Genomic DNA, 69,093 nt, shown 5'->3' with positions numbered 1-69,093 from the left:
AAGTACAAAAACAAAATTAGCTGGGCGTGGTGGCGGGTGCCTGTAGGCCCAGGTACTCAGGAAGCTGAGGCAGGAGAATGGTGTGAATGAACCGAGGAGGTGGAGCTTGCAGTGAGCCGAGATCACGCCACTGCACTCCAACCTGGGTGACAGAGCGAGACTCAAAAAAAAAAAAAAAAAAACAGAAAAAAGAACTCCTTTAAAAAGAGAGAGAGAGAAAGAAAGAAAAAGAAAAGAAGAAAAGAAAAGAAAAAGAAGAAAAGAAGAAAAGGAAAAGAAAGAAAAGAGGAAAGAAAGGAAAGAAAGATCAAAACTAATCCGATCGGTCTCAGCCAAGCTGGGTCCTGGGGCCACACGAGGATCCCTGGAGCCTGTTGTGTGAACCAATCAGCCTTCCCTGGAACACAGCCAAGCCCATTTGTTTAAATAATAATACACTAAACCAGGCAACTGAGCGGTGGGCTGGCCCCTGGGAGAAGTGACACAGCAGCTTTTATTTATTACAACACTCGTTTCCCAAACACAAACAGAAACCAAAGGGCGCGCCGCCACCGCCACCGAGGAAGGGTGGTCTCCCAGCTGGGGAGGACCTGGGATATGAGGGAAGAGGGAGGGAGGGAGCAGGGATGCATGAGCCAGGATCTGGGGCTCCTGCAGCCCTCAAGGCAGGCTGAGGCCAGCCTCGCCCCGGTTGCATCACCCAGGACGGCCTGGGGATCTCCAGGCCACTGCGGCAGCCGGGCCCCTGATGCAATCCGTGGCTGTCTTGCAGCATGACCTGCCCTGGTCAGCCTGGACTCTGCCCTGCCTGGGGGCCCAGCCCTCACCGCAGCCTCCAGTGATCCCTCCCTTCCCAGGGTCTGTTTAGAGGCACCTGGAGCATCAGGCCCTTTTCTACCATGAACTCGCAGTGTGGTGCCCAGTGGGTGTCTCTGATCTGTGAACTGGGTGTGGTGGCGTCTACCCTGTCTGTGGGGTCGCAGGAGCAAGCCACACGCATGTGGGGAGCCACGCCTGGCACACAGTGGATGCAACAGGAGAGTTTGCATGTTCTGACCGTATTTCACCATATCTCTGATGCGTATCTTCTCACATGAAATCAGGATGTGTCTTAAAATTGACAGAGAGTAGAAGTTCAGCTAGCAACATTGCCTCTCATCCCAGCACTTTGGGAGGCCAAGGCATGAGGATCACTTGAGCCCAGGAGTTCAAGACCAGCCTGGGCAACATGGTGAGACCCTGTCCCTAAAAAAATTAAATTAGCCAGGAGTGGTGGTGTGCACCTGTAGTCCCAGCTACTCAAGAGTCTGAGGCAGGAGGATCACTTGAGCATGGAGATTGAGGCTGCAGTGAGCTGTGATCCAGCCTGGACAACGGCGCAAGACCCTGCCTCTGAAAAACCAAGTTAATGGTGGGTGTGTTGTGGACGGCACCCAGGCTGGAAGGAAAGCAGAAGGATCTGCAAAGCTCAGCTGCACAGCGTTTCACAGAACTCATCCAGGCAGGGGCTGGAAAGTGCTTTGTGAACCAGAACTGGCAGTGATGCTTGGGTGGGCTGGGCCCTGCACTCCCATCTCCCACCTGTTAGGTGCCCCAGAACAGGTCTGGGGTGCACCAGGGGCTCTGTATCCCCCTCATCCAAGGCTGCCAGGGGACTGGGCTTTCCTGCCATCTCAGGGACTCTGAGGAGCCATCGGACAGTCGGAGGGAGAAGAGAGAAAGTCAGGAAGTCACCTACGGTGTGACTGACATGAGACTTAGGTAGTTGGGGTCAAGGTGGATGCAGGGGCACTTTAGACGGGCGGTCAGTGCGGGATTCCTGGAGGAGGTGGCATTTGAGCTGGGACTTGCATGATTGGGAGAGCACTTGGGCGGAGGGAACAGCCGGAGTAAGGCCTCAGACTGGGGAAACAAAAAGAGGCCAAAGTTCACGGTCCACTGCTCCGGTGGACAGAGCAGGGATTCAGACTCAGGCCACAGGTCCCCAGGGTCAGGGCACACGCCCTGCTCCTCACCAAGTTATCGACAGGAGGATGGCGGGGAGGGGAGGCCAGTGTGACGGTGGGCAGGGGCACTCTGGAGGCAGGGGCTGGGCTCGCTCTGCTGCCCAGACTGGAGTGCAATGGCAGCATCAGAGCTCACTGCAGCCTCCACCTCCTGGGCTCAAGCAATCCTCCTGCCTCGGCCTCCTGAGTAACTGAGACTATACAGGCTTGTGCCACTGCACCTGGCTAATATTTTATTTTTATTTTGGTAGAGATGGGGTCTCCCTCTGTTGCCCAGGCTGGTCTTAAACCCCTGGGCTCAAGCGTTCTTCCTGCCTCAGCCTCCCAAAGTGCTGGGATGACAGGCGTGAGCCACCACGACCAGCTAAGACTATATTTTTTAGAACAGTTTTGGTTTCACGGCAAAATTGAGCAGAAGGTAGAGGGAGTTCCGTGTGTCTCCCACACACACAGCCCCTGCCGTCAGCTGGCCACCCCAGGTAGCCCTGCTCTGACCATCATTGTCACCCGGAGTCTGCAGTTCATGCTGGGACTCACTCTTGGCGCTGTACCTGCTGTGGGTTTGGGCAAATGTACCAGGACACGGATCACCATGGTGCCATCACTTGGGGTAGTTTCACTGCCCCCGGGTCCCCCATTCACTCCCTCTGTTCACCCCCACCCGCTGGCAGCCACCACTCTCTTCCTGCCTCCAGGGTTTGGCCTTTCCCAGCTTGTCCAACATTGGAATCATCATCTGTGGCCTTCGCAGGCGGCTTCTGTCACTTAGTAACGTGTGCTGTCGTTTCCTCTGTGTCTTCGGAGCTTGGAAGCTCCTTTCTTCTTGGTGTTGAATAGCGTCCCACTGTCTGGATGCACCCCGCTGACCCACCCACTCACCAACTGCAGGGCATCCCGGTTGCTGCCAGGTTTGGGGGATGATGAATAGAGCTGCCACAAACCCAGCTGTCTTTGCTGACTCTGCAGTCATGCCTGGGGAGGGAGGAGTGAAGGGGGGAGGGAGGGGTGAAGGGGGAAGGAGGGGTGAAGGGGGAGGGAGGGGTGAAGGGGGAGGGATGGTGAAGGGGGAGGGAGGGTGAAGGGGGGAGGGAGGAGTGAAGGGGGAGGGAGTGTGAGGAGGGAGGGTGAAGGGGAGAGGGAGGGGTGAAGGGGGAGGAAGGGTGAAGGGGGAGGGAGTGTGAAGGTGGGGAGGGAGGGATGAAGGGGGAGGGAGGGTGAGGGGGGAGGGAGGGGTGAAGGGGGAGGGATGGTGAGGGGGGAGGGAGGGGTGAAGGGGGAGGGATGGTGAAGGTGGGGAGGAAGGGGCGAAGGGGGAGGGAGGGGTGAAGGGGGAGGGATGGTGAAGGTGGAGAAGGAGGGTGAAGGTGGGGAAGGAGGGTGAAGGGGGAGGGAGGGTGAAGGTGGGGAGGGAGGGTGAAGGGGAGAGGGAGGAGTGAAGCGGGGAGGGAGGGGTGAAAGGGCTGGGCCTCCCAGCTGACCCCAGATCTCTAGGATGGTGCAGGGGAGTTTTTACCCACGAGCCTGGGGGGCGGGTTTGTTGCTCAAAAGCATAAATGCACAGAACTGCCTTTGCCTGGGGCTGGAGGGATTTGGCAGGCTCTCTTCATCTCTGAAGGCACTTGGGTGTGAGACCTCCCTGGGGGCCTGGGAGGGGAAGGGGTTCCAAAGGCCCCACCCTCACCCCTGTATTCCTGTAGGTCCAGAGGTTGCCCAGCTGAGGGACTCAGGAGTGAGGTGAGTCTGGACCTGGCTCCTAGGGGTCACCAGAGTGGCTGGGGTCTGAGGAGGGGACTCATGGGCCGAGAGCACAGCGGGGAACACAGGACCATGCAGGCCCCTGCTGCCCTGTGGCCGAGTGACCCCTGCCGGGGCTGGCATCTTAGATGGGTCAATTCAGCTCCTGCACCAAAGCTTCCAACGTGTCAGCAAGATCAACACGGCCCCTCAGAGCATCCGAGATGAGTGCCTTGTGCATTTGGAAAACAGTATTTCCACAGCAGCCAGCCAGGACAGATGTCTGTTTTGTTTCACAGGGTCATAAAGATGCCACGTCCCCATCCATTGCCGCAGGTGAAATAGGGGGCAGGGGCATGTTTCCCGGCATGCACGAACCAGAAATAACACTAGCGTGTCTGAGAAGAAATGGTGAAGAAATCCAGCCCGGCTGTCGGGCAGCCCTGGCGAGGAGGCCGAGTCCCCTTACTGCTGTGAATGAGCTGTCCTCCACCCCACGATGGAGACCTCCGTGCCCAGCGCCCCGGCCTGTTAGCTGCATCCAGCCTGTTAGCTGCATGCCTTCGACAGCACCCCCTGGCATGTGCCTGGGCCTAACAGCTATTGGCGGAGTGCCTACTCTGTTCCAGGCTCAGGGCACAGTGGCAACCTTGACCCCCAGGGGTGGCTCCTCCTGCATCCCGGCTTCCTGCTGGAACATGAGCAGGTGCTTCACACAAGAAGCCTGTAATCGCCTGTAATCCCAGCACTTTGAGAGGTGGAAGCAGGAGGACGGCTTGAGTCTTGGGAGTTCAAGGCTGCAGTGAGCTGTGATCGCACCACTGCACTCCATCCTGGTTGACAGAGCGAGACCCTGTCTCAAAAAAAAAAAAAAAAAAAGAAAGAAAGAAAAAGAAAAATCCAACAAAATATGAAAATGAGTATGTAAATGAAAGAAAATCTGTTTTTTTTTCCCTAAGGGGTGGGAGGAAAGACAATGCAACCTGTGTGGTTAAGAAAGAATTTCTGTCAGTTGCCTCAGCCTACAACGTGATGTAAAACAGCTCGGAGACAATGAAAGGCTAGAATCTGACAGCCCTGGAGTACCTGCTCTGATTTAAAATGCATAGTTTTCCCTGTGAAACACAGGGTTTTTTTTCTATACTATGTTGCTTTTTTTATAAAGCTTAAAAACAAGCAGGCTGGGCGTGGTGGCTCACGCCTGTAATCCCAGCACTTTGGGAGGCTGAGGCAGGCAGATCACGAGGTCAGGAGATCGAGACCATCCTGGCTAACACCGTGAAACCCCGTATTAGCAAGGTGTGGTGGTGGGCGCCTGTAGTCCCAGCTACTCGGGAGGCTGAGGCAGGAGAATGGCATGAACCCAGGAGGCGGAGCTTGCAGTGAGCCGAGATCGCGCCACTGCACTCCAGCCTGGGCAACAGAGTGACCCCGTCTCAAAAAAACAAAACAAAACAAAACAAAACAAAAAGCAAAGCTGGCTGAAAAAGAGCTTCTAGGTATACGCATGCATATACATGCTAAGACTGTCTAGTGAAAAGCAAGGAGATGATGCAGTCTCAGCAGGGAGTCTCGCAGCCAACACACGGTGAGTCCTGTCTGACTGCATTTATGTGCAGTCCAGGGATGGGCACGCTAATGTCCAGAGGCTGAGATCAGGACAGTGACTCACTCATCAGGAACGACGGGCACCTGCCAGCTTCCTAGGGTCTGGGATGCCCTACATCTTCAGGGGCTGCGATGACAGGTGCGCATGTGAGCAAAAATGAATCAGGCCGTGCCCTTTGGATTAGTGTACTTGACTGAGAATCAGTTATTCTTCAGTAGAAAGTAACAAAAAACAAAGGAATAATAAGCACAAAACTCAGGCATGAGTAGCCTGGTCAGGGAGGTGGGGAGGTTGGGATGTAGGACCATAGATGGTAATGAAAATAACTGGGCCAGGCACGGTGGTCACTCCTGTAACCCCAGCACTTGAAGAAGCTGAGGTGGGAGGATCGCTGGAGGCAGGAGATCGAGATCAGCTTGGGCAACTTAGTGAGACGCCCCCATCTCTACAAAAAGTAAGAATAAAAATAAAATAGCCAGGAATAGTGGTGCACGACGTAGTCCCAGCTACTCAGGAAGCTGAGATGGGAGAATCGCTTCAGCCAGGGAGGTCGAAGCTGCAGTGAGCCAAGATCATGCCATTGCACTCCAGTCTGCATGACAGAGTGAGACCCTGTCTCAAAACAAACAGAAAAAATAAATTATTGGAGATGTTCTTAGTTTTGGGTGAGGTGGTGATTTACAGGGTGTTCCTTAGTTAATAATGCTGTTTATATGTGCTACGTATATTATTATGTATGTGTTACATAGCAATAAAGAAAAAGGTCTGGCTGGGTGCAGTGGCTCAAGCCTGTAATCCCAGCACTTTGGGAGGCCGAGATGGGCGGATCATGAGGTCAGGAGATCGAGACCATCCTGGCTAACACGGTGAAACCCTGTCTCTACTAAAAATACAAAAAATTAGCCGGGCGAGGTGGCGGGTGGCTGTAGTCCCAGCTACTCAGGAGGCTGAGGCAGGAGAATGGCATGAACCTGGGAGGCGGAGGTTGCAGTGAGCTAAGATCGTGCCACTGAACTCCAGCCTGGGCGACAGAGCGAGACTCCGTCTCAAAAAAAAAAAAAAAGAAAGGAAAAGGTCTGAGATTATTTAAGTAAACATACAGGAATTCCCAGTATGTTCTTTTTTCTTTTATTTCTCATATACAGTATTTCTTCTTCGTGAAAATTTTCAAGCTTAGAAAGGAGTTGACTTGGCCAGGTGCAGTATCTCACACCTATAATCCCAGCACTTTGGGAGGCCGAGGCGGGCACATCACCCGAGGTCAGGAGTTCAAGACCAGCCTGGCCAACATGGTGGAACCCTATCTCTACCGAAAAATACAAAAATTAGCCAGATGTGGTGGTGGGCGCTGTAATCCCAACTACTCGGGAGGCTGAGGTAGGAGAATCGCTTAAACCCAGGAGGTGGAGGTTGCAGTGAGCCGAGATCGTGCCATTGTACTCCAGCCTGGGTGATAGAGCAAGAGACTCTGTCTCAAAAAAGAAAGAAAAAAGAAAGTAGTTGACTGGGCCTGGTGCGGTGGTGCACATCTGTAATCTCAGCTTTTTGGGAGGTTGAGGTGGGCAGATCACTTGAGGTCAGGGGTTCAAGACCAACTTGGCCAACATGGCGAAACCCCGTATCTACCAAAATACAAAAATTAGCCAAGCAGGGTGGCAGGCACCTGTAATCTTAGCTACTCAGGAGGCTGAGGCAGAAGAATCACTTGAACCTGGGAGGTGGAGGTTGCAGTGGGCTCAGATTGCACCACTGTACTCCAGCCTGGGCAAGAGAGCAAGACTCTGTCTCAAAAAAAAAAAAAAAAAATTGGAGTGAGCTGTAATTCCAGCACGTTGGGAGGCTGAGGCAGGTGGATCACCGGACCCCTGGAGTGCAAGACCACCCTGGGCAACATGGCAAAATCCCATCTGTAAAAATAATTCAAAAATTAGCCGGGCATGGTGGTGTGCACTGGTAGTCCCAGCTACTAGGGAGGCTGAGGTAGGAGGATCACTTGAGCCTGGGAGTTGGAGGCTGCAGTGAGCTATGCTCTCTCCACTGCACTTTAGCCTGGGGCAACAGAGTGAGACCCTGTCTCAAAAGAATTTTTTTTTTAAAAGAAAGTAGTTGAATGAACAGCCTTTTATAAGCACAGCACCTAGATTCCAGCATTGTGAGGACTTTGGATGTTGCTTTATTTATTTTTGTGTTTGTTGCAGCAATTCTGAGGCAAAAATAGGCATCACGACATGTCACTGCTAAATATTTTGTTTCTCTCTCTAAGAAGGTGCACATTTCCTACATAACAACAGTATCACGATCACACTTAACAAAATTGACAATTCTGGGCCAGGCACCGTGAGTCATGCCTGGAATCCCAGCACTTTTCGAGGCTGAGACAATAAGATCACTTGAGCCTAGGAATTCAAGACCAGCCTGGGCAACGTGGTGAGACCCCTTCTCTAAAAACACCAAAAACACAATGATTTTATAATGTGTCAGACTCGTCCATACTGAAATGTGTCCCGTCCCCACAAAATGTCTTTACAATGGATTTGTTTGGACGATTCCCCCATCCATGGCCATGTGTGAGCCACTTCATCTCCAGTGGCTTCCTATGTCCCCCATGTTGTGAGTGAACCTCAGGGCCAGTTGTCCTGTGATGGAAGCTTGAAGCCACGGGGGCCGGGGAAGATGAGGAGTACGGGGGCCCGGGAGGTGAGACTTTGGTCTAGGTGATCAGGGACAGCCCCTTAGGAGGGGACATGGGGCTGAATCCTAAAGTCACAGAGCGCCAGAGCCTTGTGCAGTTCCAGCCGAGTGTGAGCCTGGCAGGGCTGAGGTGGGAGCTCACGTGATTGAGCTTGGCCCGAGGTGCGGTGAGCATGGAAGGATGGTTAGAAGTTACGTCAGGGGATGCTGAATGAGGGAATGGACACGAGCCCCCCCAGGCCTGTGACTGGCGGGGCCACAACTGAGTCACTTCCTGGCCCGGCTGCAGGCCTTGCTCTGAGCGCTTTGTGGCATCAGATCCTCCATCCTCGAGGCAGCTCGTGGGAGCTGCGGCCACTCAGCCCCATGCAGGTCTGTCCCCTGCCCCGTGGCCGTGTGCACGGACTGGGGTGCAGCTGAGAATGGTTCCCGCTCAGGTCCAGGGCCCGGGCGTCTGACCCTCAGCAGGGCCACAGAAGGGCCAAGCAGCTGCAAGCCAAGCTCAGAGCTGAGCCCGGGACACCTGCACCCTCCACGGGGCGCTGAGGCCACGCTGGCTCCTGCAGGAAGGGCGGGATTCCCACAGGCCCAGCGGCGGGAAGGCTGGTGCCACGGAACATTCCGCCAGGAGGGCTGTGGTGTGAGAAGGGCAAAGGGAAGTGGCCCAGGCCTCACGGCCCGCAGCGGGAAAGGCAGGGGGAGCCGGCCAGGATGCCCACAGGTGTGAGGAGCAGGTGCACTGGGTGTGGCCGCCCAGACACAGCCTGGCTGCTCCCGGGGCAGGAGTCCCCTCCCCACCTCAGAAGGCTGGGACCCGCCACCACACCTTTCCCCAAGGCTGGACCACATCCAAAGTCCCTGCAGGGGCGGCACAGAAGGTGGGCAAGGGCCACTGCCAGGAGCCCCAGCTCTGCCAGGCCCATGCATCAGCTCCCCCCAGCTTCCCTTTCCTGTGCACGTTCTCTGCGTCCCCCAGCAATTAGTGAGGTCTCCCATCTCAGAGCCCACAGTCAGAACCCCCCGCCCCTCCTCAAAATCCTTCTGTTTTTTTTAGGTGAGATTCACATAATATAAAATTAACCATTTTAAGCACCCAACTCAGTGGCACCGAGCGCATTCAGTGTGTTTCACGATCACCACCTCCATCTAGTTCAAAATGCGCTGGAAGAGAAGCCTGTTAGCGGTCACCCCGCAGGCCCTGGCAGCCACTTACCTTTCTGTTTCTGTGGATTTAGGTATTCTAGATATTTAACATCAACACAGCCACAGGGCGTGTGACCTGTGACCTTCCTTTTCCAAGGCTGCAGTGTATCAAAAAACAAAAATGTCTCCCTATGGTTATACAAATTGTTCCTTAGGAAAAAAAATTCAGCCAGGCACAGTGGCTCACGCCTGTAATCCCAGCACTTTGGGAGGCCGAGACAGGAGGATCACGAGGTCAGGAGATCAAGACTATCCTCCCTTTTTTTTTCCGTCTCGGAAAAAAGAAAAAAATTCACTGGAACCAAACTTCAGGTGCATCCCTCGGGTGGATGTAAATCCTGGTTCTTGGTGTGCTCTCCGCATCAGCCTGGGCTTCTTTTCCTTTTTTTTTTCTGTGTGACAGTCTCGCTGTGTCATCCAGGCTGGGGTGCAGTGGTACGATCTTGGCTCACTGCAACCTCCGCCTCCCGGGTTCAAGCGATTCTCCTGCCTCAGACTCCAGAGTAGCCGGGATTACAGGCCACCACACCTGGCTAATTTTTGTATTTTTGGTAGAGTCGGCATTTCACCATATTGACCAGGCTGTCTCAACTCCTGACCTCAGGGGATCGGCCCGCCTCAGCCTCCCAAAGTGCTGGGATTCCAGGAGCGAGCTACTGCACCCCACTGCCTGGACTTGTTTGATTTGTAGTATAATGAAAATCCGTGGGTTCAGCAGCCCACTCAATGTTAACCATGGCTGCCATCTGCCTCTGTGCCTTCCAAACCCTTGATCCCTCCCCAGGCGGCCACTGTCTTGATTTGTGCTGCCGTCCCTTGCCTTCCTGTGTTGAAGGTTTAGCCCTAGGGACATGCCACACGTATCCATCACAGGTGCATCACAGTGTCGTGTTTAGTTTTTGATTGTTTTTAACTTCGTAAAGAGGATGTCACACCCGCTGCCATCTCCTGAGTTCACTTTTTCCCACTCAGCGTGATGTCACCTCGGAAGCATCCTGTGGGTGCAGGAAGCCGCCATCCATTTATTTATTTATTTATTTACTGAGACGGAATCTCGTTCTGTCGCCAGGCTGGAGTACAGTGGCACGTTCTCAGCTCACTGCAACCTTCGCCTCCCAGGTTCAAGCAATTCTCCTGACTCAGCCTCCTGAGTACCTGGGATTACAGGCACGCACCACCATGCCCGGCTAATTTTTGTATTTTTAGTAGAGACAGGGTTTCACCATGTTGGTCAAGCTGGTCTCATACCCCTGACCTCAAATGATCCACCCTCCTCAGCCTATCAAAGTGCTGGGATTACAGGCATGAGTCACCATGCCCGGCCGTGAGCCACCCCACCTGGCCCATGCATTTTTTTACTGCTGCATAATATTCCATTGCAGAAAAATATAACTGAGGGTTTGGATCTTTCCACTTTTTTTTTTTTTTTTTTTTTTGAGACAGGGTCTCACTCTGTTGCCCAGGCTGGAGTGCAGCGGCAAGATCACAGCTCACTGCAGCCTCCACCTCCCAGACTCAAGTGATTCCCCCCATCTCAGCCTCCAGAGTAGCTGGGACTACGGACACACCCCCCGCCACTCCTGGCTGGTTCTCCCCCATCTCAGCCTCCAGAGTAGCCGGGACTACGGACACACCCCGCCACTCCTGGCTGGTTCTCCCCCATCTCAGCCTCCAGAGTAGCTGGGACTACGGACACACCCCCCGCCACTCCTGGCTGGTTCTCCCCCATCTCAGCCTCCAGAGTAGCTGGGACTACAGACACACACCCCCCCCCCGCCACTCCTGGCTGGTTCTCCCCCATCTCAGCCTCCAGAGTAGCCGGGACTACAGACACACCCCCCACCACTCCTGGCTGGTTCTCCCCCATCTCAGCCTCCAGAGTAGCCGGGACTACAGACACACCCCCCGCCACTCCTGGCTGGTTCTCCCCCATCTCAGCCTCCAGAGTAGCCGGGACTACAGACACACCCCCCGCCACTCCTGGCTGGTTCTCCCCCATCTCAGCCTCCAGAGTAGCTGGGACTACAGACACACCCCCCGCCACTCCTGGCTGGTTCTCCCCCATCTCAGCCTCCAGAGTAGCTGGGACTACAGACACACACCCCGCCACTCCTGGCTGGTTCTCCCCCATCTCAGCCTCCAGAGTAGCCGGGACTACAGACACACCCCCCGCCACTCCTGGCTGGTTCTCTGTTTTGTGCAGAGACAGGTTCTTGCCACATCGCCCAGGCTGGTCTCCAACTCCTGGGCTGAAACAATCCTCCCACCTCAGCCTCTCAAGAAGCACTGGGATTACAGGTGTCCATCACCACGCCCGCCTCTTTTCTCGTTTTTACTATTATGAATAGTACTGCTATGAACATCAAAATTGATGTTTGGTTTTTTTCTTTTTTTTAATTCTTTTTTTTGACAGGGTCTTACTCTGTCACCCAGACTGGAATGCAGTGGTGTGATCACAGCTCACTGCAGCCTCAACCTCCCAGGCTCAGGCGATCCTCCTGCCTCAGCCTCCCAAGTAGCTGGGACCACAGGGACACCACCACACTGGGCTAATTTTAAAATTATTTGTAGAGATGGGGTCTCCCTATGTTGTCCAGGATGATTTTGAACTCCTGGGCTCAGGTAATCCTGTCTTGACCTCCCAAAGTGCTGAAATTACAGATGTGAGCCACTGGGCCTGGTCATGGTTTTTAAAGCTAACAATGAGGCTGGGCGCGGTGGCTCACGCCTGTAATCCCAGCACTTTGGGAGGTCGAGGCAAGCAGATCACGAGGTCAGGAGATCGAGACCATCCTGGCTAACATGGTGAAACCTCGTCTCTACTAAAAATACAAAAAAATTAGCCGGGCACGGTGGCGGGCACCTGTAGTCCCAGCTACTCGAGAGGCTGAGACAGGAGAATGGCATTAACCCAGGAGGCAGAGCTTGCAGTGAGCGAAGATCGCACCACTGTACTCCAGCCTGGGCGACAGAGCGAGACTCCCTCTCAAAAAAAAAAAAAAAAACTTACAATGTATATTGAAGTTCTTTCCAGATCTGCATATAACAAATAAGTTATCTCCTTTTTTGTTTCTTGAGATGTAGTCTCACTCTGTCGCCCAGGCTAGAGTGCAGTGGCATGATCTCGGCTCACTGCAAGCTCCATCTCCCGGGTTCATGCCATTTTCCTGCCTCAGCCTCCCTAGTAGCTGAGACAACAGGTGCCCGCCACCACACCCAGCTAATTTTTTTTTTATTTTTAGTAGAGACAGGGTTTCACCGTGTTAACCAGGATGGTGTTAGCCAGGATGGTGTTAGCCAGGATGGTCTCGATCTCCTGACCTCGTGATCCACCTCGGCCTCCCAAAGTGTTGGAATTACAGGCATGAGCCAGTGCGTCCAGCCATTATCTCCTTTTTAACAGCTGTGTAGTACTCCATGAATGGGTACATCGTAATTTATTTAGTCAGTTTCCCCAAATGAATTTGTATTAAGCTGTTGCCGATCTTCTGTTATAACAAAAAATCCTGTATCAAAAAACTAAACAGGCCGGGTGTGGTGGCTCACGCCTGTAATCCCAGCACTTTGGGAGGCCGAGAGGGGCAGATCACGAGGTCAGGAGATCGAGACCATCTTGGCCAACATGGTGAAACCCAGTCTCTACTAAAATACAAAAAATTAGCTGGGCGTGGTTGCGGGTGCCTGTAGTCCCAGCTACTCTGGAGGCTGAGACAGGAGAATTGCTTGAACCCAGGAGGCGGAGGTTGCAGTGAGCCGAGATCGTGCCACTGCACTCCAGCCTGGTGACAGAGCTAGACTTCGTCAAAAAAAAAAAAAAATTAAACATCGCAGCACTTTGGGAAGCTAAGGTGGGAAGATTACTTGTGGCCAGGAGTTCAACAGCAGCCTGGTCAACATAGTAAGACCCCATCTCTGCAAAAAAAAAAAAAAAAAGTTTTTAATTAACCATGGTTAATATTGGCTCACATGTGTAGTCCCAGCTACTGGGAGTCTGAGGTGGCAGGATTGTTTGAGCCCAGGAGCTTGAGGCTGCAGTGAGCTGTGATCTTTGCCACTGCACTCCAGCCTGAGCGACCAAGTGAGACCCTGTGTCTAAAAATAACTGGTTAAGAGGATCGATTTTTTATTTTGTTTGTCACAATATAAAAATGCTGCAATAGACATTACTATACATATTTGATGTTGAATATGTGTGTCTATATCTGTAGGACAGGCCAGGTGCTGTGGCTCATGCCTATAATTCCAGCACTTTGAGAGGCCGAGGCAGGCAGATCACTTGAGGTCAGGAGTTTGAGACCAGCCTGGCCAACATAGTGAAACCCCGTCTCTACTAAAAATACAAAAATTAGCCGGGTGTGGTGGTGCGTTGCCTGTAATCCCAGCTACTCCAAAAGCTGAGGCAGGAGAATTGCTTGAACTCTAGAGGTGGCGGTTGCAGTGAGCCAAGATCGTGCCATTGCACTCCAGCCTGGGTGACAGAGCGAGACTTGGTCTCAAAAAAAAAAAAAAAACTAACTAACTAACTAAATAAATAAATAGGCTGGATGCGGTGGCTCATGCCTGTAATCCCAGCACTTTGGGAGGTTGAAGCAGGTGGATCACCTGAGGTCAGGATTTCAAGACCAGCCTGACTAACACAGTGAAATTCCGTCTCTATTAAAAATGCAAAAAATTAGCCAGGTGCGGTGGCGGGCGCTTGTAATCCCAGCTACTCAGGAGGCTGAGACCGGAGAATTGCTTGAACCCGGGAGGCAGAGGTTGCAGTGAGCCAAGATCGCGTCACTGTACTCCAGCCTGTGCAACAAGAGCAAAACTTTGTCTCCAAAAATAAATAAATAAATAAATAAATAAAAATATATCCACAGGACAGACCCAGGAGCCAGTGGAGGTCTGTGTGAATGGGTGTTTGGGTAGTGCCTCCAAATTGCTCTTCATAGAGGTCCTGCCAAGTTGCCATCCCACCGCACCATATTAAGAGTGGACTTGGCCAGGCACGGTGGCTCACACCTGTAATCCCAGCACTTTGGGAGGCCAATGGTGGCAGATCGCTTCACCTCAGGGGTTTGAGATCAGCCTGGGCAACATGGCAAAACCCTGTCTCTACAAAAAATTAGTCAGGCATGGTGGCACATGCTGGTAGTCTCAGCTACTTGGTGGGCTGAGGTGGGAGGATTGCTTGAGCCCAGGAGGTGGAATCTGCAGTGAGCTGTGATCACACCACTGCACTCCAGCCTGGGTGACAAAGTGAGACCCTGCCTCAAAAAAAAAAAGCAGCCTTGAGATATATTTTAGACCCTCCCAGTGGCACTCAGCGCCTTCTCCTCCTGTCAGCGATTCTGTTTCCCTGTGGGTATAACTTTATACGATGTAAATGTCAAAAGTCTAAAACTCAGACCAGCTCCTCTGGAATGTCAAATCAGGATAAATGATCCCCCAGCAGCTCCTCCCCAGGCTGCATCCCAGGGCTAGGGTCCATGTGGTCTGGGGAGCACCCAGGAGCACCCCACCTTGGCCTGACCCTCGCTGCTCACTCCCGCAGCCTGGGGAAGGAGGCGTTGTGGACTTTGCCTCTTCTACAGAGCAGGAAACGTAGGCCCAGAGACAGAAAAGCGCACCCAAGCCCCTGGGGGCTGCAGTGAGGCCTTGTCATGGGGGCCCAGCCTTCTGATTCTGGTCCAGGTGAGAAGACAACTCTATTGGCATCAGGTCCAGAACCCTGTCTGTGGGGCCGGGCCCTGAGCCAGGGGTCATTAGACCAGGAAGGGGACCTGGGGCCACAGCTCACAGGCCATGATCCCACAGCCAAGAGGGGATAGGTTTCAAGAGCTCGACGGGAGGGTGGCTGGACATGCCCCGCACAGGTACTTCATTCACTCCCGCACTGACTCCCGCATTCCACGGTAATGATGAGGTCTTCCCAGCCTTTTTTAGATGAACAGATTCAAGTTCCCTGTGTCTCAGACTTTACATTCCAGCGGAAGGAGCTGGAAAACAAGAAATAAACAAAGGAGAGACCGGGCACGGTGGCTCACGCCTGTCATCCCAGCACTTTGGGAGGCCGAGGTGAGTGGATCACCTGAGGTCAGGAGCTGGAGACCAGCCTGACCAACATGGCAAAACCCTTTCTCTACTAACAATACAAAAATGAGCCCGGCATGGTGGCGCGCACCTCTAATCCCAGCTACTCAGGGGGCTGAGGCAGGAGAATTGCTTGAACTCGGGAGGTGGAGGTGGAGGTTGTAGTGCGGCGAGATACTGCCACTGTACTCCAGCAAGACTCTGTCTCAAAAAATAAATAAATACATAAAAATAAAAAATAAATAAACAAATGAGGAGCGTTTCAATAACAATTTACGAAGAAAACCTACTGGTTGTGCTACCAAGGTGCCCTTTTTTGGATGATGCCTGGGGAGGATCAGCTAAGGAAATGCTACATTTCTGCTGGAGGATAGCAAAAAGGAAGAGGTGACTCCCCAGCCACGTTCACAGGCACCCGGTGGCCAACCCTGCAGCCAACCTTGGTCCGTGGACTCCTGGTGTCAGCACTTGACTAGGGGGCATCAGGGAGAGCCTCGAGAAAGCGTGTTCTCTAGTGGCAGAGTCTGTCAGTGCAAAGGCCCCGCGGCTGCCAGGTGCAGGGGATGAGGAGGAAAGAAGGTGCTGCCCCCGTTCGGGGTTTGGGGTTGGTGCAGGTCAGAGACGACAGGGGCTCAGACGCAGTGGTCGGGGGATGGAGATAGGAGGGCAGGACTGGGGAAGGGAGGGGAAGGAGATGGGCATTGGGGTTGGATGTAGGGGAGGAGGGAGGGCGTGAGCTCAGGAGACTCACCTGGGCGTTGGGCCTTGGGTAGAGCTGCACCATTTACAGAGATGGGTGGATTCGCGGAGGGCAGGTTTGCCCGCCTGCTTGGTGGAGCCCGGGCATTGAGGATGTTGGAGGATTCCACGTTGGAGAGCAGAGGCGTGGGGAGCGGGAGCCTGCCCGGGCCCTGACTCTGCCCTGCAGGGGTTCTCTGCCTGTGGTGGTTCTGCCTGCCTTCCAGATGTGCTGTGAGGCTGGTGACCTGTCTGTCCCATCATGGGGCCGGCTACCACTTGTGTCAGGCTGAGTCACAGGCAAGCTGCAAAGTCCTTGGGGCACTCTAAGGGCCTCTGCAGGAACCAGTCTGGCCGGCTGCAGGCTCCTGGCCAGCTCAGGCCTCATTTGGGAGCTGCTGAAGTTCAGGGGCCGGAGCTCTCTGGGCTGGGAAGATGCTGGATAAAGCTTGGGTCCCTGGCCCTAGCAGTTCCTGTCTTCCACTGTCTTCAGGCCACACTGGCCACAGCTCCCAGCCCCCTCCGTCCCACCCTCACCCGGGCCTGGTGGAGAGGCTGGTGGGACTCCCATACTACTAGGCAATGGTGCTCAGGAAAAGTTACTTTAGCAAAAGCTTCCTACGCACCGTTTGTGCTCTTGTCCTCCCCTTTCCCTTCTTCCCCCTCCTCACGTCTTTTTTTATTGAGGTGAGACTCACATGACATAAAATCAAACATCATAAAGTGCACAATTCAGTGGCAGTGCACAGTGCTGTGCAACCATCTCCTCGCGCCACTTCCGAAACGTTTCATCACCCAAAAGGAGATTGCACACCCATTCCCAGTCACTCCTTAAGCGTCGCCCCCCAGACCCTGACAACCACTTTATTTTAATTTTCATTATTACTTTTTTACACAGGGCCTCACTTTGTTTCCCAGGCTGGAGTGCAGTGGTGCTGGCATGGCTCACTACAGGCTCAAACTCCTGAGCTCAAGCAATCCTCCAGCCTCGGCCTCCCAAAGTGCAGGGATCACAGGCGTGCGCCACTGCACCTGGCCTCACTTCCTATCTCTGTGGATTTGTCTGTTCTGGGCGTCTCATGTAAGTGGTGTCATACGTCATATTGTTACCAGGGGGGTCCTTGTTCTTAGAGCTCCCAAGATGGTGGTAGGCCGTTTCCAAGATGGCGGCAAGCCTCTTGTTCTCTGACCTGGGGTTCTTGGCCTCACGGATTCCAAGGAATGGAATCTTGGGCCATGCGGTGAGTGTTATAGCTCTATTAGAAGCCGTGGGTCACAGAAGAGAACCGTGGAATCCACCAACTAGTGTTCAGCTCGATTAGGATGAACCTGGGCACTTAGCCACGCAGGAACAATGGCGAACCTCTAGCCCAATCGGGGGCAACAATGGGTGCCTCGCTGGATCAGGAGCGCAGCGGACGCCCTGTCGGATCCGGAGGGGTGGAAGTCAGTGGCAGGTCTGCGACGGTGGCATTCAGCAGTGGTGGACGGCGAGCGAAAGCTCAGCTCTGTAACAAACACGGACCAGAAGAGTGTGCAGTTGCAAGATTTAATAGAGTGAAAGCAGAGCTCCCATAAAATGGGAGGGGACCCAAAGGGGGTTGCCGTTGCCAGGTTTATATCCCGATCATTGTCCCTCCCCCTGTGCTCTCAGGTGATAGATGATTGGCTATTTCTTTACCTCCTGTTTTAGCCTAATTAGCATTTTAGTGAGCTGTGTTTACTACCTGACTAGTTGGGTGTGAGCTAAGTTGCAAGCCCCGTGTTTAAAGGTGGATGTGGTCACCTTCCCAGCTAGGCTTAGGGATTCTTAGTTGGCCCAGGAAATCCAGCTAGTCCTGTCTCTCAGTGCCCCCTCTCAACAGGAAAACCCAAGTGCTGTTGGGGAGGTTGGCCAATGATCACTCTAACTGCTTCCTGCTGAATTGGGGTATAGTAGGGGTTGTGCAGTTGAGATTTCCTCAGGAGGGGTGCCTTCAATGTCATCAACATCAGAGCATAGGCTAGCAGGCCGGTCTCTGGGTCCGTGGTAGATCTCAGTCATGGACTGCATCTGGGGCTCCATTTGAAGAACGATGTGTAGTTTTACAGCATCGATTCTGGAAGAGACAAACTTAACAAGGAGGTTATAGATACAGGGATTGAAATGTGTGGCCTGCAGTGCAGGGGATTATTTCTTTGGCATACTTCACAGGCCCTGACTATCTTTTTGATAGTTTTGAAAATGCCTGGTCCAGTAAATAATGATTTGGCCATCTGATGGGTGCTATCAATACCTAAGTGAAAGGTCTGGTGAAGGGTTTTAAGTAATTTCCATTGGTTAGCTGCAGGCAAAAGTATTTTTCCTTCTAGCCATCCTGAAGGGAGGAAACAATGTCCTCGTGAGGTTCCCCGTTCTATTTCTTCTGCTGAGTACTGGGGCTTGGTTTCCCAGAGGGGATTACCCCATACCAGGAGTCCTTCTGTAAGTATTTCTCATGGTCCTTCTATAAGCATTTCTAATGGAGGGCCCCACCTTGCAGCCCTTTTGGCTTCAATATCTGCTTGGTGGTTCCCTTCTATTTCCCTTTCCTTTCCTTTCTGATGACCTGGCAGTGTAAGACTGCCGCCTCTTTAGGGTTCTGTACAGCCAATAATAATCTCCTAGTGGCTTCCTGATGTTTGATAGGCATTCTCTGAAGTTAGGAATTCCCTTTCTCTCCATGTTGCTGCGTGGGCAGGGAGGACTAGGTAAGCATACTTAGAGTCTGCATTATATTTACCCTTTTTCCTTCTCCTAATTCTAGCACCCGAGTGAGGGCTATTAGTTCTGCCAGCTGAGTGCTAGTTCCTGGAGTGAGGGGATTACTTTCAAGTATTCCATTATCACTGACCACTGCATACCCCGTTTTTTGAAGTCCTTTTTCTACAAAGGAACTTCCATCAGTATACAAGCTGAGGCCGGGATCAGTCAAGGGAATCTCTAGAAGGTCCCCTCGAGCGGTGCAGGTTTGAGCAATTACTTGTTGACAGTTATGTTCTATTTTTTCTTCATTGTCTGGAAGAAATGTGGCTGGGTTAAGAGTTACACAAGTGCGCAGTAGCAGCACTGGCCCTTCAAGTAAAAGAGCCTGATATTTAAGCAAACGGTTGTCTGACAGCCACAAGTCTCCCTTAGCAGTGAGTATGCCATTCGCATCATGAAACATCCACACAGTAAGATCTCTTCCCTGTATCATTTTAACGGCTTCAGATACTAAGACTGCTACTGCTGCCACTACCCGTAAACAATGAGGCCAACCCTTTGCCACTACATCAATTTCCTTGCTCAGCTATGCCACTGGTTATAAGCTGGTCCCTCGGACCTGTGTAAGGACTCCTAGAGCTATTCCTGTTTTTTCTGTGACATATAAAGAAAAGTCTTGCTCCGTTGGCAAACTTAACACTGGGGCTTGGGTTAGGGCCTTCTTTAGGGCCTGGAAAGCTGCTTCTACTTCAGGTGTCCATCTTACTAAATGGGTATCGGCTTTCTGAGTTTTCTTAATTAGTGTATATAATGGTCTGGCTATTTCGCCGTACCTGGGAATCCATGTTCGGCAGAAGCCTGTTATGCCAAGGAACGCTGTTAGTTGCTTTAGTGTTTTGGGGTGAGGATAAGCCGGTATAGGCTGGATACTTTCCTCACTGAGGGCCCTGGTGCCTTTGGATAATTTTAACCCTAAGTATTTAACCTGCTGTGAGCAGAGCTGAGCCTTTGATTTGGAAACCTTATATCCACAGGTGGCAAGGAAATTTGGGGCTGGGTGCGGTGGCTCAGGCCTGTAATCCCAGCACTTTGGGAGGCCAAGGCAGGTGAATCACAAGGTCAGGAGATCAATACCATCCTGGCTAACATGGTGAAACCCCGTCTCTACTAAAAATACAAAAACTTAGCTGGGCGTGGTGGCGGGCGCCTGTAGTCCCAGCTACTTGGGAGGCTGAGGCAGAAGCATGACATGAACCCGGGAGGTGGAGCTTGCAGTGAGCTGAGATCACACCATTGTACTCCAACCTGGGAGACACAGCGAGACTCAGTCTCAAAAAAAAAATAAAAAATTGGCCTGGCACGGTGGCTCATGCCTGTAATCCCAGCACTTTGGGAGGCCGAGACGGGTGGATCACAAGGTCAGGAGATCAAGACCATCCTGGCTAACATGGTGAAACCCCGTCTCTACTAAAAAATACCAAAAACTAGCTGGGCGAGGTGGCGGGCGCCTGTAGTCCCAGCTACTCGGGAGGCTGAGGCAGGAGAATGGCGTGAACCCAGGAGGTGGAGCTTGCAGTGAGCTGAGATCCGGCCATTGCACTCCAGCCCGGGCGACAGAGCGAGACTCCGTCTCAAAAAAAATAATAAAATAAAATAAAAATAAAAAATTTTAAAAAAGAGCACTTGGGTGGCTTGATGGCACAAAGTTTTTGAACGGGTGGCTAAAAGTAAATCATCCATGTACCTAAGGACAAGGGTAGAGTTCCCCAGTCACAACTTAGTGGCTGGGAGAACTATCTAGTGACCGGCTGTCCTAGGACCCCTCAGATAGTGACAGATCTGGAGGACAGTTGTCCGGGACAGGAGAGTAAGACTGAGGAGGCTGTGCCAGTGTCCAGGAGACAGTTAACCTCCTGGCCCTCAACGGTCAAGCATACCTGGGGCTCTCTGAGGGTGAAGGCATGGGCTGGCGCTGGACCCGGGCACCCTCAGTCCTGCTGCTGGATCATCTGGTTAGTGGCTTCTGACTCAGAGGACCTTCGTCTCCTGGGGCAGTGGGGCTTCCAGTGATTCCCTTGACATAAGGGGCATGGACGAGGGGCGGCTGATTTCTATTCGGACAATCTTTTTTAAAGTGTCCCTGTAGACCGCACTGGAAGCAAGCCCTATTAGGCATTCGACTTGCCCAGCCTTTCCCGGTTCCAGAGCCTCCACAATTCACCTGCCTGAGGGCCATGACTAAAGGGGTGGCCTTTTTCTTATCTCGTTCATCCCGTTCCACCTGCTCCTCCTGATCTCTATTATAAAAAACCGAGGCGGCCGGGCGCGGTGGCTCAAGCCTGTAATCCCAGCACTTTGGGAGGCCGAGACGGGCGGATCACGAGGTCGGGAGATCGAGACCATCCTGGTTAACACGGTGAAACGCCGTCTCTACTAAAAAATACAAAAAACTAGCCGGGCGAGGTGGTGGGCGCCTGTAGTCCCAGCTACTCGGGAGGCTGAGGCAGGAGAATGGCGTGAACCCGGGAGGCGGAGCTTGCAGTGAGCTGAGATCCGGCCACTGCACTCCAGCCTGGGTGACAGCACGAGACTCCGTCTCAAAAAAAAAAAAAAAAAAAAAAAAAAAAAAAACCGAGGCTGCCAAGTTCAATAGGGTTTCTAAGTTTTGCTCCAGGCCTAAGGCGGACTTTTGAAGTTTTTTTCTAATGTCTGCAGCTGACCGAGTGATAAACTTATCCTTTCAGATTAGTTGGCTTCCATAGAGTCAGGTGACAGGGACGTGTGCTTCCTCAGTGCCTCCCTTAGTCTCTCCAGAAAGGCGGTAGGATTTTCTTCCTTTCCCTGTGTCATAGTGGACATCATTGAATAATTCATAGGCTTCTTCCTAGTTTTCCTTAGTCCTCCTAGCACGCAGGTTAGCACATGTCTGCGGCACCAATCTCCATGTTCTGACTCTCTGTCCCAGTGAGGGTCTACACTGGGAACTGCCTGCTGGCCTGTGGGGAATCGTTCTCTTTCCTCTGTTGTCATCCTTTCATTGACCGGACTGAGATACCAGAGATCACCAAACTCTCAGGCTGCAGTTACGGGGGCACTTCTCTCATTTGGGGTTAGTGTCTGATCTAGCAGTGACATTATATCTCTCCATGTCAGATCAGAGGATTGTCCTAAACCTTGTGAAACATCAATATAGCCATCAGGGTTGTCTGAGAATTTACCTAGGTCTATTTTAATTTGTTTCAAGTCTAAGAGGGAAAAAGGTACATTCACTCTGGCTGGGCCGAATTCTCCAGAATACATCTTAGGGGCATTTTTGCCTTGGGAGAATGTTTCCCATCTGGAAAAAGAACATAGGGATGCCAGCACCCCTAGTCGTTTTCCGATGAGCATGAGTCCTACAGCGTCCTCTATGGTCCTAGTGCTTATTCCTTTCCATGGTGCGTAACCACCCACAGACCTCTGCTTACTGGATTAGTTACACTCACCAAGGTAACAGGTCCTGGACCTGTTTTCCCGCCTTTCTTGACCACAAAGGTGGGTCCGGGCTGCTGGATTCTAGTGGTCCTTTACCAGCGTGCCTGACACTGCCTTTGCACTGGGGGTGAGTTCTAGAGCTGAGCTGGGTTCCTGAGTATTTCATAATAACCCAGCTGCTGCATCAAGATGCACTCCTACAAACAACAGTTCTTATGCAGATTCATTTCAGAGAGGGTGTGGGTAACCTTTTGAGTCAGGATTGAGGTAGAGTTTTTTGATTCTGTAAGTACTTTAAGGCTTGGCTGAACGCAAACAGCTCCCACATTTGAGCAGATTAATTATTAGGCAATTTTCTTAACTCTGCTTCTACAAGAGTTTCTCTCAATTATTGAACACCCATTGTGTTTTTTTCTCAATCACCTGGGAGGAACCATCTATTGTCCTGTCCTGAAGGGAGTTCCTCCTAGGTCTGGTCAGACCTTTGTAGGGTAATTAAGATTTAAATCCCCTGTTAGGAAATCTGCTGGGTTAAGGTAATTATCAGTGGTTAATGTTATATTAACTTTCTCTAACAGAATAGTCCCATACTTTAAGATTTTTGAGTTAGTAAGCTACCTTTTTGCTTTTTTGACTTAGGATAGTTCTGAACTGATGAGGTGTGCTCACAGTGAGGTTTCTTCTAAAGGCTAATTTTCTACTTTCTTTTGTTAGCAAAGCAGTTGCCACTATAGATCGAATGCATTTGGGCCACCCACGGGTTCCTGGGTTAAGGATTTTTGATCGGAAGGCTACTGGTTGTTCGGGGACCTCAGTACTTTCAGGATACACCCTTATTTACACTGACAACAAAGTAGTGTTGGAGTGTTATAGGGTCATAGAGAAAACCTTCAGTTGTCAATTATAAGTCTTAAATTTACCCTGGCTTTTAAAGAAATAAGGTACACTGTTTTTTCTTTACTACTTCTATCTTTCTCTCTTACTTTCTCCTTTCTGTCTTTGTAGATGGATTTTTGGAAACACAGTGGAAGGACGTTCTCTCGTTGCCCCCATGTGCCACTATAGGAATATGCGCCTCCCTTTTATTTACTCAATTTGCTTTCACCCTGATCTATTAAGTTGTTGTAGACCCAGTTCCAGTGGTTACAGTATTTCACCCTGATCTATTACGTTGTTGTAGACCCAGTTCCAGTGGTTACAGTATTTCACCCTGATCTATTACGTTGTTGTAGACCCAGTTCCAGTGGTTACAGTATTTCACCCTGATCTATTACGTTGTTGTAGACCCAGTTCCAGTGGTTACAGTATTTCACCCTGATCTATTACGTTGTTGTAGACCCAGTTCCAGTGGTTACAGTATTTCACCCTGATCTATTACGTTGTTGTAGACCCAGTTCCAGTGGTTACAGTATTTCACCCTGATCTATTACGTTGTTGTAGACCCAGTTCCAGTGGTTACAGTATTTCACCCTGATCTATTACGTTGTTGTAGACCCAGTTCCAGTGGTTACAGTATTTCACCCTGATCTATTACGTTGTTGTAGACCCAGTTCCAGTGGTTACAGTATTTCACCCTGATCTATTACGTTGTTGTAGACCCAGTTCCAGTGGTTACAGTATTTCACCCTGATCTATTACGTTGTTGTAGACCCAGTTCCAGTGGTTACAGTATTTCACCCTGATCTATTACGTTGTTGTAGACCCAGTTCCAGTGGTTACAGTATTTCACCCTGATCTATTACGTTGTTGTAGACACAGTTCCAGTGGTTACAGTACTGGGTTATCAGTTCTAAGGCCCTGGCAAGGGTGGTGGGGAACGGGTCCCACATAGCTACCCATGTCAAGAGCTGTATACCTAAATTGGGAGGGACACCAGGGACAAGACTCCCTGGGTTCATAGCCTAGGGGCCTAAGGACCCAGCATAGAGCTTCCTTAGATCCCTTTGGAGATACAACCTGCTCTAATACTTGGGAGAGGAAGTGAAAGTCTGAAGCATTAGCGTCCAGGAGGCAGGGATCAGAGGAAGCAGATTCAGAGGTAAGGAGAATGTCGTGGTCAGGACCCAGGAGGTATGGGTCAGAAGGAAAGGGAGGGGTGCACATATGGGCGATTATTGAGTAGAGACTTGTGGCCACACCATAATCTCAAGCGGCTAATGACAGGAGTTCGGGACGACAGTTTTCTGCCTCTAGTCGGCCCTCAGCTTCCCCAGAGAAACTGAAAGCAGAAGCTGGTTCCGGGCAGACCGCGCTCCCAACCCAGAAGGGTTGGGGGTTGTTAGAAAGCGCTTTCCCAGACAGCCTCACACCTGAGTCTTAAGTACAGTGTTTTTAATCGGCCAACAGATGCCCAGTATTTTCCTCCAATTCTAAGGAAGGATAGGACAGAATAGCAAGCAAAAGGGGTCCAATATTACTCACTGCTTTGGAGTTCCCTTCAAGATTGCCAAAATGTTATGGGGTGGGGGTCCTTGTTCTTAGACCTCCCAAGATGGTGGCAACCCTCTCAAGATGGCGGCAAGCCTCTTGTTCTCTGACCTGGGGTTCTTGGCCTCACGGATTCCAAGGAATGGAATCTTGGGCCATGTGGTGAGTGTTATAGCTCTCTTAGAAGCCGTGGGTCATGGAAGAGAACCGTGGAACCCAGCAACTAGTGTTCAGCTCGATTAGGATGAACCTGGGCACTTAGCCATGCAGGAACAATGGCGAACCTCTAGCCCAATCGGGGGCAACAATGGGTGCCTCGCTGGATCAGGAGCACAGCGGACGCCCTGTCGGATCCGGAGGGGTGGAAGTCAGTGACAGGTCTGCGACGGTGGCATTCAGCAGTGGTGGACGGCGAGCGAAAGCTCAGCTCTGTAACAAACACGGACCAGAAGAGTGTGCAGTTGCAAGATTTAATAGAGTGAAAACAGAGCTCCCATAAAATGGGAGGGGACCCAAAGGGGGTTGCCGTTGCCAGGTTTATATCCCGATCATTGTCCCTCCCCCTGTGCTCTCAGGTGATAGATGATTGGCTATTTTTTTACCTCCTGTTTTAGCCTAATTAGCATTTTAGTGAGCTGTGTTTACTCACACCTGACTGGTCGGGTGTGAGCTAAGTTGCAAGCCCCGTGTTTAAAGGTGGATGTGGTCACCTTCCCAGCTAGGCTTAGGGATTCTTAGTTGGCCCAGGAAATCCAGCTAGTTCTGTCTCTCAATGTGTCCTTTTGCATCTGTCTTCTTTCACAAGAATCACGTTTTCAAGATTCACCCACATTGTGTGTGGAAAAAAACCACAAGAAAAAACAAAAACTACTCCCCAGATGCTCGGGAAGACTGATTTGAGTGATGATAAAACACCCACACAGCTGGCTCTGCGTGAATTTCTCTTTTTCGTTGTGTTGTTGTTGTTGTTGTTGTTGTTGTTGTTGTTTTTGGAGACAGTCTCGCTCTGTTGCCCAGGTTGGAGTGCAATGGCGCGATCTCGGCTCACTGCCACCTCCGGCTCCTGGGTTTAAGTGATTCTCTTGCCCCAGCCTCCCGAGAAGCTGGGACTACAGGTGTGTGCCACCATGCCTGGCTAATTTTTGTATTTTTAGTAGAGACGGGGTTTTGCCGTGTTAGTTAAGCTGGTCTTGAACTCCTGACCTCAGGTGATCCACCCACCGTGGCCTCTCAAAGTGCTGGGATTACAGGCGTGAGCCACTGCGCCCAGCTGAATTATTCTTTCTCTATTGCAATTCCCCTGTCTTGATGAATCAGCTCTGTTGAGGCAGTGGGCAAAGTGAACCCCTTGGGCAGTTACACTACGATTGCAGAGTGTTAAGCAGTTGCAGTAGAGGCTGTGTGGCTGCAAAGCTGAAAATGTATACTACCTGTCCCTTTGCAGAAAACATTTACTGACTCTTTTTTTTTGAGATGGAGTCTCACTCTGTTGCCCAGGCTGGACTGCAATGGCGCGATCTGGGCTCACTGCAACCTCTGCCTCCCAGGTTCAAAAGATTCTCCTGTCTTGGCCTCCCAAGTAGCTGGGATTACAGGTGCCCTGCCACCACGCCCGGTTAGTTTTTGTATTTTTAGTAGAGACGGGGTTTCACCATGTTGGCCAGGCTGGTCTTGAACTCCTTACCTCAGATGATCTGCCCACCTCGGCCCCTCAAAGTGCTGGGATTACAGGTGTGAACTACTGCGTCCAGTTGTTTGCTGACTCTTGTCCTAGATTTTTTTTCTTTTTTCAGAGTGAGACAGGGTCTCACTTTGTCACGAAAGCTGGAGTGCAGTGGCACAGTCAAAGCTCACTGCAGCCTTGACCTCCTATGCTCAAGTGATCCTCCCACTCAGCCTCCTGAGTAGTTGGGACTACAGGTGTGCACCACCATGCCTGACTAATTTTTAATTTTTAGTAGAGACAGGGTCTTACTAAGGTGCCCAGGCTGGTCTCAAACTCCTGGGCTTAGGCAATCTGCCCACCTCAGCCTCCCAACATGCTGGGATTACACGGGGAAACCACCTTGCCAGCCTGCCCTGGATCATTAAGTAATCCGTGGGTGGACCTAGTAAATGAGGCTCCAGGTGACAGCCAAGTGCAAGCCGCGTCATTGTTTACATATTCCGAGCATTTTCCCAAACAGTGGTCACACACAGGAGCCGAAAGCCTGGCGTTGCCATCTGGATCCTCCCCTGCCTGGGTGGGTTGAATCCTGGGGCGGGTCAGAGAGCTAAGAGCTTGAACCTGCCCAAGTCCCCTCCAGGTGCCACAGGGAGCCTCGGCTGGATACTGTGTGCCTCTGTTATCCCACCAGGAAAATGGGAGGGACGATAAGAAGGCCCCTCAGAGGACTGGCCGGGCGCGGTGCCTCCTGTCTATAATCCCAGCACTTTGGGAGGCTGAGGCAGACGGATCATGAGGTCAGGAGATCGAGACCATCGTGGCTAACACGGTGAAACCCCGTCTCTACTAAAAATACAAAAACTTAGCCGGGCGTGGTGGCAGGTGCCTTGGTCCCAGCTACTCGAGAGGCTGAGGCCGGAGAATGGCGTGAACCCGGGAGGCGGAGCTTGCAGTGAGCCGGGATCGTGCCACCGCACTCCAGCCTGGGCGACAGAGCGAGACTCCATCTCAAAAAAAAAAAGAAGACCTCTCAGAGGATGCAGTGGCCGGTGCCTGGCGGCTCACGCCTGTAATCCCAGCACTTCAAGAGGCCGAGGTGGGAGGACTCATTGAGTTTGGGAGTTCCAGACTAGCCTGGGCAACATGGTGAAACCCCTATCTCCACCAAAAACAAACAAACAAACAAACAAACAAAAAAAAGGCTGGAGTGGCGTGCGCCTGTAGTCCCAGCTGCTCAGGAGGCTGAGGTGGGAGGTTCGCTGGAGGCTGGGAGGTCAAGGCTGCAGTGAGCGGAGATCGTGTAACTCACTCCAGACTGGTGACACAGGGAGATCCCATCAAAAACAAAACAGAACAACACGCAGCTCCTTTAGGAGGAGCCACACCCCCGTCCCGTCCGGAGCTGCTTCCCTTCCCCAGCCCCGCCCCAGAGAGCCGCAGAAGTCAGAGTTCTGATCTCTTTCTGAAAAAATCTTTGTCCTCCAGGAGGGCACGTTAGGTAGATCTCGGAGCCTCCAGGCTGGATCCTAGGGCCTTCAGTCTCTTTGTTCAAAAAAAAAAAAGGAGGGGTGGGCATGTTGGAGAAGGAAGTGGAAGAAGGGAAGCTTGACAGTCCACCCTGACTCCTGGCGGTGCCGGTGCCGGAGGGGCATGAGGGAGCCCTAGGCAGGGTGGGCCTCACGCTTGGCCCTGGAGCAGGCTCCTGGCAGTGGGAGTGGGGACAGACAGCCTGGGGCGCTCAAGGGAGGTTTTGGGCAGCTTCAGTCCTGGGGGCTCTCTGGGCCCCCACTTGCTGGGCCCCCCCCGTGTGCCCTGAGGCCCAGAAAACCTTTTGGCTGTTTTTATGGTACTACACAGACACTGACCTCAGGACTAGGAATCCTACTCCTAGGCATTTATACAAATCACATTCGGGAAATGTTCTTAGCAGCTTCACGCATAAATAGCCCAAAGCTAGAACCAGAAAAACCTGTGAAGAGGCAAATCCATTTTCCATCCTCCGAGGATGTAGGCTGCTCACTGGAGGTGCCTAAGGATGGGCCTCCACTCAGCCACGGGAGAGGATGGGCCTCCACTCAGCCACGGGAAAGGATGGGCCTCCATTCAGCCACAGAAAGGATGACCCCCCACTCAGCCACAGGAAAGGATGGATCCTGCTCAGCCATGGAAACAGCCAGAGGGATGAGTGCACACGGGCCCAAATCAAGATGCAAACGAAGAGACTGGGCTGCAGAGTCCACGTCTGTGGGATTCTAGAAAATGCAAAGTCATCGATAGTGTTGAAAACATATCACTGTCGGCCTGGGGTGGGGTTTGAATGGGAAAGGGCAGCAGATAACTTCTGGGCCATGGCAATGCTCTGTGGTGATTGGCAGTGGATAAACGGGTTTGTACATTTGTCAAAACTCACTGAACTGAACTCTTAGAATGTGAACCTGTTTTTTTTTTTGAGACCGAGTCTCACTCTGTCGCCTGGGCTGGAGTGCAGTAGGGCGATCTCAGCTCACTGCAAGCTCCGCCTCCTGGGTTCACGCCATTCTCCTGCCTCAGCCTCCTGAGTAGCTGGGACTACAGGCGCCCGCCACTGCGCCCAACCAATTTTTTGTATTTTTAGTAGAGACGGGGTTTCACCGTGGTCTCGATCTCCTGACCTCGTGATCTGCCCGCCTCGGCCTCCCAAAGTGCTGGGATTACAGGCGTGAGCCACAGCGCCCAGCCAGAATGTGAACCTTTATTTGTAATGTGGATTATACCCCTCGATAAAGTTGATTTTTTTTTTTTTTTTTTTTGAGACAGAGTCTAGCTCTGTCACCAGGCTGGAGTACAGTGGCACAATCTCGGCTCACTGCAACCTCTGCCTCCCAGGTTCAAGCGATTCTCTTTCCGCAGCCTCCCTAGTAGCTGGGATTACGGTATGTGCCACCACACCCAGCTGATTTTTTTTTGTATTTTTGGTAGAGACAGGGTTTCATCTTGTTGGCCAGGATGGTCTTGATCTCCTGATCTCATGATCCGCCCGCCTCCGCCTCCTGAAGTGCTGGGATCACAGGTGTGAGCCACTGTGCCTGGCGGTTTTTGTTGTTGTGTTTTTTTTTGAGATGAAGTCTCATTCTGTACCCCAGGCTGCAGTGCAGGGGGTCAGTCTTGGCTCACTGCCACCTCTGCCTCCTGGGTTTGATTCTTCTGCTTCAGCCTCCTGAGTAGCTGGGACTACAGGCACCTGCCACCATGCCTGGCTAATTTTTCTATTTTTAGTAGAGACGGGGTTTCACAGTATGGCCAGGCTGGTCTTGAACTCCTGACCTCGTGATCCGCCCACCTCGGCCTCCCAGAGTGCTGGGATTACAGGTGTGAGCTACTGCGCCCAGCTGGGGAGTAGAGTTTTTAAGGATAATTTGGTGGGTGGGGGAAAGCCAGTGAGCCAGGAGTGCTGATTGGTCAGGGATGAAATCACAGTGAGTCTTCTTGTTTTGAGTCAGTTCCTGGGTCGGGGCCACAAGATCAGACAAGCCAATTTATCGATCTGGGTGGGGCCAGCTGATCCATCAAGTGCAGGATCTGCAAAATATCTCAAGCACTAATCTTAGAAGCAGTGTAGGGAGGGTCAGAATCTTGTAGCCTCCAGCTGCATGACTCCTAAACCATAATTTCTAATCCCGTGGCTAATGTTAGACTAGTTCCCAGGCAAGAAGGAGGTTTGCTTTGGGAAAGGGCTGTTACTGTCTTTGTTTTAAACTATAAACAACAAGTTAAATTTTCCCAAAGTTAGTTTAGCCTATGCCCAGGAATGAACAAAGACAGCTTGGAGGTTAGAAGCAAGATGGAGTTGGTTAAGTTATATCTCTTTCACTGTCTCAGTCATAATTTTACAAAGGTGATGTCAGTAGCACTAAAAAAGGCACAGACAACCAATAAACGCAGGTCACGGCTTCAGGGAAACTTTATTTACAAAAGCAGGTTGTTAACATCCAGAATACGTAACCAGCTCCTACAACTCAGCAGAAAAAAATCAAGCCACCAGATTACAAAATGGGCAAAGCACTTGAATAGACATTTCTCCAAAGGAGAAATGGCCAGTAAGCACATACAAATGTCGACAAAAAGAGTCAAAGTCTGTAAAATATTTGAAGAGATTTATTCTGAGCCAAACACGAGTGACCCTTGCCCCTGACACAGCCTCAGGAGGTCCTGAGAACCTGTGCCCAAGGTGGTCGGGGCGCTGCTTGGTTTTATACATTTTAGGGAGGCAGGAGACATCAATCAAATACATTTAAGAAAGACATTGGTTTGGTCTGGAAGGGCGGGACAACTCAAAGGGGTGTTGGGCAGGCTTCCAGGCTATAGGTAAATTTAAACATTTTCTGGTTGACAATTGGTTAAGTTTGTCTAAAAACCTGGGATCCATAGAAAGGAAATGTTCAGGTTAAGATGAAAGATTGTGGAGGTCAAAATTCCTTTGAGGTCTTACAGTGGCTGCCCTTAGAGACAATAAGTGACAAATAATTCCTATGCTAGACTTTCAGTTAATCTCTTTAGGATTGGGAGGGCCTGGAAGAAAAAGATCTAGCTATGTTAATAGAGATTCTTTACAGACGCAAATTTTCCCCCACAAAGGAGGGCTTTGCAGAGCCTTCAAAATATGGCTAACCAGGCCAGGCACTGTGGCTCATGCCTGTAATCCTAGTACTTTGGGAGGCTGAGGCGGGTGGATCACGAGGTCAGGAGATCAAGACCATCCTGGCTAACACAGTGAAACCCTGTCTCTACTAAAAACACAAAAAATTAGCTGGGCGTGGTGGCAGGCGCCTGTAGTCCCAGCTACTCTCGGAGGCTGAGGGAGGAGAATGGTGTGAACCCGGGAGACGGAGCTTGCAGTGAGCCGAAATCACGCCACTGCACTCCAGCCTAAAAAAAAAAACCCAAACAACAACAACAACAACAACAAAAATATATATATATGGCTAACCAGCATGGTGGCTCACACCTGTAATCCCAGCACTTTGAGAGTCCAAGGTGGTGGATCACCTGAGGTCAGGAGTTCGAGATCAGCCTGGCCAACATGGAGAAACTCCCTCTCTACTATAAATACAAAAATTGGGCAGGGTGTGATGGTCCACACCTGTAACCCCAGCCCTTTGGGAGGCCGAGGCGGGTGGATCACCTGAGGTTGGGAGTTTGAGACCAGCCTGACCAACATGGAGAAACCCATCTCTACTAACAATACCAAAATTAGCTGGGCGTGGGGGCGGGTGCCTGTCATCCCAGCTACTTGGGAGGCTGAGGCAGGAGAATTGCTTGAACCCTGGAGGCAGAGGTTGCAGTGAGCCGAGATTGTGCCATTCTACTCCAGCCTGGGTGACAGAGAGAGACTCTGTCTTAAAAAAAATAAATAAAAAAAAAAAAAAAAAAAAAAAGTCAGTCACAACATATAGGATTAAATAAAACCCATCTGGTGATAATTTATGGGTAGGGCATGACTCTCCAGACTCCTTAGATAAGAATTTGGGCAAGATAAAAAATATCAGAGTTTAGTCCTTAGAGAAATGCAAATCAAAACCACAGTCAGGCCGGATGCAGTGGCTCACGCCTGGAATCCCAGCACTTTGGGAGGCTGAGGCAGGTGGATCACTTGAGGTCAGGAGGATCACTGAGACCAGCCTGGCCAACATGGTGAAACCCCATCTCTACTAAAAATAAAAAATGTAGGCTGGGCATGGTGGCTCACTCCTATAATTCCAGCATTTTGGGAGGCCAAGGTGGGCGGATTGCCTGAGCTCAGGAGTTCAACGCTAGCCTAGGCAACACAGTGAAACTCTGTCTCTACTAAAATACAAAAAAAAATTAGCCGGGTGTGGCAGCATGTGCCTGTAATCCCAGCTACTCAGGAGGCTGAGGCAGGAGAATTGCTTGAACCCGGGAGGCAGAGGTTGCAGTGAGCTGAGATTGTGCCACTGCACTCCAGCCTGGGTGGCAGAGCAAGACTCAGTCTCTAAAAAAAAGCCAAAACAAAACAAAAATTAGCTCCAGGTGTGGTGGCTCACGCCTGTAATCCCAGCACTTTGGGAGGCTGAGGCGGGCAGATTACAAGGTCAAGAGATCGAGACCATCCTGGCCAACATGGTGAAACCCTGTGTCTACTAAAAATACAAAAATTAGCTGGGCGTGGTAGTGCATGCCTATAGTACTAGCTACTCTGGAAGCTGAGGCAGGAGAATTGCTTGAACCCGGGAGGCGGAGGTTGCAGTGAGCTGAGATCACTTCATTGCACTCCAGCCTGGGCAACAAGAGCAAAGCTCTGTCTCCAAAAAAAAAAAAAAAAAAAAAAAAAATTTAGCCGGGCATGGCGTGCACCTGTAATCCCAGCTACTCAGGAGGCTGAGGCAGGAGAATCACTTGAACCTGGGAGGCAGAGGTTTCAGTGAGCTGAGATCGTGCCACTGTACTCCAGCCTGGGCAAAAAGACCAAAACTCTGTCTCAAAAAAAAAAAAAAGTACAATGAGATATTAGTTCACACCCATGGGTACTATTGAAAGGAACTAATGGAAAAAAACAAGTGTTGGCGGTGGAGAATGGGGACGCGTGGGTGCTGCTGTGGGGAAGGTAACATGGTGCGGATGTTGTAGAAAATGGCGTGGAGGTTCCTGAAGAAATTAAACAACATTCCCTACAATCCAGCAATTCCGCTCCTGGGTATATATTCCAAAGAAGTGAAGGTAGGGACCCAAACAGTTACCTGGTCTCTGAGCCCAGGCTAAGCCATCATATCCCCTGTGACCTGCACGTATACATCCAGATGGCCTGGAGCAACTGAAGATCCACAAAAGAAGTGAAAATAGTCTTAAACAGATGACATTCCACCATTGTGATTTGTTTCTGCCCCACCCTAACTGATCAATGTACTTTGTAATCTCCCCCACCCTGAAGAAGGTTCTTTGTAATTCCCCCCACCCTTGAGAATGTGCTTTATGAGATCCCCCCCCCGCCCCCAAAACATTGCTCTTAACTCCACCGCCTATCTCAAAACCTGTAAGAACTAATGATAATCCACCACCCTTTGCTGACTCTCCTTTCGGACTCAACCCACCTGCACCCAGGTGAAATAAACAGCCTTGTTGCTCACACAAAGTCTGTTTGGTGATCTCTTCACACAGACGGGTGAAACAGTACCCACATGCACAGCAGCATGATTCCTGTAGTCAAAGGTGGAAATAACCATGCGTCCATCTGTGGGTAAATGGACAAAGAAAATGTGGTCCGGCTCAAGGAGGCTCACACCTGGAATCCTAGCACTTTGGAAGGCTGAGGCATATGGATTGCTTGAACCCGGGAGTTGGAGACCAGCCTGGGCAACACATTGAGACCTGGTTTCTACAAAGCATGAAAAAATTAGCTGGCCGGGCGCGGTGGCTCAAGCCTGTAATCCCAGCACTTTGGGAGGCCGAGACGGGCGGATCACGAGGTCAGGAGATCGAGACCATCCTGGCTGACACGGTGAAACCCCGTCTCTACTAAAAATACAAAAAAACTAGCCGGGCGAGGCGGCGGTGCCTCTTGTCCCAGCTACTCGGGAGGCCGAGGCAGGAGAATGGCATAAACCCGGGAGGCGGAGCTTGCAGTGAGCTGAGATCGGGCCACTGCACTCCAGCCTAGGCTACACAGTGACATCCTGTCTCAAAAAAAAAAGGGGGAAAGAAAGAGGAGAAAGAGAATGTGGTCTGTCCACACAACGGGTATCATCCAGCCTTGAAAAGGAAGGACATTCTGACACACAGGACTGTAAGGGCCACATCTCACGGGACCGTAAGGGCCACAGCTGAGCCGCGGAAGGTCTGTGGAAAAATGAACTCACAAAAAGCGGGTGAGAAGGAGCATGCATGTTTATGGAACGAGTGCATCCAGGGAGAATCACAGAGCGACTGCCCACACCCTCAGGGAGGTCAGAAGCAAAGCAGGTTATGGGAGGCGGGGAGAAGGGCAGCTCTGTTGAGGGGATACACCGGGAGAATGAATGTGTCTGGGAAGCCACGGTAACCCCCAGATGGTTCTCTCTGAAGGGAAAGGGCTAACTCGTAGGTGGTTCTCTGATGGGAAAGGCTCTGTTCAGGTGTGGCCACATTCTTGGTCCTCCAGGGAGGGGAAGGAATAAACAATTGCTCTCCTTGGTGGGTCTGGATCTTAGGCGATAAAGCAGCTTTGACTTTGGGAGAAGCTGGGGGAGGTTGGAGAGACTGTGAGCGCTTTTCTTCAGTTCAGTGTGTCGCAGCGCCCTATTTTGGGGTATCAATTGCTGTGCCCCACACTACAACACGGATGAACCTGGAGAACATCATACTCAGTGAAAGAAGCCAGTCACAGAAGCACAAATACCGTAGGATTCTATGTATATGAGGTTTTTAGAGGAGTCGAACCACAGAGACAGAAAGCAGGAGAGTGGGCCCTCCTCCATGGCTCACGCCTGTAATCCCAGCACTTTGGGAGGCCGAAGCGGGCGGATCACCTGAGCTCAGGAGTTTGAGACCAGTCTGGCCAACATAGCGAAACCCCATCTCTACTAAAAATACAAAAATTAGCCAGGTGTGATGGCGCACACCTGTAGTTCCAGCTACTCAGGAGGTTGAGGCAGGAGAATCGCCGGAACCCGGGAGGTGGAGGTTGCAGTGAGCGGAGATCATGCCACTGTACTCCAGCCTGGGTGACAGAGCAAGACTCTGTTTCAAAAAACAGAAAGTAGAAGAGTGGGTGCCAGGGGCTGAAGGAGGGGAATGAGGAATGAGTCTTCAACAGGGACGAGTTTCAGTTTTGGAAGCGGAACGAGTTCTGGAGCTGGATGGTGGTGACAGTTATACAACAATGTTTTTATAGAGACAGGGTTTCACCATGTTGCCCAGGCTGGTCTCGAACTCCTGGGCTCAGGCAATTCTCCTGCCTCGTCCTCCCAAAGTGCTGGGATTACAGGAGTGAGCCATCACGGCCGGCCCACAACAATGAGATTGTATTTAATGTCACTGAACTGTGCACTTAAAAGTGGTTAAGATGGGCCGGGTGTGGTGGCTCACGCCTGTAGTCCCAGCACTTTGGGAGGCTGAGACGAGTGGATCATGAGGTCAGGAGTTCGAGACCAGCCTGGCCAACATGGCGAAATCCCATCTCTACTAAAAATATAAAAATTAGCCGGGTGTGGTGGCACGTGCCTGTAATCCCAGCTACTTGGGAGGGTGAGGCAGGAGAATCGCTTGAACCTGGGAGGTGGAGGTTGCGGTGAGCCGAGATCACACCATGGCATTCGAGCCTGGGTGAAAAAAGCGAAGCTCCGCCTCAAAATAACAAAACGAAAAACAAAAACAAACACATTCTGAGGCTGGGTGTGGTGGCTTATGTCTGTTGTTTAATTTTTAATTTTTAATTTTTTTTTTTGAGGTGGAGTTTTACTCTTGTCTCCCAGGCTGGAGTGCAATGGCGCGATCTCGGCTCACTGCAACCTCTGCCTCCTGGGTTCAAGCAATTCTCCTGCCTGAGCCTCCAGAGTAGCTGGGATTACAGGCATGCGCCACCACACCCGGCTAATTTTGTATTTTTAGTAGGGACGAGGTTTCTCCATGTTGGCCAGGCTGGTCTCGAACTCCTGACCTCAGGTGATCAGCCCGCTTTGGCCTCCCAAAGCGTTGGGATTAGAGACATAAGCCCTCCGCCGGGCGTAGTGGCTCACGCCTGTAATCCCAACGGTTTGGGAGGCCGAAGCAGGAGGATCACTTGGGCCCAGGAGTTTGAGACCAGCCTGGGCAGCATTGTGAGATCTCATCTCTACAAAAAATACAAAAATTAGTGGGGTGTGGTGGCATGCACCTGTAATCCCAGCTGCTCAGGAGGCTGAGGCAGGAGGATCACCTAAGCCCAGGCAGTCAAAGCTGCAGTGAGCAGAGATTAAGCCACTGCACTCCAGCCTGGGTGACAGAGTGGGACCCTGTCTCAAAAAAAAAGAAACTGGTTCATATACACCATGGAATACTACACAGCCATAAAAAAGAATGAGATCAGGTCCTCTGCAGCAACATGGATGGGGCTGGAGGCCGTTATCCCAAGCGAACTAACACAGTAACAGAAAACCAAATACTACATGTTTTCACTTATAAGTGGGAGGTAAACATTGAAAATGTACAGACACAAAGAAGAGAACAAGAGACACCAGGTCCCACTTGAGGGTGCGGGGGTGGGAGGAGGGAGAGAGGATCAAAAAATAATTTCTCCTGCCTCAACGTCCTAAAGTGCTGGGATTACAGGCGTGAGCCACCACAGCCGGCCCACAACAATGTGATTGTACTTAATGTCACTGAACTGTGCACTTAAAAATGGTTAAGATGGGTTGGGCGTGGTGGCTCACGCCTGCAGTCCCAGCACTTTGGGAGGCTGAGAGAGGATAAAAAAAAAAGCAGAGTACCTATCGGGTACTCTATCGGGCACTCTGCTTATAACCTGGGTGATGAAATAATCCGTTCATCAAACCCCGTGAACCCTAATTTACCTGTATAACAAACCTGCCCACATACCACTGAACCTAAAAGTTATAAAAAGAATAAAACATTTAATAAGACCGCACAAAACAAAAAAGAAACACGTCCTCTCTTGGTGGGCCTAGTAACGGTTTCCAAATGCAAATCCCATCTTGCCATCTCGCCCTCTCCTAAACTCTTCCTGGGTATTTCTTTGCGTTTGGGGTGAAGACCCCCTTAGCTTGACTTTCCAGGCCAGGGTGGGCTGGGCTGGGGTTCCCTGGGTCTTTCCAGGAGTACAGGCTTTGCCATCTCTAGCAATCTCGGCCCTTACGGTGTGCCCTGATCACCTCAGCACTTAGCCACCTGTTCACTCATTTTTTCTGTTGCAATTTTGCCACGGATGGTACAATTATTGCTCTTCTTGTCCCCCACCCCTAAGCGCTGGAAGCTCCTGCAGGTGGGTCTTGTTCTCACTGTGTCAACTGCAGCTCTTACCTCGCAGCGTCTGCTCTCCCGGCAGGCCGGTGTGCAGGAGACACTCGCTCGATGAACCAGGACGTGAGTGAATGCTATGGCTGACCACAGGGCACTGGGGAACCTCTTCATTTGGAAAACAGACATCGTGGGCCAGGAGACCTCTTGTGCCTTCCAGCTCGGTGGCTTCTGGCCCCCAGCCCAGGGGCAGGGTCTGTGTGTCCTGGGGCCTGGAGGATGAACTGAGTGCAGGTAAAAGGCATCCAGGACTTGCTGACCCATCCCAGGGTCGGCATCAGGCTGTCCAGCTGCTGGGCTGCTCTGGGAGGCAGCATGGAGGGTCCTGGCTGAAGTGTGTGCTTCTGGGCTGTTCCTTTGGGACTGTGCTGAAGGCTGGGGTGGTGAGCATTGTTTAGAATCATGCATTTGCAAAAGCAGCGGTTGCACGTGGTGAAAGCCATTCAAACTAGCACACAATGTGTCCGGTGAACAGCACTGAGTCTTCCCCAGTCTTCCCACCAGCGCAATCGCTGTTGACTGTGTCTTCTGTGAGTGAGCCACCGGGCTCTTTTGGCTGCGGGCAGCGTGAGTTTGGACACACTCCCTAACTTTTCTGGGCCTTGATTTTCTCATCGGTAAAATAGGGATATAATAGCAAGTGCCTCGTGGAATCACTGAATGAATGCACTAATAGCTGGAAAGAGCACTGCTTGGGCTAAGTGATGAGTTAGCGGACATTATAGTTAGGAACGATCATGTACACATCCAGGCGTTTCTCACACACACACACACACACACACACACACACACACACCCCACTCCTATGGCTTTCTTAAAACAACAGACAGGGCCGGGCGCGGTGGCTCAAGCCTGTAATCCCAGCACTTTGGGAGGCTGAGACGGGCAGATCACGAGGTCAGGAGATCGAGACCATCCTGGCTAACACGGTGAAACCCCGTCTCTACTAAAAAATACAAAAAACTAGCTGGGCAAGGTGGCGGGCGCCTGTAGTCCCAGCTACTCGGGAGGCTGAGGCAGGAGAATGGCGTGAACCCAGGAGGCGGAGCTTGCAGTGAGCTGGGATCCGGCCACTGCACTCCAGCCTGGGCGACAGAGCGAGACTCCGTCTCAAAAAACAAAACAAACAACGGACAGTACAGTGCCCTGTTCCGTATTTTGCTTTTACTTAATTACAATCTTTGAAGAACTCACCCTTGAGCACAGGTATATTTACCTCTGTGCACTGTTCCATAGGACCGATGCACAGCCCATCTAGCTAACCTTTCCTGCCCAGCCGATTTATGGGCTATGTCGTAGGTTTTGGTGACAACTTTTTGGTCTACGAATTTTTTTTTTTTTTTTTTTTTTTTTTACAATTTGGCATTATGGAACGCAACTTTAAGTACGTAACCTCTAACGCAGCCATTCTATTTCTAAGAATTAATTCTACGCAGTCCCCCGTTTTGGGTACATTTCCCACGCCTGCTCTCCATTCTCCTGTAGAACGGGAGCAGGGAGCTGGAGGGAGGGGAGCAGGGAGGGGAGACAGGAGGGAGGAGCACAGGCAGTGGGGGCGGGAGGGGAGCAGTGGTGAAGGCATGGGAGGGGGCGGAGGGTAGGGGCAGGGAGGGAGACAGGTGATGGGAGGGGGAAAAGGAGGGAGGGGGAAAAGGAGGGGGGGGGAAAAGGAGGGAGTGGAACGGAGAGAGGGGAAGGGATGGAGGGAAGCAGACAAGAAGTGGGGCGGGGAAGGGGCGTGGCAGGGAGTGGAGCAAGGAATCAACACGGATCCCCGTGGCCCGCTCCCAGGTCAGCGCTCCTCTCTGCCCTCACCCGGACGGGTCCGCTGTTGGCCCCACCCACTCCCAGCCCACCCGACCCCACGAGGGTCTGGCCCAGCCGCCCACCCGCGCGACAGGCCCCGCCCCATTCCCCGCCCCGTTCCCCGCCCCATACTCCGCCCCATTCCCCGCCCACACCCCGCCCCATTCCCCGCCCCCCGCTGGCTGGTCACGCCCGGCTCCGCCGCCCTGTCCGGCCCCGTCCCGCAGGCCCCGCCCCATCCCCGCCCCCCGGCCCGGCGCGCAGTGCGGCTGCGCGGGCGTCTCAGGCTGTGAGGCCCGGGCGCCGCGGCTCTTTTGTTTCTCCGTTGGGGCCGAGCCGGGCCCCAGTTGGAGCCAGAGTCGGAGTCGGAGTCGGATCTGGATTCGGATTAGCAGCCCGGGAAGAGTGCCGCGGCACAGGCGCCGGTGGAAGCGCGACCCTCGGACCCCGCCTGGCCCGCGGGGCTGGGACCCGGCCCCGGCCTGCCCGATGGGGCGCGCGGCCCCGGAGATGCGCCCTCGCCCGGCCCCGCGCCCCCGGCCCCGCGCCCCCGGCCCGCCGGTCCCGGCCCGCGCCTCCGCCTGAGTCCCCCGCGCCTCGGCCCGCCACCCCCGGCCCCGCGCCCCCGGCCCGCCCGCGCCATGGAGCCCGGCCGCGGCGGCACAGAGACCGTGGGCAAGTTCGAGTTCTCCCGCAAGGATCTGATCGGCCACGGCGCCTTCGCGGTGGTCTTCAAGGGCCGCCACCGCGAGGTGAGGCCCCCGTCCGGCCCGGGATCCCCTGCCCCGGCATCCCCGCCCCGAGATTCCCTCCTATCCCGGGACGCCCCCACCCCACGCCGCCCGAGAGTCCCGCCCGACTTTCCATGCCGACCCCCACCCCAGGATCCCTACCCCGCGACCCCCAGCCCGACTTATCCAGTACAGACTCCCGCCCCGAGATCCCCTGCCGGGCTTTCCAGGCCGACTCCCACCTCAGGATCCACTGCCTGGCTTGCCAGCCCAGATCCCCACTCCGAGACCCCCAGCGCGACTTTCCTGTCCAAACCCTTACCCCGGGACACCCCGCGCCCTGTCCCACAGCCTGGCTTTCCAGGCTGGATCCCTACCCCAGGACCCCCAGCCCGATCCTCAACCTGGCTCCCCACTCGGCCTTCCAGTCCCGGGATACCCAACCGGGATCATCTCAGGGTCCCACCTGTGCGGTGTGGGGTCTGGGGGAGGCCTGCGAGGGGCAGCCCTGGCCCTGAAGTTGCACGTTTGGCTTTCAGAAGCACGATTTGGAGGTCGCCGTCAAGTGCATTAACAAGAAGAACCTCGCCAAATCTCAGACCCTGCTGGGGAAGGAAATCAAAATCCTGAAGGTGAGCTAGTGCTTGGGGAGGGTGTGTGGGCGAGGGCGAGCGCCCCTCCCCACACTGATAAGAAACTTGGGTTTCTGTCCTAGGAACTGAAACATGAAAACATCGTGGCCCTGTACGACTTCCAGGTAAGGCCTCCGGGCTGCTGTCTGCCGGGGACGGGGATGGGGGACTGTGGCCCCAGGTGCTGGATCCCCTGGTGAGCACTGGTGTTGAGCCTGTCCAGGCTGGGGTCTACTGGGCCCCTGGAGACTCCACCCTGGGTCCAGGCTTGGCCTGGGGCTGGCTCTTGCTGTGACTTCCCCAGCTGTGAGACCGGGGAGGGGGTGTCTGGGCCGCAGGGCGCCCCGAGGGCAGGGCTGAGTTCTCCTGACCAGGCATCCCTTCCCCGCCGGGTGTCAGTCCTAGGGGCTCTGCCTGAGTCCGGCGTCCCAGGCAGGTCCTGGCAGCACTGCCGGCCTGGCCCACCTGTCTAGGCCGTGTGTTTGTTGACATTGCTCCTGCGGCCGGCATTGGCCGGCCTTGCTCTGCGTCAGACAGGGCGGGGGAGGGGCCGCCGGAGACTCCTGCTCCCTGGCAGTCAGGGCCGAGCCCGGGCACAGGCGGCTGCCGCTGGCTGGCCAAGGAGATGACCTCAGGCCCGGCTGGCCCCAGGATGCAGGCGGTGGGACCAGCTGGCTTTCATGCTGCCCCCATGTCCCGGGGCTCAGGGCAGGCCAGGCTGGGGCTGTGGGAGCCAGGGTGCCCTCCTAGGGACCAAGAACCTGAGGCGGGAGATCCGCCCGACCAAAGTGCTGACTAATGGCTCTGCGACCTGTTTACTGAGCCCAGGGCCCAGCCCCTGGCTGAGGGAAGGGCTGGCGGGCTGTGTTTTGGTAGCCTCCTCCCTCTGCCTGTCAGAGCTTTGCTGTGGCCTTGGGGACCGAAGCTTGTCACAAGGTGTCGGGTGAGGAGGGCCCAGGTCCAACAAGTACCTGGAAACCCAGGCACACTGTGTCCTGGAACCGGGCCACCCCTCCCGCTGCTTTTCCCGCCCTCTTCCCACCCCTTTTCTCCCTGCTTTCCTCCCTCCCTTCCTCTTCTTTCCTCATCCTCCCCATGTTTGGAAGCCTCCTGCCTGGGCCACAGCCTGGACATGCGTCATGGCGCTGGGAGCCAGCAAGGAGTGGGCAGCTGTCCCTGGCCAGGCAGTGACTCCGAGGAGTCCCCCTCCACCCTGGGCTATGCTGCCTCCTGCTCCCCTCCAGGGCTCCCCAGGTCCAGTCCTGGGCATCTCCAGGCCAGGCCCTGTGACTGTCTGCATGACCCCCACAGACCCAGGGCCAGTATCCCCAGCCCCCGCTCCATCCCAGTCGGCCACACACACCTGGTTGTGGGCATCTGCCACTTCCTCCAGTGTTGGCAACACTGTGGCTTCCTCTACTCAGGAAGCACTTAGAGCGGCCTGCTGCAGGCGCTCCTGTCTCCAGGCACCAGGCTCTGCTGGAGCTGCAGCTCAGCCTGCCCTCGCCCCACAGGTGCGGGGATTGTTGCCCTGTGTCGGTAAGGCAATGTTTGAGGCAGGCACCCAAACCCAGGAAAAAATAATTGGCTTTTAAAAATGGGTAATGAACAATTTGAGTGATAAAAGAAAATCCGCAAACATTACAGGAGGGAGTGTGGTAAAGGTAAGAGTCCAGCCCCCTGGATGGAGTCCTGCTGTCCTCCGCTCTCAGGCACCTGCCTTAGTTGTTTCTGTGCCACTGGGGACAGCTGTCCTTACAAGATGATGTGTTCATGTGTGTCCTTCCAACCACACCCACCTCTCTGCACCGTGAATTTTGTCACTTAAGAGTATAGTCTGCACTCCATCCAGCCTGGGCGACTGAGCGAGACCCTGTCTCTGAAAGAGTACAGCCTGGGGAAGGTTCTGTGCTGGCTCAATCCATATCAGAAAGTTTACCCCTCGGCCGGGCACAGTGGATCACACCTGTGACCCTAGCACTGTGGGAGGCCAGGACAGACCAGCCTGGGCAACATAGCAAGACTTGCTCTTTTAAAAAAAAAAAAGAAAGAAAATTAGCCAGGCATAGTGGCATGTCTCAGCTACTCTGAAGGTTGTGGGGGGATTGATCAAGCCCAGGAGTTTGAGGCTGCAGTGAGCCGTGATCTTGCCACTGCATTCCAGCCTGGGCAGCAGAGTGTGACCCTGTCTCAAAAAAACAAAACAAAACAAAAAAATCCCTCGAAAAGTTTACCCCTCTCTGTTAGAGGTCACCATCTGTAAGCGCAGTGGTCGAGAGCCCGGCTGACGCTGATGAGGGGCCCAGTCCTGGCTGCCACGTGCACACACAGCTTCTTCAGTTTGTGGCCCTGTTTCTTCCTCTGTGAAGCAGAAAGCACGGGCTGTGAGGGCTGTGAGAGGGAGTGCTCTTGGGCTGGGGGAGCCATTCTGGGGGTGCTCGCCGCTGTCCTGATTGGGGCCGCCGTGGTGATTTTCAGCCATGGGGTGCCCGTTGCCCGAGATTCCATAACTGATTTCACCGAGGCCCTGTAGGTGGGACATGGGGTTATTTTGGGATGCTGGTACATCAGGGTGGTTGTGACTGGATCCCTAGAAGTAGAATCCTTGGGTGGGAGGGATGCTGGTTTTTAATTTGGGTAGTTATTGCCAAATTGACCTCCAGAGAGGCAATGCCAGTGGTCTCTCAGCCTGACTCCAAGCACATGTCTCCCTAGCTCCTTGCCAGGAGGGCGGCTCTCAGAGGTTTCCATCGTGGCTCATGTGAGAAGTGGAAAATGATGTCTCTTATGGTTTTGCTATTTTTTTTTTTTTTTTTTTTTTGAGATGGAGTTTTCTTCTTTTCACCCAGAATGGAGTGCAGTGGCGCGATCTCGCCTCACTGCAACCTCCGCCTCCCGGGTCCAAGCGATTCCCCTGCCTCAGCCTCCCAAGTACAGGCGTGTGCCACCACACCCAGCTGATTTTTGTATTTTTAGTAGAGACAGGGTTTCACCATGTTGGCCAGCCTGGTCTCGAACTTCTGACCTCATGATCCACCAGCCTCGGCCTCCCAAAGTGCTGGGATTGCAGGAGTGAACCACCCCGCCTGGTCGGTTTTCTTTTTCATTGGTGATGAATGAGCTTCACTATCTGAGCATGGGAATGTTAGAAATACCACTTGTCCTTTGTACAATGTATTTTTTTTTTTTTTTGAGATGGAGCTTCAATCTGTCACCCAGGCTGGAGTGCAATAGCGCGATCTTGACTTATTGGAACCTCTGCCTCCTGGGTTCAAGCGATTCTCCCGCCTCGGCCTCCCGAAGTGCTGGGATTACAGGCATGAACCACCGTGCCCAGCCTTCACAATATATTTCTGTATTTTATATATATGTCTTTTTGAGATGGAGTTTTGCTCTTGTTGCCCAGGCTGGAGTGCAATGGCACTATCTCGGCTCACCACAACCTCCACCTCCCTGGTTCAAGCAATTCTCCTGCCTCAGCCTCCCGAGTAGCTGGGATTACAGGCATGTGCCACCACGCCCGGCTAATTTTGTACTTTTAGTAGAGACAGGGTTTCTCTGTGTTGGTCAGGCTGGTCTAGAACTCCTGACCTCAGCTGATCCGCCCGCCTCAGCCTCCCAAAGTGCTGGGATTATAGGCAGGAGCCACCGCTTCGGGCCTATTTTAATATATTTTTTAAAAGAGACTGGGTCTCACTCCCTTGCCCAGGCTGGAGTGCAGTGGCATAATCATGGCTCACTGCAGCCTTGAACACCTGAACTCAAGAGATCCTCCCACTTCAGCCTCCAGAGTAGCTGGGACTACAGGTATGCACCACCATACCTGGTTAGGCACATATTTCTGGCAAGTTCTTGATCCCTTTTTTGCCAAGGTTGAAGGGTACCATGCTTAACACCATGGCCCCTGAGCCATTCTGCCGTTCGCTGGGCCTTAGCTCTAATATTTACCTGTGTGACCTTGGGCAGGCAGCCTCCTGGCACCTCAGTTTTCTTACCTTTTAAAAACTGTTGACTGGGTGCAGTGGCTCAGGCCTGTAATCCCAGCACTTTGGGAGGCTGAGGCGTGTGGATCACGAGGTCAGGAGATCGAGACTATCCTGGCCAACATGGTGAAACCCCGCCTCTGTTAAAATACAAAAATTAGCCGGGCGTGGTGGCTCATGCCTATAGTCCCAGCTACTCATGAGGCTGAGGCAGTAGAATCGCTTGAACCCAGGAGGCGGAGGCGGCAGTGAGCCGAGATTGCGCCGCTGCACTCCAGCCTGGGAGACAGCGAATCTATCAAAAAAAAAAAACAAGGCTGGGCGCGGTGGCTCACGCCTGTAATCCCAGCACTTTGGGAGGCCGAGACGGGCAGATCACGAGGTCAGGAGATCGAGACCATCCTGGCTAACACGGTGAAACCCCGTCTCTACTAAAAAATACAAAAAACTAGCCAGGCGAGGTGGCGGGCGCCTATAGTCCCAGCTACTCGGGAGGCTGAGGCAGGAGAATGGCGTGAACCCGGGAGGCGGAGCTTGCAGTGAGCTGAGATCCGGCCACTGCACTCCAGCCTGGGCGACAGAGCAAGGCTCCATCTCAAAAAACAAAACAAAACAAAAAACAAAACAAAACAAAACAAAAAACGAAAACCGTTGTGGTTGTGATGGCAACTTCAGTGTGTTAAGTCCTTAGAACTATGCCTGCCACGTTGTAAGTGCTCTGTAAATATTATTGATTGGTAGGCGTCCTTTATATATGAAGGAAAGTAGCTTCTTTGTGATAGGTTGCAGGTATTCCCCTCCATGTTGTTTGTTGACAGTTGAGGTTATTTTTGTTTTATCGTGTTGGGTTTTGTGTATTGGGTTTCTTTTTTATCCATAAACATTGTGAAAGTGTGAGTGCCTGGGAAGTGTGTACCTTGGGTTATGCTCTTTGAGTCCACCACAGCTGTTGGGAGCAGCTGCAGCACCTGGCCTCCTTATTGAGGGTGTGGTGGCAGCGTCTGCACTTGCCTGGCCCCAGGAGTGCGCCACCACAGGAATCAGGGTGTGGGGCTGTGGAGCCAGGCTGGGATCCTGCCCCGCGTGCCCTGGGAGGCGGGCTGATGGCTACAGGCCTTGCTAACGGTGGCCCCCGTGGCCAGCACGCCAACTGACAGGTTCCTTGCAGCTGAAGGCCTTGCTGGGCCACTCAGGTGTGACTCACTCAGGCCCTGCAGACAGAGCCGCTGCCCGTGAGTTACCTGTGGTGGAGACCTGAGTCAAGAGGTGTGCTGCCCCGTGGAGACCCGAGTCAAGAGGTGTCCAGGCCTGCTTAGGGGCCTGGGAGACCGTGGGTCCAGGCAGTCCAGCCCGGCATGAGACTGTGACACCCCATCCCAGAGTGAGGAGGGGACTGCCAGGCCTGGGCTGGTCTGGCGGGGGGGCTGTCTGCAGCGGGAGTTGGGGCAGGATGCAGGCCAAGTAGAAACCCATGGGGTGGGTACCCAGCTCCTGGGCAGGGGCCTGTGAAGGGGCCCCCAGGGCCCAGGCAGTTCTGGAATTACCTCCAAAGTGGTGTGTATCTTTTTTTTAACTTTTAAAATCATGGGATAAGACCGGGCGTGGTGACTCACGCCTGTATTCCCAGTACTTCTGGTGACCAAGGTGGGCAGATCACCTGAGGTCAGGAGTTCGAGACCAGCCTGGCCAACATGGCAAAACCCCTTCTCTACTAAAAGTACAAAAATTAGCCGGGCATGGTGGTGGGCACCTGTAGTCCCAGCTACTTGGAAGGCTGAGGCAGGAGAATCGCTTGAACCTGGGAGGTAGAGGTTGCAGTGAGCCGAGATCGCGCCACTACACTCCAGCCTGGGTGACAGAACGAGACTCCGTCTCAAAAGAAAAAAAAAGAAAAAGAAAAAAATCATGGGATAAAAATACTGGAAGGTGCAAAACAGATGAGAAGGTGCACCACAACAGGCCCTGTGTGGTGTAGCAAGCGCCAGCCCAAAGCCATGCCCATATCCTGGGCTGCTCCCTTTGCCACATGCTGACTTTAAGCCTGGAGGTGGGGCGTCAGCCGTAGGTTTGAGGGGTGCTGTGTCTCCGTGGGTGACAGGAGTTGGTTTTTATTTCTGCGCATTACCCCGTTGTGGGACTGTCACCTGGTATCAGTATCTGTCCGCAACGGCTGGGGGACGGGTCTCAGCCGCCTGAAGGACAGAGCTGCTGGGACCAGGTTTCATTGGGGTGTGCGCCAACTAGGATGGCCGGGTCTCGGGAGGAATGTGTGGAGTTGGCATCTTCCCGAGGGTCTCTGCAGCTTACACTGCCCCCCAGCCCCCCACCCCTGCTTGCACTGGGATTGTTCCCTGCTTTTTCCAAGCAAGGTTGTGCCCTCAGAAGGGTCAGGCCACCCACCCCTGCCTCACTGCATCTAGGGACGTGCCTCAACCCGCTGCGGCTGACTCCTGGATTGTCCAGACCCCCAGACCCAGCAGGCGGGAGGCTGCAGAGGTCAGCCTGGGCTGTAGCCCCAGGAGGCCCACACACAATGGGCGGCTGCAAGTGGTTCCCCAGGGCCAGAGGGCGGCCCTTCCTTCTTAGGGTGGAGCCGGCATCCCTTCCCTTTTGGGAGCTGTCCAGGAACCCCACCTGGGGGTACAGAGCGGTTCTGTCCAGCCCCAGCTGTGGATTTTGCCACTTTTTGGAGCCAAGAAGGCCAGCTCTGGAGGCGTGAACTAGGTCAGTGCCTGCTCACCAGGCCCAGCCCAGGATCACCAGACAGGAGTAGGACTGGCAGAGGGTGGGAGCCTGGATCCTATTAAGTAAAGCACCTTAGCACCCCAGGGGTGGGGCAGCCTCCTACGTGCCCAGACACCCGTGCCAGGCTGCCTGGGACACCTGGCGGGCTGTGCGTGCGTGCGTGCATGTGTGCGGGGTGTGGGGGCCGGCCGGCCTGCCTGGGGGGTGCTGTCCCGGGTCCCTCAGGCACGCTGCCTGGAGACAGTGGGGTGTTGATTTTGCTGCCTTTTTGAAGTGTTCTGAACCTCGGATGCATGTGTTGGGATTTTTCAGGGACAGCCCTGTGGAATGGTCAGCAGCCATTCCGTTTCTCCCTTAAAATAGGCGACAAGGTGGGACCCACCTCCTGGGGTGTGGATGATAGTGCAGGGAGCCTGCCGTGTTTGATTAGGGCGTGGGACCTGTGGCCACTGCTGTGTGTGTCACCACGGGATGGACCCCCAGGCCCTGCCGTGGGAGGTGAGCTGCTCGGCCTGGGGTGGCCGTTTCCTGCCCCAGAGCCCAGGGAGGCAGTCATGGCCCTTTCTGGTGTCTTTAACTGGGTGGCTTGATGCTGGGAGCATGCCTGGTCCCCGCTCCCCAGGGTAGCTTGTGAAAACCAAATTTAGCTGCAAGGCAGAAGTGGAACCCGATGCCCTGTGTGGGTTCTGGGTGGGCCCAGGGCTGGGCAGGGGAGGTCAGCTGTGGCTGGCAAGGCTGTGCTCTCACCTGACCCCCGTCAAGAGCCCCAGAGAGAGTCGCTGCCTGTGGGAAGGGTGGGCAGGCCCAGCTGGGGGACCTGTCGGGGAGGTGTTGTGGCGCAGGACCTGGGCCTGCAGCTGCCCTGGAGGAGCTCCCCTAAGCCCTGGCAGGGGGTGGGCCTGGGCTTGTTTGTCCTCACTCTTCATCCCTGACCCTGCCAGGGTTGGAGGCAGCAAAGCTAGGCCCTTCCGGGGACACAGAGGGTTATTGGCTTGGCACTGGCACTGGCACTGGCAGAGAGTGAGGACGGGACTCCAGCCCACCTGCTTAGGCTGTCTTGCCACTTCCCAGCCTGGGCGCGCCTCCCAACCTCTGGGGCCTCAGTGTGCTCGTATGGGAAGTGGGCTGGTTATGGCCTGCTACCTGGGCTCCTGCAGGGCTGGTGCACTTGGACTTCACAGGAGGCTCTCGGAGGTGTGGGAGAGGCCCTGGTGTGCCCCTGACGCCCAGCTCAGGGAGTTGGATGCCCACAGACCTGAGGGCCTGTCTGAAGCTGTCATCTGTCCCAGGGGAGTTGGGAAGACCCAAATGCCTGTGGTAAGGTGGGTGCCCCCACCCTACCCTGCAGCCCCACACTACCCTGCAGCCCCACCCCCACTGGCCCTGAGTCCCCTGCTGGGGAGGACCTTTTAGGAGACAGGCTGAGCCTGGGCCAGGCCTTGGCTTCTGCAAGGGACCATCTGAAGTGCAGGGCCCTGCCCACTCCCTCCTGGGAGTTGGTGGTGCCCCCTGAAGTTTTGGGGATGGAAGAGGGTGGCCAGCACAGTGGGGAGGGCAGAGGGGTCTCTAGGAAGGCAACCTAGGAGTGACATCTGTGACTCTGGGGCAAGGCCAGGGGTCTAGACGTGTCAGTAGCGAGGTGGGTTCCAGCACTTATGAGGCCAATGTGGCCGGAGGGATGGCAGGGCCAGGTGCCCTGGATAGGGGTGTTGGGGACCCTGGCTGGAGTGTGGGCAGCAGATGGGGTGGGGGAAGAGCCTCCTTGCCAGGGTCTTGTGGGCCCAGGGCCAGTCACTGGTGCCACAGGGGTCTCCCTGGTGGGCCTCTGCCTTTCTTCTTTTTGAGACAAGTCTCGTTCCGTCACCCATCCTGGAGTGCAGTGACACGAACTCCCGGCTCACTGTAGCTGTGGCCTCCTAGGCCTAAGCCATCCTCTCACCTCAGCCCCGAGTAGCTGGGACTACAGGCGTGCACTGTCATGCCTAGATTATTTTTGTAGTTTTTTGTAGAGATGGGGTTTTGCTATGTTGCCCAGGCTGGTCCCAAACTGCTGGTCTCAGGCGATCCTCTGGCCTTGGCCTCCCAACGTGCTGGGATAAGCCTGAGCCACCATACCCGGCCAGGCCTTTGCCTTTCTAGGGGTGAGAGGTGGCTGCCTTAGTGTTTGGGGGTGGGAGGAAGCCACAGGGCTTCAGTTAGCACCCCCTGCCCAGAGGGAGCTCCTGTCCCACACAGGCCGGTCCTGGGTCGGTGGCTGGGGGATGGGGTGCTGGGCTCCCGCTGTGCACACATGGGCGTTCCCCCAGGGTGCCTCTGTCTTTACACATTCCTGGTTGTGCTGGCTTTGCTGGTGGGTTTGGAGCTCTGGTGAGCAGGTCAGGTCTTGGGGAGCCCCTGGCTCTGTGATCCAGGGCAGGTGGCCCCCAGAGAAGAGAGGAGAAATGTGGGCACCTATGGGCACTCACTGGAGGGGCTGTGGGGAGGGTAATGGCGGGCCCAGGTCACGGAGTGGACATTGCCGTCCTGAAGTTATTTCTCGTTCTAGCTTTGTCTCCCCCTCCTTCCTGGGTTCTGCCCAGAGCTGTCCCTGCAGTTCCCTTTGCCCCATCCTGTACCCCGTGTGGATTGTTCTCCCCACGGCTGCTGGGAGCCCTGGGCTTGGGGTGCGTGGGCGTGGGTGGGGTGGGCTGAGGCCTGCCTGGTGGACAGGTCCCACCTTCTCTAGCCTGTGCCTGGGTTTCTGGGTCTCCCTCTGGGCCAGCCATGCGGTGTCTGTGGATCCTGGGGTTGCTGCCTGAGCAGCATCGGCCTTAGCCGCCCTAAGAGCACCCTTTCCTGAGCCTGTCCCCACTCAGCATCCTTGTCCAGCCCACAGCTCCTCTGTGGGGGCAGCTCTGGGGGCACGGGCTTCTCACGTTATGAAGCAGATATACCCAGTGGCTTTGTGGTTGTCCCCCCACCAGGGATGCCTTCTGATTGGTCGGGGCCTCCTGGGACTGGGGGCTGAGCAGGAGTCCTGTGTGGGATCCTGTGTGGATGTGTACAGGGCAGAGGGAGGCCTAGAGCGTGTGGATGTGTACAGGGCAGAGGGAGGGCCTAGAGCACGTGAATGTGTACAGGGCAGGGGGAGGGGCTAGAGCATGTGGATGTGTACAGGGCAGAGGGAGGGGCTAGAGCGTGTGGATATGTACAGGGCAGAGGGAGGCCTAGAACGTGTGGATGTGTACAGGGCAGAGGGAGGGGCTTTGTGTGGATGTGTACAGGACAGACGGAGGGCCTAGAGCGTGTGGATGTGTACAGGGCAGAGGGAGGGGCTTTGTGTGGATGTGTACAGGACAGACGGAGGGCCTAGAGCGTGTGGATGTGTACAGGGCAGAGGGAGGGGCTTTGTGTGGATGTGTACAGGACAGAGGGAGGGCCTAGAGCGTGTGGATGTGTACAGGGCAGAGGGAGGGGCTTTGTGTGGATGTGTACAGGACAGACGGAGGGCCTAGAGCGTGTGGATGTGTACAGGGCAGAGGGAGGGGCTTTGAGGGCTTCCTCCTGTTCAGAGGCCCCGAATTGGGTATGTGGGGCCCTCGCTCCTCCAGCCCAGTCTGCCTGGTTTGATGTGGCTTCCTGGGCCTCACTCTCCTGGTCTGTGAAACGGGAGTGATGAGGGCTTGTTCCTGTGGCTGCGGGGAGTGAGTGGTGGGCTACAGGGAGGCTCCCAGTCCCAGGTGAGGGGGTACGCACGCTGGCCGTTGGGGTGTGTGCTGTGTCTGTGCCTGTGGCTCACTGAGTTTCATGGAGCAGGCAAGGGCAGGTGCAGGTGGCACCCCTGGTGAGGTCTGTGTCTGAGCTGAGGGCTGAGCAGCTGCTGGCCAGGCCTTGTTGGCCCAGCAGTGGAGGAGGTGGCTGGGATGCCTCTGACCGAAGGCATTGGGTCGAGGGGTGGCAGCCTAAGCTGCAGCCAGATTGGGGTAGGGCAGCTGGAGGCCTCCAGGCCTCTGGGTCAGCCTGGCAGTGCCAATCTGCAATCTGTTGGCGTCTCTTTTTTTTTTTTTTTTGAGATGGAGTCTCACTCTGTTGCCCAGGCTGGAGTGCAGTGGCACGGTCTTAGCTCACTGCAACCTTCTCCTCCTGGGTTCAAGTGATTTTCCTGCCTTAGCCTCCTGGGTAGCTGGGATTACAGGCGCGCGCCACCACGCCTGGCTAATTTTAGTATTTTAATAGAGACGGAGTTTCACCATGTTGGTCAGGCTGGTGTCGAACTGCTGAACTCGTGATCCACCTGCCTCGGCCTCCCAAAGTGTTGTGATTACAGGGGTGAACGACCACGTCTGTTTAAGTTTTGTATTTTCAGTAGAGACGGGGTTTCACCATGTTGGCCAGGCTGGTTTCAAACACTGACCTTGTGATCCACCCACCTTGGCCTCCCATGGTGCTGGGATTACAGGCGTGAGCCACTGCGACCAGCCCTGTTGGGGCGTCTTTGATCCTGGGCTCAGGAGCTGAGAAGTGTCTGTGGCCTGAGGGCCAAGGCCTGCCCACACACCTGGCCTTCACCCTTCCTGCTAGAGGGTATGTCCTCTGCCAGGAGTTGTCGCTTATATGGGGGGACCAGGGGCCTTTACCTTGATCATGATGGAGACCTGGATGGCCACAAAACACAGAACACACCCACCTACAAAGCACGTGGCCCACAGATGTCCTCGTCTCCTGGCTGCCGGATGACCAGCTAAGTCCTGGCACTGCAGGGCCTGCCCAGGCTGAATTGGGGCTGAGCCAGACTCCCTGCAGTAGGGCCCAGGGGCACTGGGACCTCTCACAGCCTCTTTTCTGTCTTGCAGGAAATGGCTAATTCTGTCTACCTGGTCATGGAGGTGAGTGCCTTGTGGTGTGAGGACAAGTGCAGGCTGATGGCCATGGCCCTGGGAGCCCCAGAGGGAGGGATGTGGCCGGGGGGAGGGTGACGAGCACCTTTTCTTTTTTTGAGATGGAGTCTCACTGTCGCCCAGGCTGGAGTGCAGTGGTGCGATCTCAGCTCACTGCAACCTCCACCTCCGGGTTCAAGCAATCTTCCTGCCTCAGCCTCCTGAGTAGCTGGGATTACAGGTGTGTGCCACCAAGCCCGGCTAATTTTTGTAGTTTTAGTAGAGATGGGGTTTCGCCACGTTGGCCAGGCTGGTCTTGAACTCCTGACTTCGAGCGATCTCCCCACCTCGGCCTCCCAAAGTGCTGGGATTACAGGTGTGAGCTGCCATGACTGCTGAGCATCACTCCTGATGTCTTCCAGCAGGGACTGTGGGGACACCTGCCCTGGGGTGGGCAGGCGCCGGAGGGCCCAGGGAGTAGTGTCCAAGTGTGAGGGACACTGGGAGGCTGGGCAGGGCTGGGAGGTGGGCCCTGGTCCCTGCTGCAGCCTGATGCGTGTCTGGTCTTTTGCAGTACTGCAACGGTGGGGACCTGGCCGACTACCTGCACAGTGAGTGCACAGCTGTGCCAGTTGGGCTGCCAGCCGGCCCCCCAGGGCCCCGCACCCAGGGCCACCCTGGCCCAGCCTGGGAGGCAGCCTGGCTCGAGTGGGTCCCTGGCTGATTGTGAGATTGGCTCTTTCTCGTCCCCTTGGGACTCCTGAGGGGATGCAGGGGGCTGAGCTGCTCCCAGTTGTTAGCATTCGGTCCATCCGCCCGCCTCCCCCTTGCTTGAGGAAACAGCTGTGACCAAAGTAGCCCGAGGCCTCTGGTCGAATGAGGCCACGGGAGCCGCACAAACAAGGGGCGCGGGGCTGTTGTCTTCATAGTGTGGGTGGAAGGTGGCTCTTGGCCCACCCAAAGTTGAGCCGCGTGGCGGATGGGAGGAGGATGTGCTGCACAGGGCCGGGCAGGGCAGAGGGAAGGACAGCAGGTGGGCGCCCGTCTGTTCCCAGGCTCCCTGGGTGGGGGTCCGGGCCACGGCGCCAGCGGCCTCTCGGGTGTGTCCGGAGGGTCTGGAGGTGGCGCTGGGACGGTTCCGGGGACTTGCGCCTGAGCACCCTGGAGCCGGCAGGGCTGCTCGAACGCCGGCTCAGCCTCGCGTGGCCCTCACGGCGCTGGGGCGGGAGTGCCAGGCTGGTAGATGGGCAGGACCTGCTGCCCCCTCGCCTCGTCCCCCGCGGGGAGGACCCCACCGGCCAGCCTGGGAGACAGACGCTGAGGCCGGGCGGAGTGGAGACTGTGGCTGCGGTCCGGCTGCGCGCGGCTGGCTGCTGTCTGGATGCCGGGAAGAGGGGCGGGAGCGGGACCCGGGCGGAACCGCGGCACCGAGGCTGGGCGGCGGCCTCCCGTCTCGGGAGCAGCTGCAGCCCCGGGCTGGGTGGTGGGGCCGGCGCGCCGGGCTCTGCGCGGGAGCTTCAGGTGCGCCCTGGTCTCGGCGGGCCGCGGTGGCTCGTGCTCCTGAGCCGGCGTTTCCTCCCGGCCCGCGGCCATGCCTGGCTCTCTCCGGCGTGTGGTGGGACCGGCCTGGCCGCGCGGGGCTCACCCCTGGGGGAGCAGACACGGCCCCCGGCCTGAGCCGCCTCTCCCCGCAGCCATGCGCACGCTGAGCGAGGACACCATCAGGCTCTTCCTGCAGCAGATCGCGGGCGCCATGCGGCTTCTGCACAGCAAGGGCATCATCCACCGCGACCTGAAGCCGCAGAACATCCTGCTGTCCAACCCCGCGGGCCGCCGCGCCAACCCCAACAGCATCCGAGTCAAGATCGGTCAGGCGCGGGCGGGCAGGCCCGGCGGGGAGGGGTCCCAGGGCGGGCGCCCGTCCTGACGCGTCTCTCCCGCAGCTGACTTCGGCTTCGCGCGGTACCTCCAGAGCAACATGATGGCGGCCACACTGTGCGGCTCCCCCATGTACATGGTGTGTCTGCCTTGAACGGGCTGTGCCGGGTGGGCGCCTTGCTGGGCTTGCTGTTTGGCTGCGGTGTGGCGGGCTCTGCTCCGGTTGGCTGTGGCCCGGCGGGCTCTGCTCTGATTGGCTGGGGTGTGGCGGGCTTTGCTCTGATTGGCTGTGGCCTGGCAGGCTCTGCTCTGATTGGCTGGGGTGTGGCGGGCTCTGCTCTGGTTGGCTGTGGCCCGGCGGGCTCTGCTCTGATTGGCTGTGGCCCGGCAGGCTCTGCTCTGATTGGCTGGGGTGTGGTGTGCTCTGCTCTGGTTGGCTGTGGCCCAGTGGGCTCTTCTCTGATTGGCTGTGGCCCAGTGGGCTCTTCTCTGATTGGCTGTGGCCCGGCAGGCTCTGCTCTGATTGGCTGGGTTGTGGTGGGCTCTGCTCCGGTTGGCTGTGGCCTGGTGGGCTCCTTCTTAGGTCGGCGTTTGGGGGCCTCACACCGACCCCGCTTCTGGTCCTGCAGGCCCCCGAGGTCATCATGTCCCAGCACTACGACGGGAAGGCGGACCTGTGGAGCATCGGCACCATCGTCTACCAGTGCCTGACGGGGAAGGCGCCCTTCCAGGTAACGCGGCTGGGCCCTGGTCCCCCCGTCGCACCTTCCGCGCAAGTGTCCGCCGGCTGCGGTCAGACGCCCCCTGCGAGCCCTGCCCGCGCCCCACGGGCTCCCCTCAGGTCCTGACGGGGCGGGGCGGGCGTCCAGGGGTCCAGTGGGGACAGGGCCTCGGCCTCCCCCGGGGGGCGGCGCCGCCGGCGGTGACTGGGAGCTGCCCCCGCGCGGCCTCCCTCGCCTGCCTGGTCACCTGCCTGGTCACCTGCCTGGTCAGAGGTGAGGGCAGCGCCGGGGCCGCCTGGGTGGGGGCGCGGAGGCCGCGTTCTGGGGGGTGGACACCCCGAGAGACCGTGGGCGGCCCCTCCCCGCCCCCGTGCTCGCACCTCCAGCAGCAAACAGCGGCGCCAGCGCCCGGTGTCCCCCGGGCTTCGCAGCGTCTGGGGCAGGGACCGACTGGGGACAACGCGCCAAGACCCCATGGGCTGGTCCCGCTCGGCCGCAGCCCTGGCAGTCAGGCTGTCCCCGTCCCCGCAGGCCAGCAGCCCCCAGGACCTGCGCCTGTTCTACGAGAAGAACAAGACGTTGGTCCCCATGTAAGCGCCCTCCTGCCTTCCCTTCCCCCGCGGGCTCCGGCCCCGCAGGCCCCGCTCACAGCAGCCTCTTCTCACCCCAGCATCCCCCGGGAGACCTCGGCCCCGCTGCGGCAGCTGCTCCTGGCTCTGCTCCAGCGCAACCACAAGGACCGCATGGACTTCGGTGAGCACCCACCGGGGGTGCAGCCGGAGCCCCCCACCCTCCCTCCTTGCATTTGCTGATGTGAGCAGAGCCCACCCGCTTCGCACCCAGCCCCACGTGCACACTGCCCTTCCCACAAGCCAAGCGCAGGCAGGGGCTCCACCTCTGCCCAGGCAGGTCCCCACCTTGCCACGGGAGCTCAGGCCCTGGGGAGGTGGGGGCCTCCTGAGGCCTCACTCCTCCTTCCTCCTGCAGATGAGTTTTTCCATCACCCTTTCCTCGAAGCCAGCCCCTCCGTCAGGAAGTGTGAGTTTCTGTGGGTCCTGAGGCTCCGGATGGGCCCTACACCCCATCCTCCTGGGGTCTGGTTAGGCACTGAGTGTGGGGTAGAGGGAGCAGGTCTTGAGCTGCGGCAGCTCCCAGGGAGGGTAGAACACCCGGCCCCTCACTCTGCTGCAGCGGGGACCCCAAGGCCAGGGTGCGCGTGATGATGCAGCAGGCTTGGGATGGGGATGGGGTGTTGGAGGGGCTGGTGCTGCCCTGTGACTGTCATGGGGTGGTCCAGGAGGGAGCTTCCCTCCCTGCTGGTCAGGTTGTAGCGGGAAGTGGAGGGGATATGGTTGAGCTTGTCCAGTCCGTGGGTTGGCTCTAGGGTGAGGAGACAGGAGGATGGTCCAGACTGACCTATGCCTGTTTCCCTCAGCCCCACCGGTGCCTGTGCCCTCGTACCCAAGTTCGGGGTCCGGCAGCAGCTCCAGCAGCAGCTCCACCTCCCACCTGGCCTCCCCGCCGGTGAGTTGCTGCCCCAGGGGCCTGACAGCTTCTCCCCCCACTCAGCAGTCAGGGGCTCCAGCCCTGGGCCCCCGCGGGGACGTGCTGTGAATTCTGTTGTCTGTGTGAGTCACGAAAGACATGGATGAGTTCGTCCTGTAGATGGTGAAGCCCCACAAACAGGCGACGGCCCCTGCCAGCACCCACAGCCCTCAGGTCCCAGAGGCCAACAGGGCGGCTGTTTGGTCTGGTCCTGTCTTTGGTTTTGTGCTGACGCAGACAGAAGTAGCGTGTGGCCTTGGCCCACTGGCACCTGCACCCCTGGCCTCCTTTGTGGTGTCTTCCACTGGACTCAGCATGGGTAGGGTTGCAGGGTGATGGCTCCACATGATGGTGGCACTCCTTGTGTGACATGGAAGGGGTCTGCAGAGCACCTGAGTCGGCCATGAACCCCCATGCCTCTGTCCATCTGACCTGGAACCTGGCTCTTGGGCATGGTGTGGTGGCTGGTGGTAGAGTTTTGTGTGTGGGCTCTCCTGGCCTGGCTCCCTGCTCTGTGACCAGGGACCGGTCCTCTGACCTTGGTTGTCTGCCTGTATCATGGCCAGAAGCTCAGATGTGGTGAGGGGAGCGTGGCAGCACCGCGCTGTAGGGAGGTGTGGCCCTCTGCACAGCTGCCCTGGGCCACTCGGGGCTTTAGCCACCACCGCATGGATGGTGTGCGCTGGGCCTTAGCATGGTACTGGCCTCAGAGCAGGGTCCACCGGGGGTGGCAGCCTCTTCACTGGACACGACCCCCATGGCACCTCGCTCTCTTGGCTCTGCAAACGGAAAAGTGAGGTGCAGAGGGCAGGTGGTGAACAACTCCCCAAAACAGGGCCTCCCAGAGCTTCTGGGAACTGAGGGCTTCAACCCACCCAGGCTGCATGGTGGGAGTGGCTCATCGGGGGGCCTGTCCCTGCGAGGTCAAGGCCGGCCTTTGAGTGGAGTCCTCTGGAAGTACAGAGGAGAGCCGAGCACGGGAAGAAACATGCCCCCAGCCCTTCTCAGCCCCAGCGCCCCTGATCTTTACTGGGGCTCTGGGCCGTCCCAGAGGAGGGGGGATTTGCTCTCCTGAGTGTCTGTGTCCCTGAGACCTGCTCACCAGCCCCTCCATTGACTCTCAGTCCCTGGGCGAGATGCAGCAGCTACAGAAGACCCTGACCTCGCCGGCTGACGCCGCTGGCTTCCTGCACAGCTCCCGGGACTCTGGCGGCAGCAAGGACTCCTGTGACACAGACGACTTTGTCATGGTCCCCGCGCAGTTTCCAGGTCAGGGAGAACGCGGGGCTCGGAGGTGACGCCTCGGGTGCAGCAGGGACAGTGTACTGCACGTACTGGATGCACTGGGTGTGGCCCATCCCCACTTACGGGCAGTCAGGGTAGGCCCCTGGGAGCCACCAGCATCAGCTCCGCTTGGCTGGGGAGGCCGCGTCTCTTAAAACCACTCTGGGGGCCAGGCGCGGTGGCTCAAGCCTGTAATCCCAGCACTTTGGGAGGCCGAGGCGGGTGGATCACGAGGTCAGCAGATCGAGACCATCCTGGCTAACACGGTGAAACCCCGTCTCTACTAAAAAATACAAAAAACTAGCCGGGCGAGGTGGCGGGCGCCTGTAGTCCCAGCTACTCGGAGGCTGAGGCAGGAGAATGGCGGGAACCCGGGAGGCGGAGCTTGCAGTGAGCTGAGATTTGGCCACTGCACTCCAGCCTGGGCGGCAGAGCCAGGCTCCGTCTCAAAAAAAAAAAAAAAAACAAAAAACAACAAAACACTCTGGGAATCAGAGCCGGGTCCTCCTAGTAGTCAGTAGGAGGTTGGAGGCTGTAGGCCTGGTCCCCCCAGACAGTGCTGCTCTTCCAGATGGGTGGGGGACGCTCACCTCCTGCTCCTCCCACACTGCCGCCGTGTACCCTTACCTTGTTTCTCAGCAGCTCTTATTGCCCCCCACACCCTGCAGGTGGGTTTATTCCTTGGCTTTTGGGGGACCCCTGCTCCATAGTGACCAGGGGCTGCCCACGTGTTTGTTGAAAGAAAGTGCCTAAACTTTTGGAGCAGGCCTGGGGTCTGTGGCTCCTCTGAAGGCCCTGCACTCTGTCCCTGGCTGTCCCAAAGCTCCTGGAGGTCTGGGTTGGCACTGGTCCCTGTGTCTGCCAGGGACACGATGACTCATGCAGAGCCCTCCGCATCTCCCGTCAGCATGGCTCCTGCGGGGGTGGGGAGGCCTGAGCCAAGCCCCAGACAGACCCAGGGAGGGCCTTGGTCCTTTGCCAGCTGTCAGGGCAACAGGAAGACAGACACCAGGGGCCGGGCAGAGCCTCCTTGGGGGCGGGAACCTGGGTATTCCTGGACGGGGTTGGGCCCAGACTTAGGGCTGTGGATGCCTGACCTCCCCCGCCCATCCTGGAGTTGGCTGAAGGCTGTGGGGCAGGGCCCCAGGGGGTCTCTGGGGCTGAGGACACTGGAGATAGGAAGCACACAATCCAAGTGGGGATAAGGGGGGCAGGCAGTGCTCTGGTCTCCCGGAACTGGCCTGGGGCTGGCAGGGAGGAGGCAGTCTGGACCGTACCGCCCGGGCTCTGCACCCTGCAAGGCCGCTGTACAAGCTGAGGCCCCTGCAAGGTGGAGTGTGTGTGGGGATCCAGCAGAGAGCCTCAGTGGGGTGGGGTGGCCCTGGGCAGGCAGCAAGGACTCCAGGCCCAGCTTTGTCTCCCCCTGCAGGTGACCTGGTGGCTGAGGCGCCCAGTGCCAAACCCCCGCCAGACAGCCTGATGTGCAGTGGGTGAGCCCCCATCCCTTACCTCTGTAATTTAGGGGAGAGGAACTGTGGCCTTGGAAGTGGCCCGTGTTATCCCTGCCTGGAGTCATCAGCCCATTAGGGAGGGCTGAGACTGCCACGTCCACTGCAGAGAGGGGCTGGTGGGGCACAGGGCTGGCTGAGCTCTGTGCCGCGTGTGACTTGAAAATGCCCTTGACCGCCGGGCGCAGTGGCTCGTGCCTGTCACCCCAGCACTTTGGGAGGCTGAGGCAGGCAGATCACAAGGTCAGGAGGTCGAGACCACCCTGGCTAACAGTGAAACCCCGTGTCTACCAAAAATACAAAAAAACTTAGCCGGGCGTGGTGGTGGGTGCCTATAGTCCCAACTACTCAGGAGGCTGAGGCAGGAGAATGGTGTGAACCCGGGAGGCAGAGCTTGCAGTGAGCCGATATGGTGCCACTGCACTCCAGCCTGGGCAACAAAGCGAGACTCCATCTCAAAAAAAAAAAAAAAAGAAAATGTTGTTGGCCTGTGGCGGCTCACACCTGTAATCCCAGCACTTTGGGAGGCCGAGGCGGGTGGATCATGAGGTCAGGAGATCGAGACCATCCTGGCCAACGTGGTAAAACCCAGTCTCCAAAAAAAGAAAAAAAAAAAGTGCAAAAAATTAGCTGGGCTTGGTGGCACATACCTGTAGTCCCAGCTACTCTGGAGGCTGAGGCAGGACAATAGCTTGAACCCGGGAGGCAGAGGTTACATTGAGCTGAGATTGTGCCAGTGCACTCCAGCCTGGGCAACAGAGCAAGACTCTGTCTCGAAAAAAAAAAAAAATGCCCTTGGCCTCCCTTCTGCCCTACAGGAGCTCACTGGTGGCCTCTGCGGGCCTGGAGAGCCACGGCCGGACCCCATCTCCATCCCCACCCTGCAGCAGCTCCCCTAGTCCCTCAGGGTAAGCAGGGCCCAGGCTGGGTGGATGGGGCTATGAACAGTCCCCCAGCTGGAGGCTGGGCTTCCTGTGTGTCGCAGCCAGACCCGGCCTGCTGTGTCTAGAGGGCCCTGCCTTCTCCCAGGCCTCGCAGGACTGCAGGGTCTGCTGGGTCGTCCTGTAGAAGGGACTATAGTGGGAGGGGTATTGACAGGAGTAGGTGAATGAGGAAACCAACTAGGGATGCCAGGGCCAGCACGGTCCTGTTGTAAGCCCTGAGCCTGTGGGGCCAGGAATGGCCAGGGCCCCAGCCAGGGTGGCCTCCCACTGGCTGGGTGCAGACTGGGAGTCCAGGTGGGGTGCAGGTGCCACAGTGCTGGTGTGTGTAGAGGCACGGAAGCCGGCTCTTTTCAGACCTGGCATGGGGCCCAGGGTGGCCTCTGTCGTAGCTAGGAAGTCTGGGCCTGGGCTTTCTTTTTTTTTTTTTTTTTTGAGACGGAGTCTCACTCTGTCCCCCTTGCTGGAGTGCAGTGGCCAAATCTCAGCTCACTGCAAGCTCCGCCTCCCGGGTTCAGGCCATTCTCCTGCCTCAGCCTCCTGAGTAGCTGGGACTACAGGCGCCCGCCACCTCGCCCGGCTAGTTTTTTTGTATTTTTTAGTAGAGACGGGGTTTCACTGTGTTAGCCAGGATGGTCTCGATCTCCTGACCTCGTGATCCACCCGTCTCGGCCTCCCAAAGTGCTGGGATTACAGGCTTGAGCCACCGCGCCCGGCCGGGCCTGGGCTTTCTTCTGGTGCCCCAGCTCCATGACCGCAGCCTCTTGTGACCCCAGTGTCTGTCATGATGTTGACCTCTCTCCGCCACAGCCGGGCTGGCCCGTTCTCCAGCAGCAGGTGCGGCGCCTCCGTCCCCATCCCAGTCCCCACGCAGGTGCAGAACTACCAGCGTATCGAGCGAAACCTGCAGTCACCCACCCAGTTCCAAACACCTCGGTGAGTGCAGAGCTCCCAGGTAGCCAGGCATGGCCAGGGGCGTGTGTAGCAGGAGCCCTTCCACGGCTTCCATGGAGGGACAGGGTCGTCATCCATGTGCAGTTGTGTAGACTGTGGACTGTGTCACTCAGCACCACTATTCACTTTGTTGATGTCTTGGGTTTCTAGAGTTATTTTGACAGTTTTCTGATCAGTAAAATCTCTTGTGTTTATAAAATCAATATTGACTTTGGCCAATTTTAATAGAAGTAAATGTTGGGAGGAAAGGGTACCTTTCTTTGAACTCACAAAAGGCTGTGTGGGCCAGTGGGTGTCTGGCAGGGCACGGAGACTTTAGGGTGAGGATGCCTTGGGTTGGTGCCCTGGGCAGGAATGCTAAGGGGCCAGCTGCTCACACACACCCACTGTGTGGCCAGTTACCTGGACAGAGTGCAGCAGAGCGTGAGCCATCTGTCAGCACTGTAGCCACTTGGCGTGGCATGGGGTCCTGAGCTGCTGAGGCCTCCCCTCTAATACTTGCCTTGTCTCCAGGTCCTCTGCCGTCCGCAGGTCAGGCAGCACCAGCCCCCTGGGCTTTGCAAGGGCCAGCCCTTCGCCTCCTGCCCACGCTGAGCATGGAGGCGTCCTGGCCAGGAAGATGTCTGTGGGTGGGGGCCGGCCCTACACGCCATCCCCTCAAGGTGCGCCTGCAGCCTGGGGCCTGGGAAGGGGCGTCTCTAGGCGGTGGGCGAGGAGGCTGTCTCTGTCCCAGCTTGACCCTAGCAGATCTCTCTTTTCTCCAAGTTGGAACCATCCCTGAGCGGCCAGGCTGGAGTGGGACGCCCTCCCCACAGGGAGCGGAGATGCGGGGTGGCAGGTCCCCTCGTCCAGGTAGGTACAGTCCGGAGGTGGGGGGGGTGCGAGGCTGACTTCCCTCACTCATGTTGTCATCCTGGTCTAAAACCCTTGCTTTTAACAAGTGAAAAGGAGTGGGAGGGAAGCTCATGGAACAGAAGCCAACTGCCTCTCCAGCTCCTGGCTGTGTGAGCTGGGGCAGGTTTCTCATCCCCTCTGTGCCGGTCTTCTGTGCTGGCTGGGGGTCAGGTTTAACAGTGGCTTTAACAGGTTTAATCTGGGAGGCGGAGCTTGCAGTGAGCCGAAATCGCACCACTGCACTCCAGCCTGAGCGACAGGGCGAGACTCTGTCTCAAAAAAAAAAAAAGTGGGGCCTTACCGTTTACCCCAAGGGGCCTCCGTGTGGCAGCAGTGGGGCCTAGGGCTGGGCTGCTGGACCGGAAGGTCATGACGAGGCCTGTCCTCCTCTCTAGGCTCCTCTGTGCCCGAGCACTCTACTCGCACTTCCGGGCTGGGCTGCCGCCTGCACAGTGCCCCCAACCTGTCTGACCTGCACGTCGTCCGCCCCAAGCTGCCCAAACCCCCCACGGACCCCCTGGGAGCCGTGTTCAGCCCCCCACAGGCCAGCCCTCCCCAGCCGTCCCACGGGCTGCAGTCCTGCCGGAACCTGCGGGGCTCACCCAAGCTGCCCGACTTCCTGCAGCGAAACCCCCTGCCCCCCATTCTGGGCTCCCCCACCAAGGTAATGGGCGCTGCCATGTGTCGAGGGGCACAGAGCCCTGGGGAAGACGGGTGGGAGTGGCCAGGCCTGAACAAAGACTGAGGAAGGCAGCTTTGTACCTTCTGACCCCCGCCTGGGCTCATGCTCAGTCCACTCCCACACACCTTGCCAGTTCCTGCCAACTTGGCCACCTCCCACAGGCACTGGGCCCCAGGGCTGCAGACCTGCGGGGCAGTCTTCACCCCATCTCTGTCCTCCTAGGCTGTGCCCTCCTTCGACTTCCCAAAGACCCCCAGCTCCCAGAACCTGCTGGCCCTCCTAGCCCGGCAGGGCATGGTGATGGCGCCCCCTCGAAACCGGACACTGCCCGACCTCTCGGAGGTGGGACCCTTCCATGGTCAGCCACTGGGCCCTGGCCTGCGGCCAGGCGAGGACCCCAAGGGTCCCTTTGGCCGGTGAGTTGGAGGGAACAGGCCTTGGATGGGCTGCTGAGGGGGCTGCCCATTTCCCCTGCATTGTTCTGCTGTGTACTTCTTGGGGGTAGAACAGGAAAAACCTGGCCTTGCCCTTCTGTGGGTGCCCAGTGTGGCTGGGTGCCAGAGCCTGGCCCACCCATGGCTGGCCCTAGACTCCCAGCAGGTCCCCATCCTGAGCCTCACCATGCCCACCTGTAAGCTGGGCTGACAGGAGTGCCTGCCTCTCGAGGTGGGCCAGGGGACCGTGCATTACGTGTGTCTGGCCTGCAGAGGGGCCCCTCAAGGTCCAGTTAGGGTGGAGTGGGCCGGGCCCCCAGCACAGCCCTGCACCCTCCCGCAGGTCTTTCAGCACCAGCCGCCTCACTGACCTGCTCCTTAAGGCAGCGTTTGGGACGCAAGCCCCAGAGCCGGGCAGCACGGAGAGCCTGCAGGAGAAGCCCATGGAGATCGGTGGGTGAGGCTCAGAGGCTGTGGGATGGGGGCGGTGGGCAGCCAGGATGCTCCTGAGCCCTTCCTTGCTCTCCCAGCACCCTCAGCTGGCTGTGGAGGGAGCCTGCACCCAGGAGCCCGTGCTGGGGGCACCAGCAGCCCCTCCCCGGTAGTCTTCACCGTGGGCTCTCCCCCGAGTGGGAGCACGCCGCCCCAGGGCCCCCGCACCAGGATGTTCTCAGGTGAGGGCTGGCTAGGCTGAGGCCCTGTCCCTTTTGGGGTGGTGGCAGCGCCCTAGAGGAGGGGGGCATCCTTTAACTCGGGTCGCTGGACTGCGGCCCCCCAGAGCCTGGGGGTGCCTGAGGAAGCAGCTCAGGCCCCTGAGAAACCCACGCTCTGTCTCCCAGTCTACAAAATGGACGTGGTTCTGGTACCTGCCCCGCAGGCGGCCCCTGCCACTCAACCTGTGAGTGATAGGTACTTGTTCCCATTTATCCCCAAAACATGAGCTGAGCAGGGACGGTGTCTGGATTGTGGCCTCCTTGCCCAGCTGCCGTGGGCTGTGCTGTGTTGGTCAGGAGTCGCAGACAGGCGTGCCCCTCGGTTCCCCAGCCAGTGGCGTGTGGGGATGCTCTGGGCCTGGGGCCTGGCTGGGTCCCCACTGTGGGTTCTGCCTGGGGAGGGGTGGGCTTGTGGGCATCTGGTCCTGGCCAGGGGCTGCCATCGCTGGGGTCACCTGCCAGCCCCGTAGTGAGGGTGGCCTGCCTTGCCCTTTGAGGTCCTTTTGGCCCTTGGGCCCACCCGTGTTGCACAGTAGCACCCCAGGCCACCCACCTACCCCATCCCAGACAGTGGCAGCTGCCCTTCTCCCAGGCAGATCTGGGCTGGGGGTCGGGATACCCAGAGGGTCCCTTGATGGGCACCACAGCCCTTGGCCTGAGGTGGGGAGCTGGGGACCTGGGGGTTGTGGTGAGTGGCAAGAGGTTGAGTAGGGGCTCTAGGGACCTGCTCTGCTTCTCCTGTTAGAGTTTTGGGAGGTAACAGGGTGTAAACTGAGGCAGAGGCACATTGGGCCCTGGAGGTGTGGGAGCCTGTGGGGGATGGGGGCCACGGTGTCTGCTTGTCCTGGCATGCCCCTCACCGCCCTTTCCCTGCAGTGGGCTCCACTGGCTCCGCTGGCTCTTCTGCCCGCCACCTGGTGTCTGGGGCCTGCAGCGAGGCCCCAGCCCCCGAGCTCCCTGCTCCAGGACATAGCTGCAGCTTTGCCGACCCCATTGCTGCCAACCTGGAGGGGGCTGTGACCTTCGAGGCCCCCGACCTCCCTGAGGAGACCCTCATGGAGGTGAGGGCTGGAGTGAGCAAAGGTTTCCATTCTGGCTGGAGCGGGTGTGGGGTGTCAGGTGGGGCACATCCCAGCTGCCCGGTCTACAGCAAGGGAGGGGACCCTGCCCTGCCTCCCCAAGGCGTCATCAGTGAGTCTCAAGGGAGACAAGCCTCCTCCCAGCCCGGGCAGCATGTGCTACCCTGACGACCGCTTCCTGCAGCAAGAGCACACCGAGATCCTGCGTGGCCTGCGCTTCACGCTGCTGTTCGTGCAGCATGTCTTGGAGATCGCAGCCCTGAAGGGCAGCGCCAGCGAGGCGGCCGGGGGCCCTGAGTACCAGCTGCAGGAGAGTGTGGTGGCCGACCAGATCAGCCTGCTGAGCCGAGAATGGGGGTGGGTGCTGCCAGGGCTGGGGTGGGGTGGGGCGGGTGGTGGCTTGGGGGCCAGGACCAACCTGCCTCCTTTGATCTGCCTGCCACCCCCAGCTTTGCGGAGCAGCTGGTCCTGTACCTGAAGGTGGCCGAGCTACTGTCCTCCGGCCTGCAAACTGCCATCGACCAGATCCGGGCCGGCAAGCTCTGCCTGTCGTCCACCGTGAAGCAGGGTGAGGGCTGTGACCGCTCAACCCACATGCTGGGTTGGGGAGGAAGCCCGCCTTGCAACTGTCCGGGTGACAGGGAGGCTGCCTGAGCAGGCCCCTGTGCAAAGGTGCAAAGGCCTTGGGGCCTGGCCCAGCGTGCAGGGCACAGAGGCCGTGGGGTCGGATGGCACCCGGGACGAGGTGCTGAGCCTGGCCGCACACTGAAGGCCACAGAGAGCCAGGGCTGTGGCAGGGAGGGAGGGACGTGCTTGCTCAGTGCGCAGGGCAGATCCTGACCACTCCAGCCCTGCCCCGTGTCTGCCGCACCCGGAGCCGACCACCCTCGTCCTCTGCAGTGGTGCGCAGGCTGAATGAGCTGTACAAGGCCAGCGTGGTGTCCTGCCAGGGCCTGAGCCTGCGGTTGCAGCGCTTCTTCCTGGACAAGCAGCGGCTCCTGGACCGCGTCCACAGCATCACTGCCGAGAGGCTGATCTTCAGCCACGCCGTGCAGATGGTACGGGACAGACAGACACCGGTGGGGCAGATGGTACGGGACAGACAGACACCGGTGGGGCAGGGGCCAGGAACTTCCAGGCCGGCTGTCTGCACTGGGAGGGGACCTTGATGCCCACAGCTTGGTGAGACTTTCGGGGGTGTCACTTCTGGAGGTCTTGAAATGATAGCGTGATGCCCCCGGCCTCCTGCAGGCGCTTACAGCTTGGCTGGGTGCATCCTTGATTGCATGGGTGCCATGGCCCATGTGCATCCTGCCATGCCTCTTCCTGAGACTCAGTTTCCCCAACTGTAAAATGAGAGACTTGGTCTTCAGGCCTCGTAGTCAGGTGTCAGCCTCCAGAAGCAGCACCTGGTCCCAGACAACCTGCCTAGAAGTGTGGTGCACTCAGCTGGTACCGCGGGCACAGGCTCCCTGCTTGGGCTCTGAAGAGCTTCCTCTGCCTCTGAGGTGGGGTTCCCCCGTTTTTTTCTTTTCTTTTTTTTTAAGAGAGGTTCTTGCACTGTTGCCCAGGCTGAAGTGTAGTGCAGCCGCTAACTCCTGGGCTCAAGTGATCATCGTGCCTCAGCCTCCCAAAATGCTGGGATTACAGGCAAAAACTCATGAGTGCCTGAGTCTCCTTTTTTAAGAAAATGTATGCATGCAGTAAAAATGCAGTCTGAACAAACATGGGAAAAGTCAGCCTCCCTCCTGCCCCTGCTTCCCACCCAGGCAGGCCAGGCAGCAGCAGTAATGACACTGACTGACTGGCGGGCACTCTATTGTCCTGGGGTGGGGCTGACAGTGCTGGCCAGGGTCATCTGGTTCCAGGCAGCGTCTCCCCTTGGCCCTGTGACCATCCCCTCTGCACCGAAGGCTGCGCCAGCACTCACCCCCCCCATGTCACTGCCCTGAGGGCCTGTCTGCCCCCCCTGGGCTGCTGCCATGGGTGCAGGCAGGGCAGCCCTCGCTGGGAGGGAGTGGGGTGAGCTGGCCTTGTCCAGCCTCTGCCCTCGCCCCCAGGTGCAGTCGGCCGCCCTGGACGAGATGTTCCAGCACCGTGAGGGATGCGTCCCGCGCTACCACAAGGCCCTGCTGCTCCTGGAAGGGCTGCAGCACATGCTCTCAGACCAGGCCGACATCGAGAACGTCGCCAAGTGTGAGTGCCAGGCTGGGCTGGGGGCTGAGGGCTCTGGGCGTCTCCCTCACGCTCCCCCCTCTCCCTCCACAGGCAAGCTGTGCATTGAGCGGAGACTCTCGGCGCTGCTGACTGGCATCTGTGCCTGACCTTTTTTGGTCTGGCTGGGCCCTGGTCCTGCCGAGCCCTGCAGGGTGGGCTCTGTGCTGGCTGGACTCCTCGGGACAAGCCCATGGCACTGATCGCTGGTGCTGAGCCCTGCCCTGGGCCCCACGGACAGTCAGCCTGCCGGCCTCCCTGCAGGTCACGGGGCAGAACCAGCACACCTGGAGCCACACAGCTTGGGGGTGTCTCCCGTCTTGTACAGGTGGGGATCACAGAACTTCTGCCCCTCTGGCTGCCTGGCACAGCAGGCGTGGGTGCCACCACCCTCTAGCCCCGGGGCAGCCCTGGAGGACAGGCAAGGGCCTGAGACCGCTGCCGACTCAAAGCCAAAGCGAGCTCCTGCTTCGGGCAGGTCAGCAGTCACTGTGCCCAGGAAGAGCCTGCGGCCTCGGCGTCCCCCAGTCTCCAGGAGCCTCTCCCTCCGAGATACCCACCCAGCTTTGTCAATCACCCAAGCACTTTATGCAGATAGAGACAGAATCTGGACCTCACCAGGGACTGCTGGGCGGTGATTCCTGGCAGTGGCCTGGTGTTTGTACATACACATAAGCGGACACATGCCAGGGCCCCCAAGCCTGAGCACCGGACCACGGAGCTGCCCAGGTCTGGACCTCAAGGGGAGAACTGGCTCCGGGGTGAGTGGGGCCCTGCACCAGAGGCAGAGGCAGTTCTTTGTTCAAGCGTTCCTCTAGGGACCGGCAGCAGAGGCACCGTGTTCTCTAAGCCCTGGATACGTCTTGTAATCTTTCACACTTTATTCCTAAAATGTGTCTTATTTTTATGCAGCTAATTTTTTCTTTAAAGGAGAAAACTTGTAGGTGTTTAAGAATTGGTTTTGGGAGGGCGAGGACTGGGCCAGGTTAGAGGCAGATGGCGCAGGGGCGTATGGCCGGTAGGTGAGGCTGCTCTGTGCACACCTGGGTCTGTGGCTGCAGCAGGACAGGTGTGTGCCCAGCACCCTCCCCACCTGGGCCTGGGGGCAGATGAGGGGAATACTTCATGCAAGGAAAAAAGTAACATATGCAAAAGCTCCCCGTCCAGCTTTGACAGCCAGCTGTGGTGTCAGCCCCTCGGCAGGGTAGGCCTGATGACAGCCCTGTCCCTCCCTGCCTCGGCCTTGCTCAGGGCCACTGAAGGTGTCCGCAGAGAGGCCTGCCTTCCGGATTCCAGGCGGGCACGTGCTGCAAACCCTGCCTGGGCCTCCCTTGGTCTGCCCAGCCTGGATCAGTAGATACTTGAACGAGTCCCCAGTCTGCGGGAGGCAGCGGTGGGGCCATGGACCCACGCGGGGGGTTCCAGGGTCACACACCACATAACAGACAAAAATACACACATGTGTGTTTTTCTTTGCAATACTTGAAATATTGCCACTGTGCTTGGACTTAGAAGAAGAAAATCCTCGTGATTTCTTCCTCATCACCTTGATGGCTTTATTCTCACCTTGTGGGGCATGTTAGTATTTATTGCTTCATGGCCGACTGGAATCTTGAGTCCTGGGAAGCTGGCACTACGGGGATCTTGCCTGGCGTCCTGGTCCTCTTGCTTCCGTCGCGGCCGCGTGTGCGTGTGTCCAAGCAGGTCCTGGGCGCCTCAACTGCCGCCCCTGGTTGAATGTTCTGTTGATAGTGCTGGACCCTTTGTCTATTTTAAAGCAAATTTTGTGTGATTTCCTGCCCTTTGCGTTATATTGTGTAATATCAATTTAAGGAAATAAACCTTTGGAATTGTTGGGCTGGTGTCACCTCTTGTCTTCGTTGGCTTGTCACTGTTCTCAGGGTTTTGTCATTTTCTTTCTCAGCCAAGGCGCAGGAGCCCCAGGGCCCCCTCCATTGGTGCCCACAATGGCCGGACACAGCTGTAGGAGCAGAGCCCCAGGGCAGAAGCTGGATATGTGAGGGACAGTGCAGACTCCTGTGCTGTAGGAAGCCTCTCCCGCCAAGCTGGAGGTCCTGCACAGGGTGAACAGACTCCACAGGGCAGGGCACCCACCTTGGGATAGCTTTGGGCACCTGCTTTGACTCCTCTGGGGGAT

The 69,093-nt window shown here is 56.0% G+C and overlaps 1 protein-coding gene across 2 annotated transcripts; it reads left to right on the top strand.

Annotated features, from left to right (window-relative positions):
- The first annotated feature begins 39,404 nt into the window (after window positions 1-39,404).
- On the top strand, window positions 39,405-68,790 carry LOC105490544 (unc-51 like autophagy activating kinase 1). Of its 2 annotated transcripts, none has more exons than XM_071070772.1 (28): window positions 39,405-39,892; window positions 40,411-40,503; window positions 40,587-40,628; window positions 52,064-52,096; window positions 52,662-52,698; window positions 53,782-53,955; window positions 54,031-54,104; window positions 54,595-54,696; window positions 55,219-55,277; window positions 55,358-55,440; window positions 55,675-55,725; window positions 56,123-56,211; window positions 57,357-57,501; window positions 58,946-59,006; window positions 59,843-59,932; window positions 60,776-60,901; window positions 61,433-61,581; window positions 61,685-61,771; window positions 62,209-62,477; window positions 62,718-62,911; window positions 63,273-63,382; window positions 63,460-63,603; window positions 64,519-64,703; window positions 64,906-65,078; window positions 65,171-65,289; window positions 65,622-65,779; window positions 66,782-66,917; window positions 66,990-68,790. In XM_071070772.1, exons 1-28 carry the CDS (start codon window positions 39,782-39,784, stop codon window positions 67,043-67,045), a joined length of 3,150 nt encoding a protein of 1,049 aa, XP_070926873.1. In that variant the 5' UTR covers window positions 39,405-39,781; the 3' UTR covers window positions 67,046-68,790. The 2 variants fall into 2 exon arrangements, with proteins under 2 accessions (XP_070926873.1, XP_070926872.1); XM_071070771.1 differs by having other exon boundaries at window positions 61,667-61,771.
- Window positions 68,791-69,093: the final 303 nt, after the last annotated feature.

This window comes from Macaca nemestrina, chromosome 10 (assembly GCF_043159975.1).
Source record: "Macaca nemestrina isolate mMacNem1 chromosome 10, mMacNem.hap1, whole genome shotgun sequence".
Classification (NCBI taxonomy): Eukaryota; Metazoa; Chordata; class Mammalia; order Primates; family Cercopithecidae; genus Macaca; species Macaca nemestrina.
The sequence above is the reverse complement of the archived record's forward strand: the minus strand, read 5'-3'. Positions and strand labels throughout refer to the sequence as shown.

What these genes read in the sequence shown, in the direction of transcription:
- LOC105490544 (XM_071070771.1), top strand. Translation starts at nt 39,782, where the DNA reads ATGGAGCCCGGCCGCGGCGGCACAGAGACCGTGGGCAAGTTCGAGTTC. An exon ending in TGGCAGGTCCCCTCGTCCAG is followed by an intron (nt 61,772 to 62,208) that starts GTAGGTACAGTC and finishes CCTCCTCTCTAG; the next exon opens with GCTCCTCTGTGCCCGAGCAC. An exon ending in CTGCTGAGCCGAGAATGGGG is followed by an intron (nt 65,079 to 65,170) that starts GTGGGTGCTGCC and finishes TGCCACCCCCAG; the next exon opens with CTTTGCGGAGCAGCTGGTCC.